The 60,948-nt window shown below is 43.1% G+C and overlaps 2 protein-coding genes across 6 annotated transcripts; one reads left to right on the forward strand and one right to left on the reverse strand.

Annotated features, from left to right (window-relative positions):
- Window positions 1–6,359: 6,359 nt before the first annotated feature.
- Window positions 6,360–13,611, reverse strand: LOC311101195 (p53 apoptosis effector related to PMP-22-like). Of its 5 annotated transcripts, none has more exons than XR_014609890.1 (4): window positions 13,247–13,610; window positions 9,690–9,830; window positions 7,231–8,316; window positions 6,360–7,046 (listed from the first exon to the last, which is right to left on the reverse strand). XR_014609890.1 is itself a non-coding variant. In XM_084142295.1 (3 exons), exons 1-3 carry the CDS (start codon window positions 13,449–13,451, stop codon window positions 8,105–8,107), a joined length of 558 nt encoding a protein of 185 aa, XP_083998421.1. In that variant the 5' UTR covers window positions 13,452–13,611; the 3' UTR covers window positions 6,360–8,104. The 5 variants fall into 5 exon arrangements, 1 of the variants encoding a protein (XP_083998421.1); XR_014609891.1 differs by having other exon boundaries at window positions 6,360–7,038; window positions 7,740–8,316; window positions 13,247–13,591; XR_014609892.1 differs by having other exon boundaries at window positions 6,360–7,052; window positions 13,247–13,591.
- Window positions 13,612–17,612: 4,001 nt separating this feature from the next.
- On the forward strand, window positions 17,613–60,484 carry LOC311100782 (brefeldin A-inhibited guanine nucleotide-exchange protein 3-like; the record flags this gene model as incomplete). Its single annotated transcript, XM_084141744.1, has 33 exons — window positions 17,613–17,700; window positions 18,983–19,034; window positions 23,546–23,627; window positions 23,948–24,079; window positions 25,598–25,666; window positions 28,248–28,361; window positions 28,703–28,748; window positions 29,530–29,614; window positions 29,922–30,026; window positions 33,793–34,123; window positions 34,307–34,419; window positions 34,591–35,546; window positions 35,776–35,942; window positions 36,148–36,313; window positions 36,489–36,596; window positions 39,603–39,818; window positions 40,799–40,909; window positions 41,179–41,329; window positions 41,541–41,828; window positions 51,600–51,733; window positions 51,859–52,004; window positions 52,429–52,608; window positions 52,698–52,839; window positions 53,105–53,236; window positions 53,400–53,503; window positions 53,700–53,973; window positions 54,138–54,314; window positions 54,644–54,758; window positions 54,856–54,958; window positions 56,596–56,727; window positions 57,198–57,337; window positions 58,383–59,628; window positions 60,293–60,484. The coding sequence occupies exons 1-33, from the start codon at window positions 17,616–17,618 to the stop codon at window positions 60,482–60,484; spliced, it is 6,594 nt and encodes a 2,197-aa protein (XP_083997870.1). The 5' UTR covers window positions 17,613–17,615.
- Between the last annotated feature and the right edge of the window lie 464 nt (window positions 60,485–60,948).

The following is a 60,948-nucleotide window of genomic DNA, read 5'->3' on the forward strand; positions in this document are numbered from 1 at the left end:
TCCCCTATACCTGTAATGTGAGATATCATGATATTATAATCTCTGACCACAGTCCACTCACCTTCTCCCTGAGATTGGGTGACATCGTACCAAACGAGAGGGTCTGGAGGTTGAATCCTCAGCTCCTCACAGAACCAACATTCTGTGAACATCTTAAAGACCAAATTACACTTTTCTTTGATACCAACGACAACACAGAGACTTCCCCAGCATTATTGTGGGAAACGCTGAAGGCTTATTTGAGAGGCTGTATCATCTCCTTTCAGACTGCCAGGCAGGGGCGGCCTGTTCAATAGGGCGATATGGGCGACGCACTGCCAAACGGGAAAAGGAAGGGATTTTTTTTCTAATCAATTATATCACGGCAACAGTAGTTATCAGTGTTGTAATCTATACGTCTGATCTGCCACAGTGCCACACTGCCACTAAATGTCGAATCAGGCTAAAGTCGTGCTTCAAATGGCTCCCCCCCCCTTTTGGGGCGATTTCAGTCAGGTTGAAAATCGCCCAGAAGTCTCTCATAGCCTCTAATGTAAAATCTATTTTTTTCAAATTTCAGAGCCTTCAATACAATCTCTATGGGTGTCTGAGGGCTTGCACTTACGCGCTTTCGTCATACGTAACGTAACGTAACCATGAACGTAACTGAGAAAAGAGCGGATTGTGTCTTTGAAAGAAGTTCCTTTTTGTCGGCGAACAAATGAAGATAAATTGGCAACGAAACAATTAGGACCTCCCAGACCAAATTTAATAATTCAACAGGTTTCTACTAAAGGCGGAAAGTCCTACACCCGAGGATTTTCCAAAAATTGGTACGAACGGAAAAATAACATTGCCACTCAACTTGATGAGGGATACAGGCTAGCTGTCCGCCGCCACAACGATGAGGTTAGTGTTGATAATCACAAGTTTACTGGAGAACTGAGACCAAGTAGAGACTTTGGACAGGGTGGATATGGTATAATAAAGGCAGTTTATTCAGAGGTAAAGATATCTGGAATCGCGTGCACGGACCCGTTCATCAAACTCTTAGGGAGCTATAAATTAAGCCCCATTACTTACCATATCAGATAAGAGAAATTGCTGCAGCTACATATATTTTACATCCTGGCCCTACATAGTTCACTATTTGCATCACTTACCAAAATATTACATGTGGTCATATATGCTTGGAAAGTGGAGATGCCATAGAACGTCAAAAAAGTAAACATTGCTGGAGACACATTGCCGTTTTGGAGAAGACATCGCGTTTGCTAGCGAAGAGATTTGTTGTGGCAAATGAACTTGGGCTGGGAATTGCCAGGAACCTCACGATAAGATATATGCATCAGCATTGCGAGTCTCATGATTCTATACGTATTGCGATTCGATACTGTGATTTTATTGCGCACCATATGTCTGTTGCAGAGGGATCAGAAAGCCATGAGAACGAGTTTTGATCAGTCATGGAAATAAAAGTGCTGAAAACAAATTGGCTCCCAATGTGAAAAGATTGAGAACAAGCTATGAAGGAACAATAATGGTGTTTTGGTGCAGGTACAGCCAACTAGCGCTAAAATATTGCGATATTGTCAATACAGTATATCGTAAAGTATCACTATGTAACTCGATTTCTTTCACCCCAATCCCTCAAATTAACGGTAAATAACTGAATTGTTTGCCCCACATTTAGCTAAGATGATTAGCTAGCCAGCTAAAATGTTTTATTTAGTTAGCAGTCGCATCTACAATAGTTTACTGTCAATAACATGTCTCCAAAAATGACGTGGTGTCTCCAATTGTGTTGACATTTTACAATTGCGATGCGCATCCATGAGTATCCACTTTCTGTAGCTCAGCTGGTAGAGCATGGCGCTTGTAACGCCAAGGTAGTGGGTTCGATCCCCGGGACCACCCATACACAAAAATGTATGCACGCATGACTGTAAGTCGCTTTGGATAAAAGCGTCTGCTAAATGGCATATTATTATTATTATTATTATTATTATTATTATCTGAAGAGAGCCCCGAAACATTGTGTGCAGACATTTTATGCAATAAATGAAGTAGGTTGAATCTAGTAGTTCTGATCTTCTGATTGGTCCTGATGAGTTGGGCGAGGTCCCCTCCAGGCTACTGTCACTGTTGCATTGGCTCTGAGTCGGGTTCTCTGTCTTCAAATGTTCAGCCTAAGAGAGGGGATTTTTGTGTGTGTGTGTGTGTGTGTGTGTTTAACAGTGATGATGTGTGTGTGTGTGTGTGTGTGTGTGTGTGTGTGTGTTTAACAGTGATGATGTGTGTGTGTGTGTGTTTGTGTGTGTGTGTGTGTGTGTGTCCTCAGAGCAAGAACTCTTGAGTTGGAAGAACTGAGAGGCCTATGGCGTGGGTGTTGTCCTTGGCCACCTGCTGACAAGGCTGACAAGATAGGACCCTTTTGTCCATTGTTATTGGATAGGAACAGAACTTATAACCAGCTCCTGACCTAAATAGATCTTAGCACAACATTTTACTCAACATATCATATTCCATATTCACTATAACAAATATATTTACTACGACATTAGCAAGAACCGCCACATCCTCAGCCGGCTAATCCAGTGTGTGAAGTTTTGCGGAGTGTTTGAGTTAGCTTTGCGAGGCAAAGATGAAACTGAGGGCTCCACCAACCCTGGTAAGCCAACACTTTTGAGATCAGTCAATAAATGCTTCTGGTATTGACTTATATGCTGCCCCTGTCTTCATGTTGTTGCTGGACATATCTTTTTTAAAATGTGTGTAGGTCACCTAAATCATCAGAAAAATTGCCCCCCCTGAGAATTTTTTCAGGAGCCGCCACTGCTGCCAGGAGTAGGCAAAACAGAAAAAAATTGGTAGAACTGGAGGGACAAATTCACTTACTGGATAGGGAGAATGCTAGACATCCATCTATGGAGAAACATAAACAAATTATGTCTTTAAAATTTAAATACAATCAGATCCTCTCGGCTAAAATTGCTAAATCTTTTCTCTATGCCAAGCAAAAATATTTTGAGTTTGGTGACAAACCACACAAATTACTCGCCAGACAACTTCGAAAAAACGTGAGTGACCGAATGATTCACAAAGTTAAATCTGCATCTGGGGAATTACTCTCCTCCCCCAAAGACATCAATGACAGATTCCGTCAGTTTTATGAGACTCTATATACATCTAAAGCGGATCCTAACCCCTTAATTATGCAAAACTTTTTGGAGGACTGTAATCTTCCTGCCCTGAACCAGGAAGACTCTAACTTCCTGAATAAGGAAATATCTCTTGAAGAAATTAGAGAAACAATTAAATCTCTAAAGAGTGGCAAGACCCCGGGCCCAGATGGATACCCTGGTGAATTCTATAAAACATTCAGCAACATGCTATCTCCCTACCTGCACAAAATGTTGGTTCGGGCCAATGAGGATGGAGCTCTCCCATCTACTTTGGATGAGGCATTTATTACAGTTATACATAAGAAGGGTAAAGATCCGGAAGAGGTAGGGTCATAAAGACCAATATCCCTCCTTAATACAGACCAAAAGATTTTAGCAAAAACTCTGGCTAACAGGCTTAGCACTTTAATTGGCAAATTGGTCCATTCGGACCAGACCGGCTTTATCCCTAATAGAAACTCATTCTTCAATCTCAGGCGCCTCTTCAACATTATGTATTCTCAGAGGTTACCTAACGTGGTCCTTGCCGTTATATCTCTTGACGCCGAAAAGGCCTTTGACCAAGTTGAGTGGCCCTATCTATTCAAGGTCCTACAGAAATTTAATATTGGAGATGGGTTCATAAATTGGATCCAGCTTCTATATAGGAACCCCTGTGCGAGAATACTCACTAACCAATCAATGTCGCCCCGATTTAACCTTCACAGAGGGACAAGGCAGGGTTGTGCGCTGTCGCCTATGCTCTTCGCCCTAATTATTGAACCTCTCGCTCAAGCGATCAGATCTCATTCAGCAATACACGGCTATAATACTAAAGATACTCTAAATAAGATTTCCCTATACGCAGATGATATTCTCCTCTATGTAACATAACCCCAAGCTAGTATTCCAGCTATTCTTGAGGTGATTAATTTGTTTGGTACCTTCTCGGGATACAGAATAAATTGGAACAAGAGTGAGTTAATGCCCATACGGTTGCAAAACACCTCCTGGCTAGAACATCTTCCAGTTAAGTTATCTTCAGAAAAATGTATCTACCTTGGAATTGTAGTTACCAAACAATACTCCTTACTATTTAAAGAGAATTTCCCTTCTCTGATGCAAAATCTCAAGGCAAACATACAGTTTTGGAGGACTCTCCCAATTTCTCTGCTCGGAAGAATTAATGCCATTAAAATGGTCTTCCTCCCACAACTGCTCTACCTATACCAGAACATCCCAGTATTCATACCTAAATCATTTCATAAACAACTGGACTCTATTATCAATCCTTTCATCTGGGATTATAAAACACACAGGATAGGTAAAAAACACCTATGTAAATCCAAGATGGAAGGAGGATTGTCTCTCCCAAATTTTATATTTTACTATTGGGCCGCTAACCTCCGCGCTGTTACGTTTTTGCTGGATGACGCAACCCCGCCATCCAGCTGGCTTAGCATGGAGCGGGAGGAGTGTCACCCCTTCTCTATTGGTGCCGTGATTTTGTCACCTGTTAATCTGGAGATGTCACTTTACCATAACAATCCTATTATACATAGCACAGTCCGAATCTGGAAGCAAATTAAAGTCCACTTTGAGCTTAGACCAATATCATTCATGCTCCCTGTTGCCAGGAATCCCTCCTTTGCCCCCTCTAACCTTGATAACACCTTTGAGCGATGGGGAGAGTTGGGGATAAGTACCATAGGGGATTTATATATAGGAGGGACCTTTGCTTCCTTTGAAGTGCTGAGGGAAACTTATAACCTTCCCAGAAGTAACTTTTTCAGATACCTACAAATTAGAGACTATGTTAGAAAACACCTCCCAACATTTGAGAATGCTAAACCTTCCATGTTTGACGGATGCATAAAAATATGCCCCACCTCAGACAAACTGATATCTCGTCTATATGACGCTTTTCAATCTGTTAGCGCACCCTCTACAGATGCCATTAAGGCAAAATGGGAGGAAGAACTAGGGACTGATATTTCGGTGGCAGACTGGGAGGATAGCTTGGAGTATATCCACACCTGCTCCATTAACTCCAGACATCGTCTCATACAATTTAAGGTATTACACAGATTACACTATTCCAAAACTAAACTGCATAGGATATTTCCTGATACATCCCCTATGTGTGATAAATGTCAGGCTGAGCAGGGTACACTACTCCACTGCTTTGCCCTATGCTCTAGTCTGTATGGTTATTGGTGTGGAATATTTGGGGTCCTCTCTGAAGTTCTGGAGACTTCAATAGACCCAGACCCGCTTTTGATAATCCTGGGAGTGTCCGATTCCCTAAACGGATTAACCAACTCCCAAAAACAACTCATCTCTTACAGTCTCATCTCGGCAAAAAAATTAATCTTGTTGTTTTGGAAAAGGAGGGAAGCGCCCTCTACCAAATTATGGCTCAGCAAAGTGGCAAAAACTGTACACATAGAAAGAATTAGATATATTCTGAACAATAAATTATCAACATTTGATCAAATCTGGCAGCCTTTCCTCTCTTACCTGGACCAGTCGGTGCTGTGAATTTGTACTTTTTAACGCACTCTCAATTGTCATATTGTAATCTATCTTTGGGCAGCGTGTGCTGGCCCCGACACTCGAGCAGTCGGGAGGGGAATAGGGTGGAATGGGGGGGGGGGGGGGGGGGGGGATAAAGGGGGGTATAAGTGGGGGGGTTACATCTACCCTTTTTCTTTCTACCTGTCCCTGTTCTGTATGTCGTGTTTTGTAATATTTGTTTTGTGTCCAGAACTCTGGGTCTTGTTGTTCATGTCTGTTCTCTTATGTTTAGATAAGAACTGTACACATGTCTTTCATACCTATACACCATTCTTGTGTGTGTTCAATAAAAAATATTTGAACAGGAAGTCCTTCAAGACTGTTGGAAAAGCATTCCAGGTAAAGCTGGTTGAGCAAATGCCAAGAGTGTGCAAAGCTGTCATCAAGGCAAAGGGTGGCTACTTTGAAGAATCTAAAATCTAAAATCTATTTTGATTTGTTTAACACTTTTTTGGTTATTACATGATTCCATATGTGTTATTTCATAGTTTCGATGTCTTCACTATTATTCTACAATGTAGAAAATAGTAAAAATAAAGAAAAACCCTTGAATGAGTAGGTGTGTCCAAACTTTTGACTGGTTCTGTACATACACACACATGGACACGCACATACACACATACAAGAAGTCTGAAGATATAACTTGTGAAAAAAAACTATTTATTGCATTAAAAGGACACACTGCTGAAAATTGTATATTTAAACTACTAAATAAACAAAGATGGTTACCAGAATGTTATTGAATATCGATATGACCTTTTCTATTTCAATTGATATATGACTTGATGAGTTATGAGTCCATAGAAAGTCCTATTCAATAGGTCAACAACACATTTGATGAAAAATGAAGGCACGTCTTAGTATGACATTACACTACTAGCCTTGTGTAGCAGACTCATAGGGCTCTCTTGATGCTGTTGAAAGAGATTACATTGTCTCCTACAAGACTTAATAAGTCAAATGCTAAATGAACTGTACGTCAATCTGTGGTTGGGTGCTTCAAGTTGGTTACCATTAACAGCACATAAAATGATGTTTTAATAACGTTGTATTTTTCCCTTTATTTGTGTTTTAGGTTTCAAAAGGTGTCACTAACAATACAATACAGCAATACCCATTGTCATACCCATTCATATTCAATCAAGAAAATTGTCCTTGTTGGAGTAAGAAAACTAAAATAGAAAAAAGGACAAAATATCTTGCATTAAGATACAGCTTTGTGTTGCATAATACAATGACTATAAACGGAATTCTTAAACTAATTGAATAAAAGCAAAAACACATGTCTCTTCCTTGCACCATACTGTACAGCAGGGCTCTCCAACCCTGTTCCTGGGGAGCTACCTCCTGTAGGTTTTTGCTCCAGCCCCAGTTGTAACTAACCTGATTCAGCTTATCAACTAGCTAATTATTAGAATCAGGTGTGCTATATTAGGGTTGGAGTGAAAACCTACAGGATGGTATCTCTCCAGGAACAGGGTTGGAGAGCCCTGCAGTCCATTTTCTCTACTATACTTACAATAATTCAGTTTAGCCATTCAATGGCCTCAACAATTCAAATTAGAATTAAAGTGAATAAAGCTATCAAAAGCAACATCTTAAAACATCCATATGAGACCAAATAACAATCCTGCAGTCAAATACATTAGCATTGTGTGTAGGACATACGCCCTCTCACTCAGCTGGTTAGAACACTTGACATAATCCATAAACTCTAAACGATGGACTCCTTAACATTGATATTAAGTGCACTTCTGTGATTTTGCATTGAACTAATTTACAATGGAGAATTATAGCAAGGGTCTGGATAAGGTTGTGGAGGATTATGTAAATGTTTTATGTATAATCTGCAATATTGCATCTAGGTCACTTCAACTACTCTACACAAACGTAAAACGTGGAAAACATCCAATGTGATAGAAACAAAGCCTCTGGAATAGCCATACTTGGCAGCCTCCCTTGGTAACATGTGGGCCACTCAAATCAATATGGGGGTCAGTATAGGGTCGGAAATAGGGCGTTAGACAGAGATACACATCTATGGGATCCTTCCAACGGAGAGGGCATTCAGCGTTGTTGGAAATGACTAAATTAACGTCCAATGATATGTCTAAGTGTCAGTGTCCTCTGTCCTCTGTGGTGGCAGAGGTGCTTCTGTCCTGGGGCTGCATCTCAATAGTCTAAAGTGGGCTTCCTCTCCTTGTCTCCTTGTCTCCTTGTCTCCTGTCCTTCATCTGCACTGATGTGAAAGAACCTGGCAGGTGTCCACTATTTTGCTTTCACCTATCCTGTGTTTTCATCAGTGTAGATGAAGGGAAGGAGATGCGGAGAAGGGAAGCCACTTCAGACTATTGAGATGTAGCCTGCGGGTGTCCGTGGTTCCTCTAAGCTGAGGTATAGATGTATTTGGTCTTGGCGAGGCCTGTGAGCTCGTCCTCGTAGCGAGGCAGGCAGCAGAAGAGAATCCCACAGCCGATGGTGAGGATGGTGGCCCCCCAACCGAAGCCATAGGCCCAGGTGTAGTCGTAGTGGCCCTCGAAGATCAGGTCATTGAACTTGACTGGGTAGATGATGAGGGCGATGAACTGAATGACCACTGTGGTGAAGAACAGACAGAACAGAGAGGTTTGTCAGTGGTGGATCATTCCGAACAGGGGAGGAGGCTGACTTTGTGGAACTGTGACACATACATTTGTGAGAGCCTGCCAAAACTAGCGTTTAGGTGTGTGTGTGAAATAGTTTTGTACGTGGGTACTGTAGCTTAATGGGCTTAGACAAAACCACCAGATCTGTGTCATTTAAATTAGAAGCTGGGTAACTAAGTCAAGGAAATCGGTAAAAAGTGTACTGTGAGGTAAAGTTGAGAAACTGAGACTCATCTTTTACACTTTCACTGTATGGATGGCGAATCACAAACAAAGTGGGATCAAACAAAGTATCACACATAGCGATGATACTACTGTTACTATTTTATGTCCACAGGTAGTAATGATCCAGTCAGAACTAGTTCTAAATAGTAATAATTATTTACTATACTCTAAACACTAGCAAAACACAATAATTCCCATAATAGGACTATGCATCAGCTTTATACTCAGACAGCTCTATGATTCAGCTATGTCTGACAGAAAGTTTCAGTGTAATTCTGACTGACTGTGTAGCCTCTCTCTTTCCCTCTAGGCATAGGCAGGGCTGGGCTATCAGGTTTCACACTAGGGTGACAGCTGCAGAAGGGGGGCAGGGGGAGTGGTGAGGGTGGGGAGTGGTCATTCTCAATGCCCTATGATCTCACTATCAGTGCTGTGACTCAGCCAGACGTTGAACATTCTCCCAGGTTCCATGGCAACGCCATACCACAGCCCTTCTTCCCTGAACCTCAGAGCAGAGTAGGGACACAAACAACTCCCACTCCCTCTTGTCCTTGGCAATGGTTCAAATTTTAGATGTGTGTGTATTGTTGTGAATTGTTAGATATTACTGCACTGTTGGAGCTAGAAACACAAGCATTTCACTACACCTGCAATAACATCTGCTAAATATGTGTATGTGACCAATACGATTTGATTTGATTTGAAATCAGAGGAAGACTAGCTTTAGGACTCTCCAACTCTACAGTAGCTATGGTTGGCATCCTACTTGAGCACCATCTGAACATGGAGGAGCATAGAACACAATAAAGTATGAGAGTGTTTGTAGTTTGAGGCTTGAAGCCAGACATTTTGAGGCAGGCCGAATTCACAAAGACAAGGCAGTTGTTAATATTTCACTACTCTTGTCTTCAATAACTAACCTGTCCTCCATTAGCCCAGACACTTGAAGTAGAAAACATAAGGGGGCGGTTTCCCTGACACAGATTAAGCCTAATACTGGACTAAAAAGCATTTTCAATGGAGATTGCTTTTCAGTCCAGGAGTAAGATTAATCCGGAAAACTGCCCCAAGAACAACAGAAACGTTTTGTGTATCTTACCAGTGATGAAGAGCAGGGCCCCAATGACAGGCAGCAGGCTGATGTTGAGGGTGCAGCAGAGGGCGATACAGGAGATGATGAAAGCGATGATGAGGATGATGAGGCCGATGATCATAAGAGCTGCCACAGCCTGGGCCCAAGCTGAAAACACATCAACAAACAGTGTTTAGTATCTATAGACAATACTCTAAACATATTTCTAGAAAGATTGTTAAATCCCTATATACTTTTGAGCTGGTAAGTACAGATGTAGGGTTTTAATTTGATCACCCTGTTGCAGGAGAACTTTCCTGCAATGCAGGAAATGTAAAACTTGTAGTGTATTTGAGATTTTAAAAGGCTTCTGAAATTTGTAATTTCCACTTTGAAATTTCAGACTTGATTTTCCCTTACTAAACATGTATCAACCCCTACAAAAATGTCCATTAATTATAATCCACATAATAATTCACATTTCCTGTTGTTGAATAATTATTTTCCTGCTGTAGCAAAATGGCTCAAATTAAGATCCTACATCTGTATATTATGGAGCTAGAATTAAATGTGTTTTGGAATTTGAAGGATAAGAGGTTCGGAGATATTGGAGTGATTTTTGGGAAAGTGGATTTTTTTTAGCAAAGCACTTGACATGCAATTGCATAATGCATTTCCAGTTGTACACACGTGGTTTGACTATACTTGACACAAATAACTCTTTACACATAGCCCTACATTTTGAAATATCTTGAAAACTGATAAAGGTACATTCAATAAACAGAAATTGTAACAACTGTTTTTTCTATTACGTAACATCACATTCTCCCAAGAACAACTGCAGCCCTTCAGCACAATGAAGGAGTGTCCACAGGAAGATAAAGTGGTTTCATTGCACTGATAGGTTTCATTGCAATGTGCAACAAACATTTGTTCTACAGTATCACAACTGTATGGTATTTCAACACACATTAAGTTGCTCTGGATAAATTACTAAAATGTCTAATGTAATTAATTATAGGTGGTAGGTTATTAACTGACATGTTCACATCTGTTGCATGCACATGCAGAGCTCACACCTTAAATTATTCACTCTCTCTCTCTGACTTCAGGGTCAAATGGCAGGCAGCCTACACCTAAGCCTCAGGCACTGCAGTCATGCACTAACTTGCCTCTAACAAACAATGGGGTCCTAGTCTATCAAGTTTTATTCCATGTGTACTAAAACATATTGTAGAGAGTATCATTCAAACATTTAATAGAACTACAGAGCGGTGGTGTGAGAATGGATAGTAGCCATGTTTTTTGTGGTCAGAAAATGTAAGTATTCTCACACAGAGACACTCACAGTGATGTGCATTTCTGGATCTCAAGTCCATGTTTGATAACAATTTTGGTGTATTAGTAGCCAACTGTTACCGTTGTGTGACTGTTGCAAAGGATCTCTTTAAATGTTAGTGTCAGTGAGCAAATCCAATCCAAACCGTGTGGTGTGGACAGCTTACAGGGCCGATGGTAGCTGACAAATAGACCGGACAGTGTTAATACTCTCCAGATGGGGAACATCTGTCTTGTGTCTTTCCGAATCAAGTTCAAAATAAACAACCAATGGCTATCAAATGCTGTTAGTTAGAATAAGTATGGGTCTGAACTTAAAGTGCTTAAATCAGTTGAGTCGTCATCTACAGCGATTAGAATTCATTTTGGCACTGTTTTGTTCATACGTGCACTTTTGAGTGTTGTTTATTTCATTCATGCAGCATGCGTTTTAAATGACAGCTACTGATTTGGGTAACACTAATAATCACACAAAAACGCTCAACTCCATTACTATGGTATACAATTTCAAAGCAATTAATAAATTGTGTGACAATGTTAATACAATGTTGATGCAATGTTAATACAATGTTGATACGGTAGTAATTACTTTGTTATTACACAATATACAACGAAAAGTGTTCACACTGGTTTGGTTTTGAAGACAAACAAATCCCATAACACCATCAGTCCAGCATGACACCACTAATTCCAGAGACTCCATCCATGCTATGTTCACACCCAAGAAGGGACAGGGAGTGGCCCTTAGATTTGACAACATACTGCTGAGGTTGTTTAATCACAACAAAGTTGTGTTCCAGTGGTAATATGCCAATACTAGTTCACCTTGATGGCAACAGTCAGAATGCGACATTATAGCCAACTGCACTCACCCAAACATTGTTTACGTTGGACCAGCAGCACTGACTCTACATACACTGCACAATAAAAAGGAATATATCATTCCCCTTGATTTGTATGGTATGAAAATGAATGGTACAATTATACCAATTGCATTTCTATGAGTCCAATTCCACCTGTCTGCTTTGTTCACTACTGGGCTATGCATTCCCACAGTATAGGGTAAGTGAATGGTTGTCTTTATGGAAGGAACCCATTTATTGAGCAAGGACACTGGGATAAGTGTGACCACCTTATCCTCTCCTGATAAGTAACCATTGTTTACTGAGGGCTGAAACTACTAGTCCATTTGGACTACTACCTGATTGACAATACAGCTGTTCTAACTGACTGACTGCAGCAGTACTTCCTGAGTTCTGAGTAAGAAAGAGCATGTGTTCAGTATGTACCAGACATGGATATTTTTCACTGTCCAGTGAAGACAAAGATAAATTTTTCTCACTTCTCTTTTCTCACCACAGCTTGTCTGGCAGGACCTCTCCAGCTTGGTAAAGGCACTCATCACACTTCTAAAAATAGCCCTGAGAACATGACTGAGAAAGCCATCTTGATATTAATTAATCCTGCCTGTTAACATCAATATTCAAAGGCAATTCTCTATTCTATTCTATTTGGTTCTAGTCTATTCTATTGTTAGGAATGGGAAAATTGCTTTCATGTTGAAAGTTTGACACATCCTGCCATTGGCTATGATTTCTATTCTTACAATATATTTATTACAGCCAACATTGTAATTTAGTATGAGAAAAGGATCTGCGTGGATATTTGCTTGATCAGAAATATTTTCTGATTACCATCATGAGTTGAGATGTAAGGGTTGATCTATTATAGTACCTGTACAATTGAGGAAAACACCAACACAAATAAACAGCTACCGGGTTGGGTTTATCTAGGAAAATGACAGGCTAAAGAGAATGGGAAACAGCCAGGATAAATAAAGTGTTGTTCAAAGTTCACTCCGGCTGGCTGCCACTTTGCCATTGAAAAACTCCCAGCAGAGCATTCCTTTGCTTGTTGTAAAGAAATGGTGGACTTTTTGTAAATAAAATGTGGACAGAAATAAATAACTAGGTTGTTCAAATGGTGGACTTTTTTATTAAGTAGGCTAGGCCTATGCAATTGCCCTATAAACAATGAACAACTAATTAAATACATCCGTGGAATACCCATTTTTTCTGTATAGGTAGGCTTTTAGTTATGATATTCAGCCCTGTAACTGTCAGCACAATAGTCTCTAAATCCATGTCTGAATACATGTACACCATTGTACAGTAGGCTATACATGTATTTCCCTTGTCACGATGATTAGGGCTGTTGAGTGAATCCCCCCACAATATGATACTTACACAATTCCATGAGAGATTTGCAGTCCCAGTTGTCATTCCGCCCTCGACATTGGCTCCACATACTTGCGTAGTGGGATTTTGCGTCCTTGTCCTCAACCCATCCCGAGGTAGCAGCAATGGCAATAATATCAAATATAATCGCAAAAAGCAAAAGAAGTGGTACGATCCACCTGCATCTTGGATACGCAATTCCACAGCGAAACATATTCGACAAACAGAAAAGACAGTTCAGATAGAAGCGGTCGAGCGTCCAGATAACGTCTGGGTCTGTGTACACCTTTTTTACTGATCAAATCTAAAAGCCACACCCGAGTTTGCAACGTAATCAGGTCACAGTAAACCTGTTTAATAAACCTGTAAAACTGGTCATGTATGAAGGGCGAGAGTCAACCCAACCAGCAACTCCAAGCCCAACCCATTGAGAGTCGGTTTCATATTACCCAGCGCACTGTAACACCTTCAGTGCCACACAGGCTATAAAGTGTGGTGTAGTCACTGTATGGACTCTTTGTGACACCTGAAGGTCTACTGTAGGCTACTTTCTTTCAGGAAACACATTGGTTGAAGTAGTAGTACAATCAGTATGGCAATGATAAATGATGAAGGTTATTAAATGCTCAGTGCAGCCGTTTTTATCTCAATATCAAATCATTTTTGGTTAACAATGAAGTACCAGTTCTTTGCTGCCAATGACTGGAACGAACTGCAAAAATCTCTGAAGCTGGAGACTTTTATCTCCCTCACTAACTTTAGGCGTCAGTTGTCAGAGCAGCTTACCGATCACTGCACCTGTACACAGCCCTAATTACATCTGAAATTAGCCCACCCAACTACCTCATCCCCATATTGTTATTTATTTTGCTAATTTGCACCCCAGTATCTCTAATTGCACATCATCTTTTGCACATCTATCATTCCAGTGTTAATACGAAAGTGTAACTATTTTGCACTATGGCCTATTTATTGCCTTACCTCCATAATTTACTACATTCGCACACACTGTATATATATTTTCTATTCTATTTTTGACTTTATGTTTTGTTTACCCCATATGTAACTCTGTGTTGTTTTTATCGCACTGCTTTGCTTTATCTTGGCCAGGTCGCAGTTGTAAATGAGAACTTGTTCTCAACTGGCTTACCTGGTTAAATAAAGGTTAAATATTTTTTTTTTTTTTACTGTGATTGTTTTAAAATAAAATGGTAAAAAATAAACAAAAATAGCTTCTTGGTAAAGAGACATTTCCTCAAGCAAGAGGAAAACAACTAGCTGTTATTGGCAGAGAGGTTTGGAACTTTCTTTCTTATTGGTCTATTAACTAATTAATAGGTCACCAGGCAGACCAAAGCTCCATCCCACCAAAACAGGCTGAAATTTCAGGCCATCTTTTCAAAAAGTTATTTCATTAAAAGGGCATTATCATCATTTTCACAATTTCATAGTATTATTCCAACCTCGTAGTGTGGATATAAAACACAGGAAAGTCACGTTTTTGACTGGAACAAGCTATCGAACACGTTGATCCAGAACATCCCAAACATGCTCAATGGGTAACATGTCTGGTGAATATGCAGGCCATGGAAGAACTGGGACATTTTCAGCTTCCAGGAATTGTGAACAGATCCTTGCGACATGGGGCATTGCATTATCATGCTGAAACATGAGGTGATGGCAGTGGATGAATGGCACGACAATGGGCCTCAGGATCTCATCAGGGTATCTCTGTGCATTCAAATTGTCAATGATAAAATGCAATTGTGTTCGTTGTCCATAGTTTATGCCTGCCCATACCATAACCCCACCGCCACCATGGGGCACTCTGTTCACAGCATTTACATCAGCAAACCGCTCGCCCACACAACACCATACACGCTGTCTGCCCTCTGCCTGGTACAGTTGAAATTGGGATTAATCCGTGAAGAGCACACATCTCCAGCATGCCAGTGGCCATCGAAGGTGAGCATTTGCCCACTAAAGTCGGTTATGACGCCGAACTGCAGTCAGGTTAAGTCCCTGGTGAGGACGATGAGCACGCAGATGAGCTTCTCTGAGACGGTTTCTGGCAGTTTGTACAGAAATTCTTTGGTTGTGCAAACCCACAGTTTCATTAGCTGGCCGGGTGGCTGGTCTCAGACGATCCCGCAGGTGAAGAAGCCGGATGTAGAGGTCCTGGCTGGCGTGTTTACATGTGGTCTGTGGTTGTGAGGCCAGTTGGACGTACTGCCAAATTCTCTAAAACAACTTTGGAGGCGGATTATGGTATAAAATGAACATTCAATTCTCTGGCAACAGCTCTGGTGGACATTCCTGCAGTCAGCATGCCAACTGCACGCTCCCTCAAAACTTGAGACATCTGTAGCATTGTGTTGTGCACATTTTAGAGTGGCATTTTATTGTCCCCAGCACAAGGTGCACCTGTGTAATGATCATACTGGTTAATCAGCTTCTTGAAATTCCACACTTGTCATGTGGATGGATTATCTTGGCAAAGGAGAAATCCTCACTAACAGGGATGTAAACACATTTGTGCGTATAGAAAATGTCTGGGATCTTTTATTTTAGCTCATGAAACATGGGACCAACACTTTACATGTTGCATTTATATTTTTGTTCACTGTATATTAGGCTATACTATAATGTATATTATAGGCCTATTCTAAACCTTATACAGATTTTGAGTTTACCTTTGCTATGTGGATAAGGCTGCTTTTTAATGACAAGTTTGTGAATGCAGAACGCAACATTGAGTCCAAAATCAAAATAAGCTACTTCTTGATAGTGTTTTTCGGTACAATGTTGCATTCTGCGGGGTTATAGAATGTCGCCGAGCGGGTCAGGTCACGCAGCTACTCCATAAAATGTTTCAGGATTACAAATGTCCTGTTTTGCGTTGTGTTGGGGGTAGCAACTGTGAAGCCCGGTTGTCACTAGTTACCACAGCCACAAAGTCAAAATGTGCTATGGTAAGAATTCATGAAAACAATGGTTAGGGTTAGGCATAAGGTTAGCAATTGGGTTACGGTTAGGGTTAAGGTAAGTGTTAGGTTTAAAATCTTTAAGAAGATACATTTAGAAATAGGCTGGGTTTAGCCAATGATGTATATAAACCCTGGGGTGTAAACATTTCGCTGACTCTGTTGCACAGAAACAATATTCTCCAAATGGAAAACACAAACGAGAGTTTCTATTGGACAAATTCAGGTAGGTCCTTCCCGTTTAATTCCGTTTGCTCTGTTTGCTTCCGTTTTGTTCTTAAACGGTAAACGGTTTCCGTGATGAATACACTCCTGGATTGCTGATGCTATGTATTGGCCATTGAGAGGCTTTGAAGCCACTGGTCGGCCATACTTGCACTCTTGTGGAGTCCTCCATAGGAATGAATGGAATTCTACAGTATTTCAATTAAATGTTTTAAGGACAAAATTATATGTATTTAAGTATTTTTGTTGTTGTATGGGGATTAGTAAACTCCAAAAATTATTCTTTAAGGAAAACATTTGTATATATTTTTTTCATTTTTTATTTAATGTTTAGCTCACATAATATAAAAGTTAAAGGTGTGCATTAAGGTGTCTGTAATAGAATAAATGTGGCAAAAACTAATGTAGACATGAATTAATTCATTTCTATAGCTTCCAAAATATAGCTTTTACGATGGTCTGGGAGTGCCAAGATGGAGGCATGATAGCTTCAACACAGCGCCCCCTATTAGTAATTTAGTGTAAATAGAAATCATTGGGTTTAGCCATAATTATGACTTTGTGGCTGTGGTAACTAGTGACGACCGTGAAGCCGGTGCGGTTGAATGGAGGGTGAGAAGGAATATAATGCATGGAGTCAGATTCCATGGAATCGATCGGGTGGCGAACGACTGTGTTTTGCATGTCTACATTTAACTCAGGCTCGGGGATAGATGGTTTATTCTGAAATATTACTATCTTCATCCCAACAATATTACCATGCATAGGTCTAAAACTGTAAAACACAATCGCAAGCCACTCTCGCAGGCCACCTGCGTCCGCCGTCAAAGCAGATCCATGGCCACAGTTTCAGATTTCCCAGAACGAATTAAGGGGAAATTATATGGGCCATACATACTCAAATCAAGACAGCCCAGTAGAAAGAATGGCATGTAATTTTCAAAAAATGCAGGTGTTTCATTATGAGAATGATCAGGTCGCATAAATATATAACAGTCCGAAAACCCTGGAATGGCTATGCGACGCTGTAAATAAACGCTTCCTCTCACGTTCCGTCTTACATCACTGGCCTGGGAGTGAATCATCATAAGAGAATAGGGATGCTGCGCCCGTGAACTGGACCATCGCACTTATTTGAAAATAGCTCATTTTGTCCTCTTAGTCTTATCATGGAAGAAATACTACGGAAGCTACAGAAGGACGCATCTGGAAATAAGCACAAAGCAATTCGGGATTCGTGCGTCTTCGCCTGTGGTGAGTAGCCTGTAATAACAGGCTGCTACAGACAGTAGCCAATGTTGGACCTGTCATGTAATCGAAAATGTACCAAAGATAGGCTAAAGATAAACTATTGTATGTTACAGGCTTCCTGAAAAGCCCTCAACACAAACCGGCTAATAGTTTCGCCATTCAGATGGTCAACTATTTTGATTATAGGCTTGCTATGCCTGCGGTTGACTTCCGGAAATATTATTATCATGCTACTGGAAAGTGTAAAACGAACGTAGCATTATGTGCCATAGCCAGCTTGGCAGCATCCTTATGGGTTGCTGTTGTTAAATTTAAAGTCTGTGCAACTAAGGGTTGCTGTTGTTGTTACATTTTAAGTCAGTGCAACTAAGGGTTGCTGTTGTTGTTAAATTTTAAGTCAGTGTAACTAATACAGCACTAATTCACCTATTTGGCCACATTACTGGTGGGTATTTCTATTGTCCCGAATGCAATTGACAGGTGGACAATATGATTTATGCAGCAACTAATGTTTATGAATGTTGTTGTATGACGTATTGTAATATATTGTACTTTTCACAAGCCCCTGGGCACATTATTTAGGCCCAACACACAGTGTGCCATATTATTGACTCCCTTAGGAACTTTCATTCACAGAATATGACATATAGGCCGATTCAATAATAGCACAGCAGTTTCCCAATCAATACAGAGCACATTTGCATATTCACATTAACATTTCAGGCCACGCTCACTTACTGTCAACAATAACATTTTGCGTTCATTCAATACCAAAATGCAAGGTTGTTGTGACAGACATTACTGAGTACTGTAATTGTCCACTCCTTGGTGGAACCTGCTTTTAGCAAGGCGCCTGTCACCTCTCTCTCTGAGGGAATACAGAGTGACATGATAGCACAGGGCTGCCTGGAAGACCGCTGGCCTCATTGCTGCCACTGCATATCAATGGACAGCAGGTATTGCAGATTAATGCAATATTGCACATAGGGCACATGAATAAAGGCAAGGGCAAGGAGAACTTATCCACTCCCACACACATACTACATTATTCATGCTTCCATTTCAATGTGAATATCATCATATGGTAATTAATTTGTATGAACTTCCTGTTTTTTCTAGAGCACCTGGACCAAACTGACCTGTGTTTCTTATTCTGATACTGAACTACAACAAATACTGAGTATTCTACAGACAGACTGAGAACCATGGGTCCAGTCCAGTCCAGTCCTATGTGATTTGATGTTATAACTTTAATCTTTTTTGTGTGTGTTGTATATGACTACAGAAACCCTTCAGAAACAAAATGGATCAGCCAAGATTCCACCATCTCGGCTCAGGTAAGTTAGTAAACTGACTTCAGTCATCATCAAAAGTTTATTTGACTTCAGTCATGTTTGTGTGTGTTGAGGAACTACTTAATTATGCAGCAGCGTGATTGGTGTGATGTTACACATCCAAAAAGTCAAGCCCTCCACAGTCCTACCACTCCCTCTCCTACACATGCAGATGTAACCAGTGTGAAATGGCTAGCTAGTTAGCGGTGCGCACTAGTAGCGTTTCAATCAGTGACGTCACTCGCTCTGAGACCTTGAAGTAGTTGTTTCCCTTGCTCTGCAAGGTCTGCGGCTTTTGTGGATTGATAGGTAACGATGCTTCGAGAGTGACTGTTGTTGATGTGTGCAGAGGGTGCCTGGTTCAAGCCCAGGTTGGAGCGAGGAGAGGGACGGAAGGAACACTGTTACACAAACACAGTCATGCACACAGGCACGTAAGCATCACAAACATATACACACACACACACACAACAACAACACCTGCTGTACTGGCAAGAAGGCAGTGTGAAGAACATGATGTATCATAGGAAGAACTGTGAGAGTGCTAGCACTCTAAATTAGTTAAACATTTGCAGTATTCACCTTTCTTCAAAGCTGCTAAAATTCCAGAATGAATGATTTAGCCTGTTGTGGTTGAGTTCGCATAAGAGTTTTGCCAATAACAGTAACTACTCATGTTAGCAAGGTTTTCTTTTTTCACTCTTGCTCTTATTTCTACAATTATTAGTTTATTCCAAATGACTTCTTCCACAGTTTAATCCTCCAAAAACATTATCTGGCTCACTCCCTTTCTGCCAGCTCAGCAACTGCAGAGACCCACACCTCTGCATCGCCTCCCTCCGCTTTCCTCAGTGATATTTCTGTCAGCAGAACATGCTGGAACTGAAAATGAATCCAATGTGTAAATACAAGTGAAGTATCATCCAGACCTGACACAATGATATTAGCAAACTTGGCCCAACCCTGACTCTTTTGTTTGATGCTGTACTAGTGTTTGTGTTCAGGGAGGATATTATAGAGACAACAGTCAACTCTCTCCGCAAAGAGCAACTCTTCATTACAGTCACTCAGTTAAAGGCATAGAGACAGTTCTGAGCCACCACAACCCTCTTCATATTCATTGGGTCATGATGAGGTTTTAATCTAAAACCACGAGGTGATCTGACTCGGCTCGCTACACTGAGTGAGCGCTCTTTGTCTCTGCAGTGTCACAGTTATGCCTTCCGGCTAAATTGGAGATGAGATATGTCTCATTTGGGCTGGTGTTAGATCTGGATCTGGCAGTGATACCATCACCTCAGTGTCTGTCTGTCTCCATCTAATCATATTACGCCTGCTGCCCTGTTATTTGGAATGCTGTCTGGTCATGTAGAGACCTTTTCATTGCCTTGTGTGCCCTGTGATGTTAGTCTGGCAGTGCTAGTGGTAGCCTATTACAGGAGCTTGTCAAGAATCCCATTGCCTGACCCCATTGTGTTCTTCTTTGAGGTTTCACCTCAGATCTTTTAATTCGAAGTTCAGTAGCCTGATTTAATTTGTCAGCTCAGTTAGCTTCCATCAATGATCTGACTGCCCCCTTTGAAACACATGGCACTCGTCTTCTACTGCCGTGCAATTGAATCAATAGGTGAAACTTCCTTCCCTAACATCAATAACATGACTAGTTAACAGTAGGTATGATGAGTCTGAGCCTCGGGTATTAATAATATAGTCATATACAGTGGGTTTTCAGGCTCAGTGACCTGCACACTGACCAGTGGTTGCATAACTCCTACACTGCACCAACATTAGATATTTACACAGTATAGCCATGACAGACCAGAAGCAGCCTCAGAGGGAAATATCTTTCCATCCCCTTTGATACCAGTAATCCATGGAGTTGAACCTTCTCAGAGAGGCTTAGTCCATACTCTGAAATAAGTTGGCACTGTAATTGACTGGGAGCCTAATAATCGTGTTCTTGTATGGTTATGATTAATTTAAGTGCATCTAGTAATACTGAAGTTATCGTACTCTTTATCTAATTATAGTTTATGCTGAATTTGTCATTTGATGTTCAATATGTTGGTTTGTGAAAAGGTTGGGGTGAAGTTAGATATGGCATGCTAATGATTTCCTTTATACAGTGAGGGAAAAAAGTATTTGATCCCCTGCTGATTTTGTACGTTTGCCCACTGACAAAGACATGATCAGTCTATAATTTTAATGGTAGGTTTATTTGAACAGTGAGAGACAGAATAACAACAAAAAAATCCTGAAAAACGCATGTCAAAAATGTTATAAATTGATTTGCATTTTAATGAGGGAAATAAGTATTTGACCCCCTCTCAATCAGAAAGATTTCTGGCTCCCAGGTGTCTTTTATACAGGTAACGAGCTGAGATTAGGAGCACACTCTTAAAGGGAGTGCTCCTAATCTCAGCTTGTTACCTGTATAAAAGACACCTGTCCACAGAAGCAATCAATCAATCAGATTCCAAACTCTCCACCATGGCCAAGACCAAAGAGCTCTCCAAGGATGTCAGGGACAAGATTGTAGACCTACACAAGGCTGGAATGGGCTACAAGACCATCGCCAAGCAGCTTGGTGAGAAGGTGACAACAGTTGGTGCGATTTTTCGCAAATGGAAGAAACACAAAATAACTGTCAATCTCCCTCGGCCTGGGGCTCCATGCAAGATCTCACCTCGTGGAGTTGCAATGATCATGAGAACGGTGAGGAATCAGCCCAGAACTACACGGGAGGATCTTGTCAATGATCTCAAGGCAGCTGGGACCATAGTCACCAAGAAAACAATTGGTAACACACTATGCTGTGAAGGACTGAAATCCTGCAGTGCCCGCAAGGTCCCCCTGCTCAAGAAAGCACATATACAGGCCCGTCTAAAGTTTGCCAATGAACATCTGAATGATTCAGAGGAGAACTGGGTGAAAGTGTTGTGGTCAGATGAGACCAAAATCGAGCTCTTTGCCATCAACTCAACTCGCTGTGTTTGGAGGAGGAGGAATGCTGCCTATGACCCCAAGAACACCATCCCCACCATCAAACATGGAGGTGGAAACATTATGCTTTGGGGGTGTTTTTCTGCTAAGGGGACAGGACAACTTCACCGCATCAAAGGGACGATGGACGGGGCCATGTACCGTCAAATCTTGGGTGAGAACCTCCTTCCCTCAGCCAGGGCATTGAAAATGGGTCGTGGATGGGTATTCCAGCATGACAATGACCCAAAACACACGGCCAAGGCAACAAAGGAGTGGCTCAAGAAGAAGCACATTAAGGTCCTGGAGTGGCCTAGCCAGTCTCCAGACCTTAATCCCATAGAAAATCTCTGGAGGGAGCTGAAGGTTCGAGTTGCCAAACGTCAGCCTCGAAACCTTAATGACTTGGAGAAGATATGCAAAGAGGAGTGGGACAAAATCCCTCCTGAGATTTGTGCAAACCTGGTGGCCAACTACAAGAAACGTCTGACCTCTGTGATTGCCGACAAGGGTTTTGCCACCAAGTACTAAGTCATGTTTTTCACAGGGGTCAAATACTTATTTCCCTCATTAAAATGCAAATCAATTTATAACATTTTTGACATGCATTTTTCTGGATTTGTTTGTTGTTATTCTGTCTCTCACTGTTCAAATAAACCTACCATTAAAATTATAGACTGATCATGAGGGGATCAAATTCCTTTTTCCCTCACTGTACGTGGCAGGATACCTATTGTGATTTTTTTTATTAATGTGTATTGCACTGTTGAGGAGAGCTTGCAAGTAAGCATTTCACTGTACTGTTTACACCCTGTATCCTGTGCATGTGACCAATAAACTTTGATTTGATTTGTGGAGATCAGTTTTGCTCAGCATGACGCATGAGTTTGATTCTTAGAGAGAAGACTTCTCCTTATTAAACAGAATGAACACGTCTAGTTAAGAACACTTGCTCCCTGTAGCCACTACGAAATGTACGTTTTGTAAAAAGGGAAAAGCTGGCATCTTCAATCCCTCTGTTTTGCTTTCCTTCAAAGGAAATGTATCTTCCTTCCTGCAATGTTCTTGAAAAGGAAAGCTTTTCAGTTTCTCTGATTTTCTGCATCAGCCATATTATTTTGAGTGCAAGCAGCAACAAGAATTCTCCCAAAATATATGATTTAAAATGCCATTAATAAATAGGGATTGTGTTGTGGCCTTGATTTCAGACAGATCAATATGAGATTAAATGTCTCTTTTTGTAGTCTGTTGGGATTTATAATAGTAAATTCCCAGCCTGTCCCCTGAAACATGGTTGATGTGAAAGTATCGTTCTTGTTTTTGCTTGGTTTTGGCATCAGATTTTTTTGCGTGCTTTGTTTGCTCTTGCTTTGTTTAATGTGTACATGTTAGCTGTAATCTCTTGTTGGAAAGCCCCACAGGTAATATTGTCAGAGAGCCCTCAATCCAACCTTCTCCATCCTAAATATGAAAGCTTTGCCACTCTGTTTATATTTTCTCTCGGTAGCTTAATCATATGTTTGCCTTTGCAGAGAAAGATGCCTTCTCCCTCTTCAGCTAGCACTGGAGTCCAAGAACACAAAGCTGGCCCAGACTGCCCTCACAGGAATGCAGGTACAGTCCAGCAGCTATACATGCAGCAACAATGTACTGTACAAAACAGCAGATGTGGTTGAACCAGGTACAGGAAAAGGTCATTGCTTTGACTATCCATGCATTTGTGAAACTACAGTACATTCTGAGAGGAAATGTAGGTTCATTACAAGCATTACTGGTGCAGACCCAACCTATTACCCTTCAGTGAAGCTTAATTTGCATTATTCTTTGTTGGCGTGAATTCTGATGTTCTAAACACAGTATACATTTTCTGCCTGTGTTTTTCTCTCCTCCATTTTGTACCGTTCTCCATCCTACTCCTCCTGGTTTGACTGCAGAAGATCCTGTGTGAGGACAGGTTTGTGGCCGTGGGGACTGAGGCTCTGGAGAGCCAGCTGTTGAGTCAGATGCTGGACGCAGTGAGGGTGACCCCCATGCTCCACGAGGACCTGCAGGTCGAGGTCATGAAGGTCAGTCCTCTCTGCACACTGGGATTATTAAAGCGATCAGATGACTTAGTCTCTGTTATAGCTGGTCCAAACATCGATTAAAGGAGTATACTTTATAATCCAATGAAGAATTTGACTTTTTCACCTCTGTTGATGCCGATGTGCGAAGACTGCCGGTGTATTGTGTTGTATTGTATTGCACTAAGGGTCCCCAGGTAGTAAAATGAAGCCAGGACCAGCCCCTGGCTTGTTGCCAGTCAGTTGTACTCATGGATACAGTACGTGCGGTCTCAGTTTGCCACAAATCACTCTGCAGTTATTATGCTCCACCATACACTTCTCTCTCTGCATCGTACAGTACTGGGCACAGAGCCACCTCAGAATGGGGCATCCAGTAAATCATGTCACACAGCAAGACTTAACTGGACTTCAACATGTTCAATTGGGGGCCATTTTGAACTGAGGCAAACACTTGCAGGTGTAGTAAATCTGGCCAAAGTTGTTCAAAATGTGAGAACTGAAAGGTCGTCTTTGCCATGTGCACACCAATTCACAGTACTGTATTGATTTCTTGCGGATTGCTTTTGTGGCTCTCATGATCATGCCACTTTTTGTACTTTTTTAAAACTGTAGATTATTTTACTGCCTACTTTACTAATAGCTGTTTGTGGGCTGCACCTCATATGTCTCTAGTGTCCACACAGTTATTACTATAAGATCAGTGTGGTGTTCATTCTGCCTGTAAGACTACTCTGGGTAACCATGTCCCTGTAAGACTACTCTGGGTAACCATGTCCCTGTAAGACTACTCTGGGTAACCATGTCCCTGTAAGACTACTCTGGGTAACCATGTCCCTGTAAGACTACTCTGGGTAACCATGTCCCTGTAAGACTACTCTGGGTAACCATGTCCCTGTAAGACTACTCTGGGTAACCATGTCCCTGTAAGACTACTCTGGGTAACCATGTCCCTGTAAGACTACTCTGGGTAACCATGTCCCTGTAAGACTACTCTGGGTAACCATGTCCCTGTAAGACTACTCTGGGTAACCATGTCCCTGTAAGACTACTCTGGGTAACCATGTCCCTGTAAGACTACTCTGGGTAACCATGTCCCTGTAAGACTACTCTGGGTAACCATGTCATTTGTCTTCTGCTCCACACTTACCTGAGATCCTATTGTTCCTTCATCCTCAGAGAGGCACAGGGCCCCAGATATGACAATGCGAAAAAGCACTGTTGTCAAAAGACACAGTAAATATATACTTCTAGCTAAATGTATTTTAAACTCAGTGCTATGCTGAGTATTTGAAGTGCTGCTGTCTGTTTTGACAGCAGTGCCACAGTACATTTTTTTTTCCACAGTCACACAAGGCATTGTGTTTGTTCTATACAGAGTTTCTGTTTCCTGGTGGAGAGGATTATTTCTATGATATCTGTAATGGCTAGAGAGCCTTGACTTTATGCAGCTGCCCCCAATCTTCTTTCCCTGTTCAGTTCAATGGGAGTTTTACAAGCCTTTGTCTCCTTGCCCTACAGGTCCTTCTCTGCATCACATACTCCTCCACCTTTGAGATCAACGGAGACTCCATCCTGAGGATTGCTGAGGTAAGCCTGATGGAGGTATCACTGATATGCGAAGGGAGGACAGGGAGCCAGAGAGCCAGTGTCAACCTGCTGGATGTGTCTGTCTATTTCAGATCTGGATAGTATTGGTTTTCTTTCAAATACTTTAGCTGCGCTTAATTGAGCTTACCTACGGCAATGGAACCAATGGAATAGTCCCAAAAGTGCAACCCCCCCCCCTGCCCCCTCTGACACTCCAGGCAGGCTCAGTCAAATACTCACAGTAATTTGAAAGAAAATGGATATTGTTTGGACCCAGGTCTGGTCTGTATCTGTTCAGCCTGGTGCCAGGCTGCTGATTAAGGCTGACTCTTGACATAATGTGCCACAAAACACCACCTCAGTAGCATCAACTCCCTGCTACTGCTAGCAACAGCCTAATGAGGACCATCCATCACAAATGTGAATCTCTGTGTTGCTGCTATGCATTCGATGTTTATGGTAATAACAGTCATGGTAATCTAATGTATTCTTTATGTATGTAGATCAATCGGTCACTGACTTCTAAAGAAGCATATATTTTGTATAGAGTGCAGAGAGTTCATCAATATGAAAGTATAGCTCTCCATCAATGGAGGCTGCCAAGGGGAGGACAGCTCATAATAATGGCTGCAACTCAATATTAGGAAGGTGTTCCTAATGTTTTGTATGCTCAGTGTATATTATGACAACATTTTGTGTGACGTTTTGGTCTTCAGCAGGTTGTTTTCCAGACGGTCGCTTCGCCTAGCTGAGTTCTGCTAGCAGCAAACTGAGTCTGTGTATGCAGACCTATTAACTCTGCTCTTGTACTGTTAACAGCAGCTCATAAATAACTGGACCAAATGCAGCCCTGGATGTAATGCTCCGTCGATCTGGCACCGGGAACAGAAGGTGTAAAATCATGTTGTTTACCCTGAGGGTTTTAATTTGAATGGAGATTACCCTCTTTATCCCTGCATGTTAAGATGCATAGAACTTATAAATCCCACTCTTTCCTAACACATTAGAATGTCTACATCTTTACAGGTAACTCAATTATCGTGATTATTTTGGGATACATTTTAATGATGAATTTCATGTATTTCTTATCCTGCTCTTTGCTGACGTGTCACAGAGATATTCCATGCCCCTCTCTTCCTCATCCCTGGAACAGAGCGAGCCCTGCAGCCACAATGTGAGGACAGACAGGACAGACAGAGGACCTTGACAGTCCCTAACTAATTCCTCTCTGTAACCTTTAAAAACCAGGTCAAACAAGGTGCTCTTTCCTCCTTTAATCTCGTTGGTCTGGTTGCCATGGAAACCTCTCATTAAAGGCCACCGACGTCTGAAGTGGTCTTTCCACTACGTCAGCACCAGGAAGGGGGGAGAGATAGGAAGAGTTGTCTTTATTATCAGATCTACTCGTCTGGGATCAGGTTGACCAGGATACAAAGAGTGACGCATGTTTACAGTATTTGTCATTCACAGTGCTAACAGATGCATGTCTGTGGGATCATCACTTTCCCTAGTGTCAACACACTCCTTGAGATGTGACCTTGACTATGACTATACTTCATGATGCAGTACCCCAAAGAAAGAGACATTTCATTTCTATTTTGAGAACTACAGAGTTGATATTTGGAATCAAATTTGAGGAACTGAAGTTGCCTTCTGACCTTTGACCTTTGTCCCTGGAACCCAGCTGAACTGGTCTGGTCTGGTCACTTAATTTATACAGTCATTGGTCTGGGCGGTCATCTCATAATTGGACTGACCAAGCTATTAAAATCTGCTTTTAGTCGTATAGTTGATTAATACCATGAATCACTGCTCAGGGTGGATTATAAATGCACGAGGATGACTCTTGGTTAACAGAACAGTGACGTGAATAATAGCAGTTGACTTTCACATTTTAATCTGCATGTTAATTGCCAGAGGGACTGGGAGTCTCATTTCAGATTGGATCCAGCAGATAAGGTGTGAACGATGAGACAAAACACATTTCCCTCTCTGTTCTATCTCACCTGCCTGATAACCTCTGAATGGTGACACCTGCTTTCATTATTCCAGTACTAAGCAGAGAGGCTTAAGAGAATGTTCCAGTCATGCTTCGTTTGCTGGGCCTTTAGCTGTGTGTCATCTAGTGATGGGGGAAACATTTATACAGATACATATCGGGATATTATTTTTTACGATATATTGTATCGTATTGACAATATCGCAATATAATTTTTGCGCTAGTTAGCTGTACCTGCACCAAAACTCCTGTATTTTTCCTTCATAGCTTGTTCTCCATCTTCTTTTTAAATAGGGAGCCAATTCGTTTTCAGTGAAGTGACGGTAAAGCAATTATGTGTCCTATACTGTCTCCTCAAGGCTTGGCATATCACTTGCTTTAATTCAATTTGGTTGATGTTGCTATCTCACAGTGATGTTGTGTTTAAAGATTATATTTTCATTCACTCCTGATGTCAGACTTTCTTCAATCCAGCCAGCTTTGCCTTGAAAGAGGTTTTACCTTCATTTATAGTCATTGGGTGTAACGGTAAGCCCCCTGCTCTGTTGTAATGTGTTTGTTTCCTGTCCTGCTGTCTTCCAGGTGTGTATCGAGACGTACATGTCCAGCTGTCACCAGCGCAGCATCAACACGGCCGTGAGGGCCACCCTCAGCCAGATCCTGGGGGACCTCGCCCTGCAGCTCCGACACAGACAGGTCAGCCACCCCAGGCACCTTTGACCTCTCACATTATCACCCACTCAGATTAGAAGCAAAAGGAATGAATATAGGATGGGTTGGGTTGGGTTGGGCAGGGAGGCGTTCTAGAGTGAGGCACATCTTAATTTCACACTTGAGCGCTTATATGAGATCTTGTAATCACCTCATTAAATAGCTACATAAAATACAGATGTCCTGTACTGTGTTCTATACATTTTGGCAGACTGTTTTGCTGCTGTGAATATGCAGGGGAATGCATTGAATGCATAATCATAGGTGAAGTGAATCCACCATACAGTGTCTGAAAGTCTATAATATTGTCTTGTGTGTCTGTGCAGGGAGTGGATGGCGAGGACCCGCCAGTGCCCACACACCAGCACAGAGGTACTTTATAGCCCTGTTATATAGCAAAAGCCTTCACTGCCCTTCACATGCCAGGTGGAATATACCTCCAAGGGAGTATAATGTCCCTTTTATGAAGCAGTGATTACAGGTTGTTTAGACATCACACATCTTTTACTGCAAGGCTGGGTGATTCATACCTCCAGAGTCCACGTCTAAAAGTGGGAGAGATGAGACTATTACGAGGGGGTGATGCAGTGTGTCTGGTGGTTCAACTGTTCTGTCAGACCTGGGTCAAATACATTTGTCAAACAGAGCTACGTTTCATTTAGTTTTCCCTGGACAATACACCCAATGGAATAGTCCCAAAAGTTCAAACTCCAAACTTGGAATCACTATAAAGGGAATTCTTAAACTAATTGAATAAAAGCAAAAACACATGTCTCTTCCTTGCACCATACTGTACAGCAGGGCTCTCCAACCCTGTTCCTGGGGAGCTACCTCCTGTAGGTTTTTGCTCCAACCCCAATTGAAACTAACCTGATTCAGTTTATCATCCAGCTAATGATTAGAATCAGGTGGGCTAGATTAGGGTTGGAGTGAACCTAGAGTATGGTAGCTCTCCAGCAACAGGGTAGGAGAGCCCTGCCCTGGACAATGCACCCAATGGAATTGTCCCAAAAGTTCAAACGCCAAGCTTGGAATCGCACCTCAAATACTTTTAAGTAGTTAACATAGTTAGGCTAATAAGGTATGTTATCAGTTGCATTTGTTCTCCTGAGTGTGATGTCTCGGTAATGGTTGTTGGCCTGTATGTTTTTAGATGTGTCTCCCACTGCACATTCCCTGTGTGAGGACGTCGTGACTGTGATAACCGTCTTCTGCGAGAAGCTGGAGGGGGTTGACCAGTAAGAATTATGCTTTATGCAGAGTTAATAGCCCTGTACTGTTTGTTTCTCTCTCATCCGAAAAACACATAATTGCTCCCACCTTGTCTACCCTGCTAGCTGTTTTAAAGGTCACCTCTACAAAGCATGATTCAGTTTTACAGCAATGTTATATAGAGATGTTTCTTGCTTGGCTTTTAATAAGATGAGACACTGAGGCTGCATCCCAAATGCCACCCCATTCCATTCATAGTGCACTACTTTTGACCAGAACCCATAGGGAATAGGGTGCCATTTGGGATACAAGCCTGAGACTTTGTTTTCACAGTGAGAACCAGTTGCTCCAGCTGCTCTACCTAGAGTGCATCCTGTCCATGCTCAGCAGCTGTCCTCCTACCATGCACCTGAACAGAGGCTTCACAGACCTGATCTGGTAAGGCCTGGCTGTGGCTAACACATACAGTATACTGACAGTCACGCTTCCCTGTCTGAATACCTGCCTCCTTATCAGTCAGATTTCTTATCTTGAGGGGAACCTAGATACGGCCTTAATAATGCATTCATAATACAGACAGTGCATTCGGAGTATTATACAGTTGAAGTCGGAGGTTTACATACACCTTAGCCAAATAGATTTAAACTCAGTTTTTCATCCTAGTAAAAATTCCCTGTCTTAGGTCAGTTAGGATCACCACTTTATTTTAAGAATGTGAAATGTCAGAATAATAGTAGAGAGAATGATTTATTTCAGCTTTTATTTCTTTCATCACATTCCCAGTGGGTCAGAAGTTTACATACACTCAATTACTATTTGGTAGCATTGCCATAAAATAGTTTAACTTGGGTGAAATGTTTCGGGTACATTTTAAAATTTTAGTCATTTAGCAGACGCTCTTATCTTACAGTTAGTGAGTGGATACATTTTCATACTGTCCCCCCCCCCCCCCCCCCCGTGGGAAAAGAACCCACAACCCTGGTGTTGCAAGCGCCATGCTCTACCAACTGAGCTACAGGGTACCCTTCCACAAGCTTCCCATAATAAGTTGGGTGAATTTTGGCCCATTCCTCCTGACAGAGCTGTCCCTCCTGTAGCTCAGCATGGTGCTTGCAATGCCAGGGTTGTGAGTTCGATTCCCACGGGGGGCCAGTATGAAAAATGTATGCACTCACTAACTGTAAGTCGCTCTGGATAAGAGCGTCTGCTAAATGACTAAAATGTAAAAAATGTGTAACTGAGTCAGGTTTGTAGGCCTCCTTGCTCACACACGCTTTTTCAGTTCTGCCCACAAATCTTCTATAGGATTGAGGTCAGGGCTTTGTGATGGCCATTCCAATACCTTGACTTTGTTGTCCTTAAGCCATTTTGCCACAACTTTGGAAGTATGCTTGGGGTCATTGTCCATTTGGAAGACCCATTTGCGACCAAGCTTTAACTTCCTGACTGATGTCTTGAGATGTTGCTTCAATATATCCACATAATTTTCCTTCCTCATGATGCCATCTATTTTGTGAAGTGCACCAGTCCCTCCTGCAGCAAAGCACCCCCACGGCATGATGCTGCCACCCCCGTTCTTCACGGTTGGGATGGTGTTCTTTGGCTTGCAAGCCCCCCCTTTTTCCTCCAAACATAACGATGGTCATTATGGCCAAACAGTTCTATTTTTGTTTCAACAGACCAGAGGACATTTCTCCAAAAAGTATGATCTTTGTCCCCATGTGCAGTTGCAAACCGTAGTCTGGCTTTTTTATGGCGGTTTTGGAGCAGTGGCTTCTTCCTTCCTGAGCGGCCTTTCAGGTTATGTCGATATAGGACTCGTTTTACTGTGGATATAGATACTTTGTACCTGTTTCCTCCAGCATCTTCACAAGGTCCTTTGCTGTTGTTCTGGGATTGATTTGTACTTTGTGCACCAAAGTACGTTCATCTCTAGGGGACAGAACACGTCTCCTTCCTGAACGGTATGACGGCTGCGTGGTCCCATGGTGTTTATACTTGCGTACTATTGTTTGTACAGATACCTTCAGGCGTTTGGAAATTGCTCCCAAGGATGAACCAGACATGTGGAGGTCTACAATATTTTTTCTGAGGTCTTGGCTGATTTTCTTTTGATTTTCCCATGATGTCAAGCAAAGAGGCACTGAGTTTGAAAGTAGGCCTTGAAATACATCCACAGGTACACCTCCAACTGACTCAAATTATGTCAATTAGCCTATCAGATGCTTCTAAAGCCATGACATCATTTTCTGGAATTTTCCAAGCTGTTTAAAGGCACAGTCAACTTAGTGTATGTAAACTTCTGACCCACTGGAATTGTGATACAGAGAATTATAAGTGAAATAATCTGTCTGTAAACAATTGTTGAAAAAATTACTTGTCATGCACAAAGTAGATGTCCTAACCGACTTTCCAAAACTATAGTCTGTTAACAAGAAATTTGTGGAGTGGTTGAAAAACAAGTTTTAATGATTCCAACCTAAGTGTATCTAAACTTCCGACTTGAACTGTAAGGATTCAGACCCCTTGACTTTTTCTAAATTTTGTTCTTATTCTAAAATTGATTAAATTGTTTTCCCCCCTCAAATCTACACACAAAACCCCATAATGACGAAGCGAAAACAGGTTTTTTGACATTTTTTGAAAATGTATTACAAATGAAAAAAAAAGAAATATCACATTTCACCCTTTACTCAGTACTTTGTTGAAGCAACTTTGGCAGCGATTACAGCCTTGAGTCTTCTTGGGTACGACGCTACAAGCTTGGCATACCTGTATTTGGAGAGATTCTCCCGTTCTTCTCTGCAGATCCTCTCAAGCTCTGTCAGGTTGGATGGGGAGCTTTGCTGCACAGCTATTTTCAGGTCTCTCCAGAGATGTTTGATCGGGTTCAAGTCCGGGCTCTGGCTGGGCAACTCAAGGGCATTCAGAGACTTGTCCCGAAGCCACTCCTGCGTTGTCTTGGCTGTGTGCTTAGGGTTGTTGACTGGGGAAAAGGAGAATCTTCACCCCAGTCTGAGGTCCTGAGCACTCTGGAGGAGGTTTTCATCAAGGATCTCTCTGTACTTTGCTCCATTCATCTTTGCCTCGATCCTGACTAGTCTCCCAGTCCCTGCCACTGAAAAACATCCCCACTGCATGATGCTGCCACCACCATGCTTCACCGTAGGGATGGTTCCAGGTTTCCTCCAGATGTGATGCTTGGCATTCAGGCCAAAGAGTTCAATCTTGGTTTCATCAGACCAGAGAATCTTGTTTCTCATGTTCTGAAAGTCTTTAGAAGCCTTTTGTCGAACTCCAAGCGGGCTGTCATGTGCCTTTTACTGAGGAGTGGCTTCCGTCTGGCCACTCTACCATAAAGGTCTGATTGGTGGAATGCTGCAGAGACTGTTGTCCTTCTGGAAGGTTCTTCCATCTCCATAGAGGAACTCTGAAGCTCTGTCAGAGTGACCATCGGGTTCTTGGTCACCTCCCTGACCAAGACCCTTCTCCCGCGATTGCTCAGTTTGGCCGGGTGGCCAGCTCTAGGAAGAATCTTGGTGGTTCCAATCTTCTTCCATTTAAGAATGATGGAGGCCTCTGTGTTCTTGGGACCTTCAATGCTGCAGACATTTTTTGGTAGCCTTCCCCAGATCTGTGCCTCGACACAATCCTGTCTCGGAGCTCTACGGACAATTCCTTCGACCTCATGGTTTGGTTTTTGCTCTGACATGCACTGTCAATGGTGGGACCTTTTATATAGACAGGTGTGTGCCTTTCCATTACATTTACATTTTAGTCATTTAGCAGACCTATTGAATTTACCACAGGTGGACTCCAATCATGTTGTAGAAACATCTCTAGGATGATCAATGGAAACAGGATGCACCTGAGCTCAATTTCAAGTCTCATAGCTAAGGGTCTGAATACTTATGTAAATAAGGTTATTTCTGTTTTTTATTATAAACTTGTTTTTCGCATTGTCATTATGGGGTATTGTGTGCAGATTGAGGGTAAAAAAATAATTTTATACATTTTAGAATAAGGCTGTAACGTAACAAAATGTTGAAAAAGTCAAGGCGTCTGAATACTTTCTGAAGGCACTGTAAATACCACATTCATAAGCAGAATATGAGCACTTCATAAAGTAGGCTCCTTCAAGTATAGTGTTACCATATGATCTGTCTACATAAAACACGTTACATGTCTTGTCCCCTTCTCTCAGGAAGCAACTTTGCCCGTCGTTGGTGGTGATCATGGGAAACCCTGTGAACGACAAGACCATCACCTCGGCCCATGGCCACGGAGGGGGGTATCAGGAGCTGGACCCCTCTCTAGGTGGTGTGTCTGACCAGGGCCGGGGATCCGGCTGCTCCTCCACCACCCCCGCCATGATCGGCCCGGTGGTGCGGACCATCTGCTACGTGGCTGCTGAGCTGGTGCGTCTGGTGGGCTGTGTGGAGTCCATGAAGCCTGTTCTGCAGTCGCTGTACCACCGCATCCTGCTCTATCCCCCGCCACAGCACCGCGTGGAGGCCATCAAGATCATGAAGGAGGTGGTCAGAGTCCCAGACTGCTCACTGTTCACCAGTCACCTCAAATCCCCTAACATAATGTTTATAGATCCACCAATCAATTGAATTAGACAGTGGAATGTTGCTGCACCAGTTTGAGTGTTGCAGAGGGGATGCGATGAACAAAAATGAACTGAAGTGTCTTTGTTTGTATGCGTTTTGTAGATTCTGGGAAGTCCTCAGCGCTTGTTTGACCTGGCTGGTCCCTGTGTGATAGAGCCTGAGTCTAGGAAAAGGTCCTTCTCCAAGAGGAAGTCTCACCTGGACCTGCTCAAACTGTGAGGACCCACATTCTCTTATTTTATTTACCAGTATAACCTTGTGTTAAAAAAATGCTTCTGCCTGCTGTATAAGCCTGTAACCCATACATCATGTACTATAGTGAGAAGGAAGTAGTACTGTTGTAAACGGGTACGTAGTGTTTATGATGTGTCTGTGTGTACCTACAGGGTGATGGATGGCATGACAGAGGCCTGTATGAAGGGGGGCATCGAAGCATGCTACTCCTCAGTGTCGTGTGCCTGTGCCCTCCTGGGAGCTCTTGACGAGCTGAGTCATGGGCGTGGCCTACAGTCAGAACAGGCCCGCATGCTGCTGCGCCGATTGGACGAGCTGAAAGAGGCGGCAGAATCCACACGGGAGTCCATGGAGATCAACGAGGCGGACTTCCGCTGGCAGCGCCACGTCCTCTCGTCTGAGCACGCTCCCTCTGAGCCCTCTGCCACCTCCGCCACGGAGCGCAGCCCCGACATCAGCATCAGCGTCACCACGGATACGGGCCAGACCACTCTGGATGGGGAGCTGGGACAGACCACTCCAGAGGGGGAGGAATGTGGGCAGGAACCCCGGCTGCCTTCGCCTTCCTCCTGCGGGCCGGACGCTGACCCTGACCCTGAGCTACACCCCTGTGTGAGGGAACCGGGTGAGGAGCCCGGAGGACCCCCAGATGTGGTGCAGCGCAGCCATGCGCTAGTCTACCCCGACATCACTAACTTCCTGTCCGTAGATGCCCGGGCGCGCTCCCACGGCTCGCGCTACAGCGAGAGCAATTTCAGCGTGGACGAGGGGGAGATGTCGCGCACTGAGTTTGATTCATGTGACCAGTACTCCATGGCGGCGGAGAAGGACTCGGGCCGCTCTGATGTGTCAGACATGGGCTCTGATAACGGCTCCCTGGCCGATGAGGAGCAGACACCCAGGGACTGTCCCGGTCATCGCTCCCTGAGAACGGCAGCCCTGTCCCTGAAGCTACTGAAGAACCAGGAGGCTGACCAGCAGAGTGCCCGGCTCTTTGTCCAGTCTCTGGCCACCCTGCTGCCTCGCCTGCTGGGGATGCACAGCACGACAGACGTGGACACGTCCCTGCAGAACTTCTCCTCCACATTCTGCTCCGGCCTACAGGCGGGTAAGAGATACAGAGAGAGGAGATGAGGGGAGATAGCATGAGATAATGAAGAGAGGAAGTGAGAACTTCAGATATCCGTGGAGAAGTCATTGAAAGTCCCATTGTAATTATAGTATCTGATTTAGTATTTTAAATCTTCTGATGGGGATACGAGGTAAGATAATTGTCTTAATTGTCCTAGTTTCATCAATGGTTTCTATTTGACCCTGTATCTGACCCTCTCTTCCAGGTGGCATCCATTCACCAGGCTACGAGGGCAGTGAGAACCTGAATTGTCAGGCCCTGATGAACGCAGACGGCCTTTACCTGGTCTCCTACTACGCCTTGCTCCTCAGCCTCAAACTCTGCTGCCAGGACTGCTACCGCAGGAGGCCCATGCCCGTGCTGGTCAGCCTGGTGAGTGGTGGTGGAGTCAATCTGTTGGTGCACTAAAGCTGAAATCCCCTGTGTATGGTAGAGAGGATTCCTGAAGACAAGTGTTGTGATCAGCTGAACACCATATAGTACTGTAGCCAATTATTTTGTTTATGGGGTTTATATATTTTGAAGCGATCCCACCAGGCTTCCTGGTATCCCAATTGAATTCTCTCTCCTGCTGCAGAAAGAGTTTGTTCGTCTCATCCAGAGCAGTGGGGTGCTGGTGGTGCTGTCTCAGGCCTGGATCGAGGAGCTCTACCTCCAGGTGCTGGACAGGAACCTGCTGGGGGAGGCTGGCTACTGGGGCTCACCAGAGGAACACTCCTTACCCCTCATCACCATGCTCACTGGTAGGAGGGGACACAGCTCTCCCACACTGCTTTATTCATGAGGATTCTTTATATGTCGACATAAAAATATTAACATAATGCTCCTTTGGGTCTTTGAAATGTTCTGCTATGTTTTTCTGACGGCTCTCATCACGTTGTGTCCTCTATCTCTCTCTCTCTGTCTGTCTCTGGTCAGACATCGATGGGCTGGGCAGTAGTGCCATCGGAGGTCAGCTGATCCGTAAGGCCAACACACAGTCCCCCTTCAGCTGTGACAAGAGTGGCAGTGACACCCTCATGGCAGGTACTGACACCCCCAGGTACTGACACCACCAGGTACTGACACCACCAGGTACTGACACCACCAGGTACTGACACCCCAAGCTGTCCTTTCTGAGTCGCTTATCCAAGATAGTTTTTGACTATATTTTGCGTCGATATTTAGTCATAATGTATTGTGTATTTTTGGTGCGGCATTTTTGCTTTATTCAAACATCGGGGGATATAGATTAGGAGGAGCCAAAGTGGGAAGGGTGGAGACAGGGACTGAACCCTGGTTTCCAGGGTTGCATACATGTGCCTAGATCAGGGTTTTCCAAACTCGGTCCTCGGGACCCCAAGGGGTGCACATTTTGGTTTTGCCCTAGCACTACACAGCTGATTGAAATAATCAACTAATCATCAAGCTTTGATCATTTTAATCAGCTGTGTAATGTTAGGGCAAAAACCAAAATGTGCACCCCTTGGGGTCTTGAGGACCAAGTTTGGGGAACGCTGGCCTAGATGCTGTACTCTCTACATGGAGAGAGATATATATTGTTCTCATTGTGTCTTTCACAGGGGAGAGAATGGAGAGCTGCCAGCATCTGCCTACCTCTTTTATTACCACTGAGAACAAAAGATGCACCACCGAGCACTCGAGCCACCTCGTTACCATGGCAACAGCTGCTGAGTTTCCCATTAGACTTTCAAAGCTTTCATGTAATAAGCTAGCTATGTACACATAATCAACAGGGCCGACTATATTAACATGGAACAGAGAAAAAAGGGACCGTTGTCAGTTCTACTTATTTCCTGTATGAAATGTTATTGTCACACAGAGTGCCTTTTAGAGTGCTTAAATCTCTCAAGGTGTCTAACGGGACTGTTGTTTACTGCCTGTCTGTTCACTGCCTCTGAGCAAATAAGGCAACAGCACATTACAGAGCTGCTGAGTCAATACACAGATGGATGTAGTGTCGGTTCTGACTTAACTCCCATTACTGCTTTTTCAGGCATGGGGTCTTTGTCAATACCCATATCCTGTTTTAAGGGTCTGACTCAACACCATTGTGCTGTAGCATAGGTCTTGGTCAATACAAAGATGACGGTCTGGCTCACTAAACCTTCATTCATACTGTATTATGCATGGTTCTTGATCAATAGTCTACACAGCTGGATGTACTACTTATGCTGTCTTTAAAGCTAGAATCCTTAGTTGCTACACACAGTTTTGAACTTTATATTAATGATGAACAGTGCATTTGGAAAGTATGCAGACCCCTTGACTTTTTCCACATTTTGTTACGTTACAGCCTTATTCTAAAATGTATTAAATCCTTTTTTCCCCTCATCGATCTACACACAATAACCCATAATGACAATGCAAAAACAGGTTTTTTAAACGGAAATATTATATTTACATAAGTATTCAGAACCTTTACTCAGTACTTTGTTGCAGCACCTTTGGCAGCGATTACAGCCTTGAGTCTTCTTGGGTATGATGCTACCAGCTTGGCACACCTGTATTTGGGGAGTTTCTCCCGTTCTTCTCTGCAGATCCTCTCAAGCTCTGTCAGGTTGGATGGGGAGCGTCGCTGCACAGCTATTTTCAGGTCTCTCCAGAGATGTTCGATCGGGTTCAAGTCCAGGCTCTGGCTGGGCCACTCAAGGACATTCAGAGACTTGTCCCAAAGCCACTCCTGCGTTGTCTTGGCTGTGTGCTTAGGGTCGTTGTCCTGTTGGAAGGTGAACCTTCGCCCCAGTCTGAGGTCCTAAGCGCTCTGGAGCAGGTTTTCATCAAGGATCTCTCTGTACTTTGCTCCGTTCATCTTTGCCTCAATCCTGACTAGTCTCCCAGTCCCTGCCGCTGAAAAACATCCCCACAGCATGATGACGCCACCACCATGCTTCACCGTAGGGATGGTGCCTGGTTTCTTCCAGAAGTGACGCTTGGCATTCAGGCCAAAGAGTTCAATCTTGGTTTCATCAGACCAGAGAATCTGGTTTCTCATGGTCTGAGAGTCCTTTAGGTGCCTTTTGGCAAACTCCAAGCGGGCTGTCATGTGCCTTTTACTGAGGAGTGGCTTCCGTCTGGCCACTCTACCATAAAGGCCTGATTGGTGGAGTGCTGCAGAGATGGTTGTCCTTCTGGAAGGTTCTCCCATCTCCACAGAGGAGCTCTGTCAGAGTGACCATCAGGTTCTTGGTCACCTCCCTGACCAAGGCCCTTCTTCCCCGATTGCTCAGTTTGGCTGGGCGGCCAGCTCTAGGAAGAGTCTTGGTGGTTCCAAACTTCTTCCATTTAAGAATGATGGAGGCCTCTGTGTTCTTGGGGACCTTCAATGCTGCAGAAATGTTTTGGTACCCTTCTCCAGATCTGTGCCTGTCTCGGAGCTCTATGGACAATTCCTTCGACCTCATGACTTGGTTTTTGTCCTGACATGCACTGTCAACTGTGGGACCTTATATAGACAGGTGTGTGGCTTTCCAAATCATGTCCAATCAATTGAATTTAACACAGGTGGACTCCAATCAAGTTGTAGAAATATCTCAAGGAGGATCAATGGAAACAGGATGCACCTAAGCGCAATTTTGAGTCTCATGGCAAAGGGTCTGAATACTAAAACAAAATGTGGAAAAAGTAAAGGGGTCTGAATACTTTCCGAATGCACTGTATACCCATCCATTCTTGAAGAATATAACTCATAAATGCCTAATGAGCTTAGTTCAACTGTCACCCCATCAAAACCCAAAATATGTATTTTTTACTCCAATGTTTGTAAACAACGTAGATGTAAACAAACACTGTATAGCCTCAACACATGGTTAAAACTATAATGTTTATATCATGGATGGTCAGTCCTTGCATCCTAGCACTGTCTATGAATTTGAGAGTTGTTACATTCCTCAGCTTTTTACCAAAACAGAGGCAGCTTTAAGGGTGTGACTCAACCCCCATTGATCCTGTTTCATACATATGGGTCTTGGTCAATGCACAGATAAGTGTCTGGCTCACTCACTCACTCAACCTTCATTGATATTATTTCAGGCATAGTGTTTGCCCGCTACATCCTGATTGGCTGCTGGAAGAACCTGATGGACACCCTGTCCACCCCCCTGACGGGGCGCATGGCAGGCAGCTCCAAGGGCCTGGCCTTCATGCTGGGGTCTGAGGGGCTAAAGGAGCAGAGCCAGAGGGAGAGAGACACCATCTGCCTTAGCCTGGATGGACTACGCAAGGCAGCCGGACTCAGTTGTGCTCTAGGTAACAGGACCCAACATCATGGTGACCGTGGATAAGGCCTGCCTGACTATAATCCTTAAACAGGAAGGGTTTAGTCAGTGGTGTAAAGTACTTAAATAAAAATACTTTAAAGTACTACTTAAGTAGTTTTTTGGGGGTATCTGTACTTTACTTTACTTTACTATTTATATTTTTGACAACTTTTACTTTTACTTCACTACATTCCTAACGAGAATAATGTACTTTTTACACCATACATTTTCCCTGACACCCAAAAGTACTCGTTACATTTTGAATGCTTAGCAGGACAGGAAAATTGTCAAATTCACACACTTATCAAGAGAACATCCCTGGTCATCCCTACTGCCTCTGATCTGGTGGACTCACTAAATACAAATGCTGTATTGGGTGTTGGAGTGTGCCCTGGGCTATCTGTAAATTTTAAAAAAACAAGAAAATTGTGCTGTCTGGTTTGCTTAATATAAGGAATTTGAAATGATTCATACTTTTACTTTTGATACGTAAGTATATTTAAAACCAAATATTTTTAGACTTTTACTGAAGTAGTATTTTACTGGGTGACTTTCACTTTTACTTCATTTTCTATTAAGGTATCTTTACTTTTACTCAAGTAAACCCATTAGCTAGTGTGTTTAGACAAGAGGCAGGCTGGGTCAAAGGCTCAAAATATTTGAAAGAAAACAAAAGCGATTTGATCCCAGGTCCTGTTTAGATGTGTGTCCATAAAGTACAAAAACATCACGTTTTGAGAGAATTAAACACAAGCAAAGGTTTTGCCTAGATTTTGATCAATACCTGAATACTTTATAGGTATATTTGTGTAGCTATTGAAATGTCCCTGAAAACAGAAATGAATTAGGACCATATGATGATAAAGTATTGGCCTGGCATTCTGTGACAGGTGCCGTAGGCCCTCACAGCCCAGCTTGTCTTTGATTACCATCAGCTCTAATGAATATGAATATTCATGGTTTCTCTAGGTGTGGCTGCCAATTGTGCCTCGGCTCTGGCCCAGATGGCAGCAGCCTCGTGTGTGCAGGAGGAGAAGGAGGAGAGGGAGGTGGGCGAGTCTGGAGATGCCATCACACAAGGTACTTGCAGCCCCCCACATAACATACTGTACACAGGGATTCAATTGACTTTTTCAAACAAAGACACCTACTGTAATATTAAACTACTGTATACACCAAAGATGACCTTTGATTTGTCATTACTGTGCAATATGCATACAGGATAAAGAATCCCTCCATTTCAGAAAAGATCCCATTGTTATATGGCCACATTTAGTTTTTGATGCGGTGCTAGCTGGAGTGCTGGGATCTGTTCTGATCCTGTGTCTGTTGGGTGTGTGTGTTCCCAGTCAAGCAGCGTGTGGAGCAGAAGCTGGAGCAGATGGGGCGTCCTCAGGGGGTTCGGCTGCACACGGCCCACGTGCTCTGCATGGAGGCCATCCTCAACGTGGGCCTGGAGATGGGCAGCCACAACCAGGACTGCTGGCCCCACGTCTTCAGGTAATACAGCCAAGCTGTGGCAGGGCAGGCGATGCAGAGATTGAAGTCGAAACCCTCTCCACAAGACATGCATTCATGACAGCATATGACATTGGATTATTGGTACAGTTTCAGCCACAGGTTACTAACACTCATCTACAGTATAATGTGAACTGTCATCTGTAACGACACACTGAACAATACAGTGGCGTACCTGTCTCTGTCTACCCAGGGTGAGCGAATATGTCAGCTCTCTGGAGCACAGCCACTTCAGCGACGGCAGCTCCCAGGCCACCATGACAATCACCCAGGCCCAGCAGGCCGTAGACCTGGGGCTGGATTTGTGTGGCGAGCCCAGTCCGGACAGAGAGCTGGCCCTGAGCAGCCAGCCGGTCATCCAGCCCCAGTCCATCCAGGAGCTGCTGAGGGAGGGCAGGCGGGGGAAAGGCCTGGACCGTAGCCTGATGACGGGGACCAGCGCGTCCAAAGCTGTCTGCACCCTATCTACACAGGCAGACAGGTACCGCATTATAGGCTACAGGACTGTGTCTGAATCACATACTACATTTCATATTATCCTTTCTCTCTCTTTTTCATTGACTTTCATGCCAGAATAGAAATATGAAACAAACAATATAGTTGTTTTTGACTGACTAGGCTGAAATATAAAAGTTGTAATTTAAGTTAGTAAAAAAAAACAGCATTTAAGTGGCCACCTGGTGGCAGTGTGGATCAAGCACAGCTCAAGTACATGAAAGTATTTCACAGTGTATTTTTATTTAATTTTTAGAGGGTAGATCAGCTTTAATATTTCACTTCCAATCGCCCATATGTTTTTTTTCTCGCAAATATATACAGTTGAAGTCGGATGTTTACATACACTTACAGTGAGGGAAAAAAGTATTTGATCCCCTGCTGATTTTGTACGTTTGCCCACTGACAAAGACATGATCAGTCTATAATTTTAATGGTAGGTTTATTTGAACAGTGAGAGACGGAATAAAAACAAAAAAATCCAGAAAAACGCATGTCAAAAATGTTATAAATTGATTTGCATTTTAATGAGGGAAATAAGTATTTGACCCCCTCTCAATCAGAAAGATTTCTGGCTCCCAGGTGTATTTTATACAGGTAACGAGCTGAGATTAGGAGCACACTCTTAAAGGGAGTGCTCCTAATCTCAGCTTGTTACCTGTATAAAATACACCTGTCCACAGAAGCAATTAATCAATCAGATTCCAAACTCTCCACCATGGCCAAGACCAAAGAGCTCTCCAAGGATGTCAGGGACAAGATTGTAGAACTACACAAGGCTGGAATGGGCTACAAGACCATCGCCAAGCAGCTTGGTGAGAAGGTGACAACAGTTGGTTCGATTATTCGCAAATGGAAGAAACACAAAATAACTGTCAATCTCCCTCGGCCTGGGGCTCCATGCAAGATCTCACCTCGTGGAGTTGCAATGATCATGAGAACGGTGAGGAATCAGCCCAGAACTACACAGGAGGATCTTGTCAATGATCTCAAGGCAGCTGGGACCATAGTCACCAAGAAAACAATTGGTAACACACTACGCCGTGAAGGACTGAAATCCTGCAGCGCCCGCCAGGTCCCCCTGCTCAAGAAAGCACATTAAGGTCCTGGAGTGGCCTAGCCAGTCTCCAGACCTTAATCCCATAGAAAATCTGTGGAGGGAGCTGAAGGTTCGAGTTGCCAAACGTCATACTCGAAACCTTAATGACTTGGAGAAGATCTGCAAAGAGGAGTGGGACGAAATCCCTCCTGAGATGTGTGTAAACCTGGTGGCCAACTACAAGAAACGTCTGACCTCTGTGATTGCCAACAAGGGTTTTGCCACCAAGTACTAAGTCATGTTTTGCAGAGGGGTCAAATACTTATTTCCCTCATTAAAATGCAAATCAATTTCTAACATTTTTGACATGCGTTTTTCTGGATTTTTTGTTGTTATTGTGTCTCTCACTGTTCAAATAAATCTACCATTAAAATTATAGACTGATCATGTCTTTGTCAGTGGGCAAACGTACAAAATCAGCAGGGGATCAAATACTTTTTTCCCTCACTGTACATATATACATACATATTCTCATTGTTTCTACAGATCGTAAATTGAAAATAAACATTTTTGCTAAAAGTATTATTATATTATTGATCGATTGACTATGACTTTTCAGATCACCCAGTGGTGCTATCTGCAGGGTTAGCTCCAGGTAAATATTGCAATCCTTTAGCCATTCCTGGACCTGTGTCCAAAAACAAGCTACAAATGGACAGTACCAAAACAAATGATCTAATGATTCTGTCTCTTCGCAGCAAAATCTGCAGAGCTGGGAAGATTGTATCCCCCATATAAATAACATTATATTGGTAGCAAGAATTTTATATAATTATTTAAATTGAAAAACTCTTAAGTTTTGAATCCGGCGTCGTTTTGTGTATCAATTCATAAACACTATGCCATGGAATCGATACGTCACAAATCTCTTCCCAACTATTTTGCTATCTATATGGGACGGCTGTCAATCCTTTGGTCCTTAAATGAAACTGGTATACTTTTTTATTCATCACAATTTTCTTTAACCAATTATATTCTTTAATGCAAGGCCGACAGACAAGTACCTTACTTTTTCCCCCTTCCACTTTCCTTTTCCATTTTTGCGGTAATGCTGCAATTACACTGCTCAAAAAAAATAAAGGGAACACTTAAACAACACATCCTAGATCTGAATGAATGAAATAATCTTATTAAATACTTTTTTCTTTACATAGTTGAATGTGCTGACAACAAAATCACACAAAAATTATCAATGGAAATCAAATTTATCAACCCATGGAGGTCTGGATTTGGAGTCACCCTCAAAATTAAAGTGGAAAACCACACTACAGGCTGATCCAACTTTGATGTAATGTCCTTAAAACAAGTCAAAATGAGGCTCAGTAGTGTGTGTGGCCTCCACGTGCCTGTATGACCTCCCTACAATGCCTGGGCATGCTCCTGATGATGAGGTGGCGGATGGTCTCCTGAGGGATCTCCTCCCAGACCTGGACTAAAGCATCCGCCAACTCCTGGACAGTCTGTGGTGCAACGTGGCGTTGGTGGATGGAGCGAGACATGTCCCAGATGTGCTCAATTGGATTCAGGTCTGGGGAACGGGCGGGCCAGTCCATAGCATCAATGCCTTCCTCTTGCAGGAACTGCTGACACACTCCAGCCACATGAGGTCTAGCATTGTCTTGCATTAGGAGGAACCCAGGGCCAACCACACCAGCATATGGTCTCACAAGGGGTCTGAGGATCTCATCTCGGTACCTAATGGCAGTCAGGCTACCTCTGGCGAGCACATGGAGGGCTGTGCGGCCCCCCAAAGAAATGCCACCCCACACCATGACTGACCCACCGCCAAACCGGTCATGCTGGAGGATGTTGCAGGCAGCAGAACGTTCTCCACGGCGTCTCCAGACTCTGTCACATCTGTCACATGTGCTCAGTGTGAACCTGCTTTCATCTGTGAAGAGCACAGGGCGCCAGTGGCGAATTTGCCAATCTTGGTGTTCTCTGGCAAATGCCAAACGTCCTGCACGGTGTTGGGCTGTAAGCATACCACCCTCATGGAGTCTGTTTCTGACCGTTTGAGCAGGCACATGCACATTTGTGGCCTGCTGGAGGTCATTTTGCAGGGCTCTGGCAGTGCTCCTCCTGCTCCTCCTTGCACAAAGGCGGAGGTAGCGGTCCTGCTGCTGGGTTGTTGCCCTCCTACGGCCTCCTCCACATCTCCTGATGTACTGGCCTGTCTCCTGGTAGCGCCTCCATGCTGTGGACACTACGCTGACAGACACAGCAAACCTTCTTGCCACAGCTCGCATTGATGTGCCATCCTGGATGAGCTGCACTACCTGAGCCACTTGTGTGGGTTGTAGACTCCGTCTCATGCTACCACTAGAGTGAAAGCACCGCCAGCATTCAAAAGTGACCAAAACATCAGCCAGGAAGCATAGGAACTGAGAAGTGGTCTGTGGTCACCACCTGCAGAACCACTTCTTTATTGGGGGTGTCTTGCTAATTGCCTATAATTTCCACCTGTTGTCTATTCCATTTGCACAACAGCATGTGAAATTTATTGTCAATCAGTGTTGCTTCCTAAGTGGACAGTTTGATTTCACAGAAGTGTGATTGACTTGGAGTTACATTGTGTTGTTTAAGTGTTCCCTTTATTTTTTTGAGCAGTGTATTTGGTTGTAATTTTGGGTAGAGCAGACATTTCCATATGTTTTTGTTAGCTGCATAACTCCACCAGTCCTACCGATAATATCATTTACGAAGATTATACCTTTTTAAAACATTTTCTCCAAAAAAAAGGTTTTTTATTAATTAGTATATTTGAGTTTAACCACAATATTTGTTGCATTATTTGTTCTGTCGTTTCTGCAGGATTAAATTGTTTTAGAAATAGTGATATTTGGGAGATTATTTCCTTTTCAAATAATAAAGGGAAAAAGGCCATTCTTGAACATTGGGTGAGACAATCTTACTAATTTGCTAGAGAACCAGTTCGGATTTAAGTTTAACTTTTGCATGACTGAAGCTTTTAATGATAGGTCTAATGCTTTAATATTTAATAATTTCTGTCCTCCGAATTCATATTCATTATATAAATAGGCCCATTTGATTTTGTCTGGCTTGCCGTTTTTTAATTAAAAAAAACTGTTCACTAGGCGTAGGCAAGACCATAAGCAAATAGGTCAACTGGGATAATGCTAAAGAGTTAATCAGGGTGATTTTTCCACAAATTGACAGGTATTTACCTTTCCATGGTAGCAAGATCTTATCTATTTTTGCTAACTTTCTATTAAAATGTATTGGAGTGAGATCATTTATTTCATTTGAGATATGTATTCCGAGTATATCCACATCACCATCAGACCATTTTATTGGTAAACTACATGGTAATGTAAAATGTTTATTGTTTAGTGATCCAATACGTAATATAGTACATTTATCATAATTTTGTTGTAATCCAGAGAGGTTAGAAAATGTATCTAGATCCTCTATGAGGCTGTGGAGGGATTCAAGTTGTGGATTTAAAAGAACATGAATCATCAGCGTACAATGACACCTTTTGTTTTTAAGCCCTGGATTTCTAATCCCTTGATATTATTGTTGGATCTGATTTTAATAGCTAACATCTCGATGGCAATAATAAATAGATATGCCGATAGTGGACAACCTTGTTTCACTCCTCTTGACAGTTTAAAACTTTCTGAGAAATGATTTACTATTTTACATCTAGGGTTACTATACATGATTTTAACCCAATTTATAAGAGATTGTCCAAAATTGAAATGCTCCAGGCATTTATATATAAACCCCAGTCGTACTTTATCAAATGCCTTTTCAAAGTCTGCTATGAATAGTAGGCCTGGTTTCCCAGGTTTTTCATAGTGTTCTATTGTTTCCAGTACTTGCCTTATATTATCTCCAATATATTGGCCATGTAAAAAACCTGTCTGATTAGAATGAATAATGTCCGACAATACCTTTTTTAATTCTTTGCGCTTGACATTTTGCTAGAATTTTTGCATCACAACACTGAAGTGTAAGGGGCCTCCAATTTTTTTAATGGACTGGATCTTTATATTTTCCACTTGTATCCTGTTTCAGTAATAATGAAATCAGACCTTCTTCTTGAGTGTCTGATAATCTAACATTTACATAGGAGTGGTTAAAACATGCTAATAACGGTCCTCTGAGTATATCAAAAAAGGTTTGGTATACCTCGACTGGTATGCCATCCAACCCTGGAGTTTTCCCGGACTTAAAGTCTTTAATTGCATCCAGAAGTTCCTCCTCTGTAATTTCACCTTCACATGAGTCTTTCTGTATGGCTGTTAATTTTACATTATCAATAGAAAAACATCTCTACAATTTGCTTCAGTTAGAGGAGATGGAGGCGATTGAAACGAAAACATACGCTTAAAGTATTTGTTTCCTCCTTCAAAATATCATTTGGTGAATCATGGGTGACTCCGTCATTTGTAACCAGTTTCAATACATTATTTGTGGTAGCATTCCTATGTTGAAGATTAAAAAATAATTTGGTGCATTTTTCCCCATATTCCATCCAGTTTGCTTTATTTTTAAAATATATTACACTTGATCTTTCTTGAATAAGTTTCTTCATTTATTTTTGTTTTTCCTCTAATTTATTCTGAGCCTCTATGTTACAGTTTTTATTGCTATATATCTGTTCTGTTAGACCTTCTATTTCCTTTGTTAGTGTGGACTCTTTTGACCTAAATTGCTTTTGTTTTCGAGATGAGTACTGAATTGCATGGCCTCTATAGGCACATTTTAAAGGTGTCCCATACAATAGGGGGATTTGCTGTATCTATGTTATGTCGGAAAAAATCAGTTATAAATTCCTCTGTCCTAGTTAAAAACAAGTTATCATCCAATAGGCTTTGATTAAATGTCCAATATCCTTGCCCACGTGGAAATTCAGTAAGAGTAATGTGTATGCCAATTAAATGATGGTCCGACCGCATTCTTTCCCCTATCAACACTTTTTAAACTTTTGGTGCCAACGAAAATGACATAAGAAAGAAGTCAAGACGACTAGCTTGATTGAGTCTCCGCCATGTATATCTCACTAGATCAGGATATTTAAGCCTCCATATATCTACTAGTTCTAATGTATCCATGACATTCACGATTTCCTTAAGAGCATGAGGGTGATTGTTTGTAGTGTGATTTCCTTTACGGTCCATTGAGCTATTTAAAACGGTATTATAATCTCCCACCATAATAATAGAGTCTTGAATTGCTTGCAGAGTTGATCATTTATTATATAAATTGTCAAATAAGTGTGGATCATCATTATTTGTTCTGTAAAGGTTAATGAGCCATATCTGTTTATGGTCCAATAACATATTTAAAATAATCTGTCTACCTTGCGTATCTGTTTGGACAATTTGCACATTCAGATCGAAATTACTGTTAATTAATATCATCACCCCTTTTGAGTTTCTTTGCCCATGGGAGAAGTATATTTCGCCCCCCCAGTCCTTTTTCCACGCAACTTCATCTAGAATTGTTGAATGAGTTTCCTGTAAACAATATATATTATATTCCTTCTCTTGGAGCCATGTAAATATTGTTCTTCTTTTGTTATTATCTGCTAAGCCATTACAATTATAACTGGCTATACTTATTTCACCACATACCATAATGGGATACAAGTTTCAAATCTATTTATCATCATACACTGCTCAAAAAAATAAAGGGAACACTTAAACAACACAATGTAACTCCAAGTCAATCACACTTCTGTGAAATCAAACTGTCCACTTAGGAAGCAACACTGATTGACAATAAATTTCACATGCTGTTGTGCAAATGGAATAGACAACAGGTGGAAATTATAGGCAATTAGCAAGACACCCCCAATAAAGAAGTGGTTCTGCAGGTGGTGACCACAGACCACTTCTCAGTTCCTATGCTTCCTGGCTGATGTTTTGGTCACTTTTGAATGCTGGCGGTGCTTTCACTCTAGTGGTAGCATGAGACGGAGTCTACAACCCACACAAGTGGCTCAGGTAGTGCAGCTCATCCAGGATGGCACATCAATGCGAGCTGTGGCAAGAAGTTTTGCTGTGTCTGTCAGCATAGTTCCAGAGCATGGAGGCGCTACCAGGAGACAGGCCAGTACATCAGGAGACGTGGAGGAGGCCGTAGGAGGGCAACAACCCAGCAGCAGGACCGCTACCTCCGCCTTTGTGCAAGGAGGAGCAGGAGGAGCACTGCCAGAGCCCTGCAAAATGACCTCCAGCAGGCCACAAATGTGCATTACAGCCCAACACCGTGCAGGACGTTTGGCATTTGCCAGAGAACACCAAGATTGGCAAATTCGCCACTGGCGCCCTGTGCTCTTCACAGATGAAAGCAGGTTCACACTGAGCACATGTGACAGACGTGACAGAGTCTGGAGACGCAGTGGAGAACGTTCTGCTGCCTGCAACATCTTCCAGCATGACCGGTTTGGCGGTGGGTCAGTCATGGTGTGGGGTGGCATTTCTTTGGGGGTCCGCACAGCCCTCCATGTGCTTGCCAGAGGTAGCCTGACTGCCATTAGGTACCGAGATGAGATCCTCAGACCCCTTGTGAGACCATATGCTGGTGCGGTTGGCCCTGGGTTCCTCCTAATGCAAGACAATGCTAGACCTCATGTGGCTGGAGTGTGTCAGCAGTTCCTGCAAGAGGAAGGCATTGATGCTATGGACTGGCCCGCCCGTTCCCCAGACCTGAATCCAATTGAGCACATATGGGACATCATGTCTTGCTCCATCCACCAACGCCACGTTGCACCACAGACTGTCCAGGAGTTGGCGGATGCTTTAGTCCAGGTCTGGGAGGAGATCCCTCAGGAGACCATCCGCCACCTCATCAGGAGCATGCCCAGGCGTTGTAGGGAGGTCTTACAGGCACGTGGAGGCCACACACACTACTGAGCCTCATTTTGACTTGTTTTAAGAACATTACATCAAAGTTGGATCAGCCTGTAGTGTGGTTTTCCACTTTAATTTTGAGGTTGACTCCAAATCCAGACCTCCATGGGTTGATAAATTTGATTTCCATTGATAATTTTTGTGTGATTTTGTTGTCAGCACATTCAACTATGTAAAGAAAAAAGTATTTAATAAGATTATTTCATTCATTCAGATCTAGGATGTGTTGTTTAAGTGTTCCCTTTATTTTTTTGAGCAGTGTATATGTTTGTAAATTTACCAATAAAAAATACCATAGCGATTGACTGTCCATATAGCTGTACCATGATATTTACATTGCTACTAAGTAACCCTCCAATTGTTCTCCATTAATTCCCCCGCTAAAGCCCCTCCCCATCCCAAGTTGAGCCGTCATCCCAGTGTTCAGCATTTCACTGTGTATTTGAACCAGGCCAGTATGTGATTTGGTACTCTTGATTGTACAAATTAAGAGTCACATGTTCATGCAGCACTTTCTCTTCTGGACCTAGGCCTATTCCACATGGATAAGCTATAGCCAGATTAAGAAATCATCATGAAGCAACACACAGATTGTACAATATTCTGAGGAAATATATACTGTATATTATAGGCTACAGTAGGCGACTAAATAAACTTTCCAGTGGCACACTGACTCACCTAATGATGAAGATGAAGCCGTAGGCTACTCACCGGTGATGGCTGATGCACTCGTCTGGGCAATAGCCTATCTCCCGACAACCTACTTTGAAAAACAGAGCTGCTGTTCATGAAACATTGGGAGTTGTTGAGAAACATTTTTTTTCTATTGGTTCTACAGACAGATTAGTCTTCTCTTTTCTGCAGTAGGCATTTGCTTTCCAAACTATATGTTTTTCCCGCTATTGTATTTTGAAATTTGCAAAAGGCAAACTGACAGCCGCAACCAACCATATAAATATAATCCATAGATGGCAGTTCCCATTCAAGTCAGGACTGGCAGCCATTGCTAGTGTACCCATGAGTTGAACAGTGAAATTGCCAAGGTAAGAGGTTCCAAAACCCTTTTATGGATTATGTCTATGGCCACAACGCAACAAGCTGTTCTATATTTGGCACCGCATGCAGCACAAATTGCGACCTTCCCAACTTTAGGCATACCGGTAACTTCTAAAGTAAAGGAAACACAAGTAAATGAGGGATACAAAGTATAAAGTATGTTATGTGTTGGGTGCATTTTCCTGCCATGGTTTAGGTCCTCTTGAAGAGTCTATGCTAAGGCGCATTGAAGCTGTTCTGGCAGGTCGTGGTGGCCCAACACCCTTTTAAGACATTTTATGTGTTTCCTTTATTTTGGAAGTTACCTGTATGTGCCTGTGATAAACTTAATCCCCAGTAATTTTTTTAGAAACGATTGGTCCTCTGTGGCTAAATTATGGTCTCTGGTGTATTTTGAACAATCAGAGTGGGCTTCTGTGGTTGGATAAAAAAAATAGAAACTAAATTGTTTCTCTCTTTTTTGGCCTCTTGGGCCCCCTGCATTTTGGCCTCTTGGGCTTGAGCCCCTGCATTAATCCGGCCCTGCCTGCAGTGTTTACATAACTATATAAGCCCTGGGCCGCTTTTAGAGAAAATAATAAAAACACTTATCTGGCAGATGTTTCCCTGTCCTACTAGTCTCACAGCTTTCTAATTGGCTTGTGTTGATCCCTTTCTGCTGTTTGAAGAATATATTGACAATAATTTGGATTCCTCTGTATGTCCTTTTTTGCAGATTGTTTGAGGATTCCGTCAGTAAACTGAACCTGGTTAGCTTGGTGGGTTTCCTGCACCAGCTGAGGAAAGCATCTCAGTCCCAGCTTTTTGACTCAGTCACTGAGACAGGAGACTACTCCTTAGCCATGCCAGGTACCAAGCACAGCACATGGTTATCCCCAACAGACCTGGGTCAAAACCCTGGGTAAAATTTGCCCAGCACAATGGAACCAACGGAACAGTCCCAAAAGTCATCAATGTTGCCTGTGTGTTCTTAGGAGAGGCCAAGTCCACCATGGACAGGCGTAGCGCCCTGCACCTGTTCCGCCTGGGGGAGGCCATGCTGCGCATCGTGAGGAATAAGACCAGACCCCTGCTGCACATGATGAGGGCCTGGAGCATAGTGGCACCACACCTGGTGGAGGTAGGAGCTCAGGGAATGCATCTCAACTGTGTGGCCTCCTTTGCTGATGTCCTCTCCTCCACGATCACTATTATGGTATAGCCTAACAGGTTCACCCTTTCTGCAGGTTATATTAGGCCTATACCCACTGGGCACAAATGTCAGTTCAACGTCTAGTTTTGATTTACATTTGGTTGAGTTGTCAACTAACGTGAAATCAACAAACATTTCATGCGGTCATTGGATTTAGGTTAAAAGTTGAGTGAAAAAAATACACAATTCCCTTAGGTTGATGACTTTTTACAAATCCAGTCAGTTTTCCAAGTTGATTCAATGTCATTACATATCAATTTTTTGTTGAAATTACGTGGGAACAACATTGATTCGACCAGTTTTTGCACATTGGGCATTGTTCTCATTTCTGTTTCTCTCTGGCTCCTCCTAGGCTGCCTGTCACAAAGAGCGCCATGTATCCCAAAAGGCTGTGTCCTTCATCCATGATGTTCTGATGGAGGTGCTGACCAGCTGGGCAGAGCTTCCCCACTTCCACTTTAATGAGGCGCTCTTCAGACCCTTCGAGCACATCATGCAGCTGGAGCTGTGTGACGAGGACGTGCAGGACCAGGTGAGTTGTCCCTCACACATACACACACACACACACCTCTTATAATTAGTTGCCCCGGTAGTTAAAACGTCCTATTGTTTGTCCCTCAGGTGGTCACGTCCATAGGGGAGCTGGTAGAGATGTGTTCCCCTCAGATCCAGTCTGGCTGGAGACCTCTATTCAGTGCCCTGAGGACTGTGCATGGGGACAAGCCAGACATGAAAGACTACCTGATAGGAGAATATTCCATGGGTATGTATGACAGGCAGCCTTTGAATTTATAACATCTCAATGTTTCTATGTGTTATTTTATTCCCTAAGGTACTGTACAGCTACAATATTTCTATTGTATTCACATACTTTCTGTTTCTTTGGGATGTCTGTGATGATGGCTTATGAGAGACAGTCTCAGCAGGAGATACTGTATGTTGGCACAGAGCCTCATCTCCTCTCTCTTACGAGATTCCTGTATGTCACTTTTTTATTGAGGTTGTTTTCTGCTCCGTCTGTAATGCAGGGAAGTCTCAGGCGCCTGTGTTTGATGTCTTTGAAGCGTTTATCAACACAGACAACATTCAGGTTTTCGCCAACGCAGCAACTGACTACATCATGTGCCTTATGAAGTTTGTCAAAGGTTTAGGTAAGTCAGGTAAATGAGATGATTAACCCATTTTTTTCTGTGGATGTGTAATACTATTGACATGATCATCACATTTTTAGATAGAGACATTGAATGTTCATTTTATTTGGTAAGAGATAATGGAAGTGATTACTCTGATTGCCGTCAGTGAATGTGTTGGCCTTGTTCCCAGGAGAAGTGGACTATAAGGAGATTGGGGACTGTGTCAATGCCACTGGCTACAGTTCTACAGACCTGTGCCTCCCTGCTCTGGACTACCTGAGGAAGTGCTCCCAGGTAGGAAAACACTGGCCAATGGGCCACCTTAGCTATTTTCAATGGGTGTCACACGAAAATGAGTCCTCTTATCAGACAGGCTTCCAGAAAGTCTATTAAAATAGATAAATAAAGGGTCACACAACCACGCTACAGGAAGACCTTTCCCATCTATGTGTAGTGTATCAACACTGTATGATGAGGTTTTCTTCTGCAGCTGCTTGCCAAAATCTACAAGATGCCTTCCAAGCCAGTGTTCCTGGGAGCCCGGCTAGCCAGCCTGCCCATGAGGGCCCAGGAGAAGTCTGTCAGCAGTGAGGATGGCATGGACTGTGTCCTGGCAGAGTTCGACGATGACACAGGCCTGATCCAGGTGTGGATCCTGCTGCTGGAGCAGCTGACTGCAGCGGTATCTAACTGCCCCCGGCAGCACCAGCCCCCCACCCTGGAACTGCTGTTTGAACTTCTCAGAGAGCTCACCAACTTACCAGGTTAGAAGAGATGCCATAACACCACAGGACAGATCAGATTCAACACTCTCCACTGGAGTTTGGTTTTACATTGTCTGGGTGATTATCTTATATAAGTAACATAGTCATTATGAATGTAGCCTACCTGAAAACCAATCGTCAGTTCTTTTTTTCTACCTCCATAGGACCGGGCTTTGCCATATTCTCAGTGATCCAGCTTCTTCTTCCTGTGATGTCACTCTGGCTCCAGCGTAGCCATGGCGACCATGCGTACTGGGATATAGCTGCGGCCAACTTCAAGCACGCCATTGGGCTGTGCTGTGAGCTGGTGGTGGAGCACATTCAAAGCTTCATCCACTCAGGTACAGTGGCCATGGAATGACAATGGAAATTATCCCTAAGTGGCGGTCAAACATAGTGTACACAAAGCAGAGATGGAAGTGCACTTAGGCAGTTAAACGGTCAAAATAGGTATTTGTGAAACAGATGTAGCCCAGGGGCTGTATGTATCCAGGGTCTCAGAGTAGGAGTGCTGATTTAGGATCAGTTTTGCTTTTTAGATCACATTGAACATTTTTACATGGGCAAGGAAAACCTAATCCTGACTCCTATTCTGAGATGCCTGGTACACACGTCCCCAGATGGTGGTTGTGCCTCTGTCCAGATCCTTCATATCTCTGTGCTCCTGTAGATATTGGCTATGAGAATCTGATCAACCTGATGCTGAAGGACCTCTTCAAGCTGCTGGTGGCCTGTGTGGCTGAACCTGCTGAGACTATCTCTAGAGTGGGCTGCTCTTGCATCAGGTGACCACGCGCTGCGCGCGCGCACACACACACACACACACACACACTGTGTATGACTGAGCTGTAGGTGACAGGTGTTTGTCTCTTCCTGTGGCAGGTACGTGTTGGTGACAGTAGGTCCTGTCTTCACTGAGGAGATGTGGCGTCTGGCATGCTGTGCCCTGCAGGATGCCTTCTCTGCCACCCTGGAGCCTGTCAAGGTAAAGACCTGTGCTCCACCATGGTTCTGACTAACGGGAGTGCAGCTACGACCGGAAGTGACTTATAAATGCAGGTTAGGATCATTCACGTGGCAGGTTAGGAGATTTAAGGTTAGGAAAAGGGTTATGGTTAGCGAAAATGCTCTACTAACCTGCTACGAAAAGTCACTTCCTGTGTCAATGGTGTTTTATCTAAAAAATATATATAATAAAAGGTGCAAACTTCCTCTCAATTTTTTCCATTGTTGTTATTTTAGGCCAGTGGAATAAACTGTATAAAAATATAGCCACACACTCTATATATGCTCCCAACAATTTAATGGGTAAACCGAACCAACGTTTCGGCAACGCAGTGCCTTTCTTCAGGGTTGAGGCCAGTGGAATAATCCACACCCGTTTAGAAAAGGATGTAAAAAAGCTTTCCCTGGTAATGATCTGATGAGGTGATATTAATACCATGAACAAATTACAATAATGGGACACAAAATCACCTTGTTTAAAGGCCCAGTGCAGTCAAAATTCCAACACCAGATGGTACATTATTTAATAGAACAATAAGAAAGAGAGTTCCAAACCTCTGCCAATCACAGCTAGTTTCCCATTTTCCCCTCCCTACTCAGACCACTCCGAGACAGTCCTAGCAAAATTCTTGCTTGAGAAATAGTTTTTTGCTAGAATGCTATTTTTGATTCTTTTTTACCATTTTAATTGAAAGCTATTACAGTAAGGTACTTACTTGTTACCCAGAAATTATTTGATATTGAGATAAAAATGGCTGCATTGGGCCTTTAACCCATTCTGATTATGGCTGTTAACATATGGCGTGTGGCAGCAGGTGAATGCATGTTTACATCTAGCTCCACTACATTCCTACAGTAGGTAGGCTACATTTAGAAGGAGTACTTCTCACCACAAGTGTTTTTCTCATTCACAGCCCTGCAAAATCTGAGAGGACCAAATATAATCTTCTTTAAAGCTTAAAGCTGCAGCCTTTTAGAGATAAAATAAAAAGCTTGTCAGGACTTAAATGCATGATGCATTACTACCAATAACAGACCTTAAATATAGTGACCTTGCAAGAGATTACTCTACCTAAGAATGCATTGTGTATAGTGGTAGACCCTATATGCACTCAGGCATACTGTATGGACAAGACAAACCTTCTCAGGCTTGTTTTTGTGCTTCCTCCTCTGCATTGCTTGCTCTTTGGGGGTTTAGGCTGGGTATCTGTAAAGCACTTTGTGACAACTGTAAAAAGGGCTTTATAAAATAGTAATAGTTGTTGTGAAAGGGTCGTCTACATTCAGGACAGGTCATTCATTCCCTAGTAAAAGTAAATGTCCACTATAATTTTAGATGTTTAGTTACAGTAATGTATGTTGGGATTACTGTCATTCATTAATTTCTTTAGAGATAAAAAATCATCCTAGGTGTATGTGTACTTCCACTGTCTCAGCTGTTTGAATGACGTTCCATGTGTGTCTGATGGGGAGAGTTCCAGTTGATCAGTGTGCTGTGGGTTCTAGATCCTGTTGATTGGATCACATTGTATGGAACCTCCAGACTGTACAGCTTCAGCATACATGCCAGAGTGCCACACAGACCTGTGTGTGTTTCTGCATCTCTGTCTTGTGTAGAACCTGCTGGCGTGTTTCCGTAGTGGTTCAGACAGCTTCTCTGGGGACGCCTGTGAGGTTAAGGTGGCCGCCCCGTCCCACTCCCCCTCTGCTGAGGCAGAGTACTGGAGAATCAGAGCCATGGCCCAGCAGGTGACCCTCCGCCACCACAGACTACTGTACATACATGTTGATGTGATGTTACACACAAGGGGCTAGATTCAATCCCATCGCCCGTTTTCAGCTATGCACTATTTAAAGGCAATGTTTCCTCGTTTGCTTAGACTGCATTCACAGTAAACGCTGCATTTGACGGCTCAATCAGAAATCACCTTTAAATTTCAATCGCCCTATTACACGGATCTTCCGCGGTCCGAATTGAATCTAGGCCTAGGCTACATGCATGTTGATTTGAAATTACATATACATGTGTGGCTGTCCACAGTCAGACCTGGGTCAAATACTTACTATTCATCAGTGTAGCTGTTATTAGACAACATTTCGAACCTCTTGTATTAAGTCTCAAATCTTCTATGTAGACAGTACATTTCATGATTCATGTACGTTGTTCAGTATGACTATTTAGTTGTTCAACATGTCTCCTATCTTCCTTCTGTCTTTAGGTGTTTATGCTGGACACCCAGTGCTCCCCTAAAACCCCCAATAACAAAGAAGGCTTTGAGCATGCCCAGTCCTGTGTGCTCATCATCGAGCTCCCCTCAGACCAGCAATCCAATGGTCACACTCAGAAAAGGTTGGCAACATTCAATCACATAGCTGGTGTGGTGGCTTTAGTCAGTGGGCCAGATTTACAACGGTACGAGCAGTGCAAACACTTTGTGAATCTGGCCCAGTGTGTGACGTTTGTATACTGTGTGTTCAACCTGTCATGTACAGTACATCGTCAACTTTGAATCGTTGCTCTATTCTAATCTATTCGCACGTATCTATATATAGTGTGTTACAGTTTATGTCTTGGTTCACAGCCCGTTCTCAGAATGTAGTTTTCGATGTGCATTATATTCTGAGACTCATTCCTTCTCCTTATGTGATGATTTCTCTCTCTTGTGCTGGACTTACAACAGAAAAATTGGGTAAGAGCACTTCGATGACATCCATACCATGATTCTGGTTTACTGTGAGCAGCATTTACGCCCACCTGTCTGTGTTCATTATCTTATTATATTTTTAAAGCATCCATTCAATGTCATGGACCGTAAACATCATCATATTATGTCAACATCTGTTATCAGGTGACATAAGCTACTGTGCAGATGATGAAGACTTCTGCTTACTTTGTCTTATCCAACATGCGTATATATGAAATTCTTTCCCTTTTATAAAATAAAAACATTCCCAGAGTCCTCTGACCTCTGATGCAGTATTATTATTTTGATCAAGCTCTTTGGGATTACAATGTGGTTTTATTAAATCTGCATTCGACTTTGAGTTAAGGACCTTTTCTTTAATACTGTTTTTCAGAAACCTCATATGATGCCCAGAAAGATGGAGAAATTGATGTCTGAGATTAAAGCTAGAGTCCTTAAATGAAACAATGGCAAAGTGTGTCATAAAACTTTAGTTAAACGTTATGAAAGTTGTGTGTACTTGCATGTGTAAAATCAAGAAGTACAGCAATCTGTACAACCATTTCTCATATTCTCCCAATAAAGAAAATGTACTGTTGAAGCTTAAATCCCATTACGTTGTTGCATGTTTCTGACAATTGGACAAACAGAAATATCAGTAAAATAGGAATCTATTTACATAACTGGCTTCAATAACCTTTTTCTCCATCTGACCTATAGGATTCCTTTCAGAACTATAGTGGTTAGCTTACTCTCCCACCAAGTGCTGCTCCAGAACCTGTATGACATTCTGCTGGAGGAGTTTGTGAAGCATCCTGGTGATGCTGAGACCCAGGAGAAGACCACCCCAGTATCTGATCCTAGACCAGCTGGTTTCCTGCGCTACATCTCCATGCAGAACCTGGCCATCATCTTCGACCTGCTGCTGGACTCCTACCGCACAGCCCGAGACTTCGACACGCGCCCAGGCCTCAAGTACCTGTTGATGAAGGTGTCTGGGGTGTGTGGCGCTGCCAACCTGTTCCGCCAGTCTGCCATGAGCTTCAACATCTACTTCCAGGCCCTGCTGTGTGCCACGCTCACCAACCAGGAGAGCATCACTGCTGAGCTGGTGAAGAAGATCCTTTACGAGGAGGACGAGGGCAGCTCTGACTCCTCCCAGCAGTGCTCCTCCGAGGACGAGGACATCTTCGAGGAGACTGCCCAGGTGAGTCCCCCGCGGGGGAAGGAGAAGCGCCAGTGGAGGGCCACCATCCCCTCGCTCAGCATCCAGCCGGTCAGCAGCGCAGACTGGGCCTGGCTGGTCAAGCGGCTGCATAAGCTCTGCATGGACCTCTGCAACAGCTACATCCAGATGCACCTGGACCAGGAGAACCTGGTGGACGAGGCAGTGCCCGTCTTCCGGGGGGACCCCCTCTTCTTCCTGCCCCTCTTCCCCTCCACCCCCGAGACTCCCACTCCCTCCACGGGAGGCCTGTCCAGCCGGGGAACACCCTCAGACGATGGCGTGCGCTCCCACCTGGCAGAGACTCCATCGGAGGACACCCACAGCCCTACTGCTGGCTACTGCATGGACAGCCTGCCACACCTGAGAGGGGAGAGGAGAGACCCAGCGGGCCGCAAGAAGGAGTGGTGGGAGAGTGCTGGGAACAAGCTATACACCATCGCCACCGACAAGACCATCACCAAGCTGATGATCGAGTACAAGAAGAGAAAGCAGCAGCACAACCATACCACCTTCGTGAAGGAGACCAAGGGGGGAGAGAACAGGGGCGAGGCAGGGACGATGAGGGGCCCAGAGTCCTCCATCCCACAGAGGCCCCAGCAGCTGGTGGACCCGGGGCCCATGAGACACTCGTTCAGTGCGGGGCCAGAGGTGCTGAGGCAGGAGAAGATCAGACCCCGCTCCGGTTCTACAGCAAGCTCCCATAGCGTCTCCCTCAGAGACTCAGAGGCTCAGATACAGGTAGGTATGCATGCAGGGGAAACATCAGATACAGATAGGACCGCATGCAGGGGAAACATGATCAGAAACGGATAGGACTGCATGCAGGGGAAACATGATCAGATACAGGTAGGAATGCATGCAGGGGAAACATGATCAGATACAGATAGGACAGCATGCAGGGGAAACATGATCAGATACAGATAGGACCTTATACAGGGGAAACATGATCAGAAACAGGTAGGACTGCATGCAGGGGAAACATGATCAGATACAGATAGGACCTTATACAGGAGAAACATGATCAGAAACAAGTAGGACTGCATGCAGGGGAAACATGATCAGATACAGATAGGACAGCATGCAGGGGAAACATGATCAGATACAGATAGGACCTTATACAGGGGAAACATGATCAGAAACAGGTAGGACTGCATGCAGGGGAAACATGATCAGATACAGATAGGACCTTATACAGGAGAAACATGATCAGAAACAAGTAGGACTGCATGCAGGGGAAACATCACTCAGTCTATGATCATGGGGGGGTGATAAGACATTTATTCAGTTCTCTTTTCATGATTGAATAAACACTTGCACTCAAATGTAAGTTCAAAACTCTATCCTCTCTCTCTCGTTCCCTCGTTCTCTCTCTCTCTCTGCCTCTGTCTCTCTATCTCTCTAGGCATGGACCAACATGGTTCTGACCATCCTGTCTCAGATCCAGCTCCTCCCAGACCCTACCTTCCTGGCCCTGCAGCCCGCTGTGTTCCCCTGCATTAGTGAGCTGACCTGTCACGTGACTGACCTCCGTGTGCGCCAGGCAGTGCGAGAGTGGCTGAGTCGCGTAGGAAGAATGTATGACATCACTATGTGAGGAGCAGCTGCGTGCCTTACAGTGTTTGTAAAGGGGAGACTGAAAGGCTCAGCCAATGAGAATCTCCATTGCCACTTTCAGCTGCATTCAGTTTGATTGTAATTTACAGGAAGTCATTCAGTTTATCTTTGCTAGGTTTTGCTTTAACGCCGTCACTCCTGAATGAAATGGAAGTTCGCTTTTTACCAAAAATAGAATTGTCATGTATTTAAATTAGCTGACATAGCTATTTATTGTAGACCCCAATTTATGTTTACTACATATTATTTATATCAATTCTTTACAACTGCAGATATGCTATTACATTAAGAATATATATTTTTTGATTTATATTTGACATTGGAATAACTGTATATAAATCAGATATTGTGCCATATGAAGTTATTAGTTCCAGTTAGCTTTACACATTTCAGTGGTAAATTGGAATACTGCACTCTTCATCTGACAAGATTCCAATCGATAAA

Source organism: Coregonus lavaretus, assembly GCF_964263955.1.
Source record: "Coregonus lavaretus genome assembly, chromosome: 25".
NCBI lineage: Eukaryota > Metazoa > Chordata > Actinopteri > Salmoniformes > Salmonidae > Coregonus > Coregonus lavaretus.

Bases quoted from the DNA above. Each gene is read 5' to 3' on its own strand.
- LOC311101195 (XM_084142295.1), bottom strand. From the start codon at position 13,451: ATGTTTCGCTGTGGAATTGCGTATCCAAGATGCAGGTGGATCGTACCA. The intron at 9,831-13,246 runs GTAAGTATCATA...ATGTGTTTTCAG, and splicing joins CAAATCTCTCATGGAATTGT to CTTGGGCCCAGGCTGTGGCA. The intron at 8,317-9,689 runs GTAAGATACACA...TCTTCACCACAG, and splicing joins GGCCCTGCTCTTCATCACTG to TGGTCATTCAGTTCATCGCC.